The 70,987-nt window shown below is 39.9% G+C and overlaps 1 protein-coding gene across 2 annotated transcripts; it reads left to right on the forward strand.

Moving 5' to 3' along the window:
- Positions 1–10,434: 10,434 nt before the first annotated feature.
- WRNIP1 (Werner helicase interacting protein 1) lies at positions 10,435–48,355 on the forward strand. Of its 2 annotated transcripts, none has more exons than XM_006888705.1 (7): positions 10,435–11,250; positions 15,011–15,202; positions 16,749–16,990; positions 41,659–41,888; positions 46,471–46,626; positions 47,307–47,386; positions 48,077–48,355. In XM_006888705.1, the coding sequence occupies exons 1-7, from the start codon at positions 10,435–10,437 to the stop codon at positions 48,350–48,352; spliced, it is 1,992 nt and encodes a 663-aa protein (XP_006888767.1). In that variant the 3' UTR covers positions 48,353–48,355. The 2 variants fall into 2 exon arrangements, with proteins under 2 accessions (XP_006888767.1, XP_006888768.1); XM_006888706.1 differs by having other exon boundaries at positions 16,824–16,990; positions 48,077–48,352.
- The last annotated feature ends 22,632 nt before the right edge of the window (positions 48,356–70,987 follow it).

Consider the following 70,987-nt stretch of genomic DNA (forward strand, 5'->3'; position numbering starts at 1 on the left):
AATGTAATTCATCACATCAACAAGGCAAAGAACAAGAACCATATGGTCCTCTGCTGGTATTTGAAACATTGGTGGTATAACTTCCAGCATCATAGCAACATGTAAACCACCACAGTACTATAAAATGACAGAAGAGTAGTGAGGCATGAAATTACAGAAGTGCAAAGCCCAAGTCATGCTCTTCTCACTAAGTGTTGGCTTGCTTTCAGCGAGAGGGTAAGGTTTAGTGAGAAATTTCCACAGGGAAAAATACTGCAGTAGGGAGTGCACTGATGTCTGAAAAAGAGATGCATGAACTCTCAGGGATATGGGGTTTTTTTTTCCTATTAAAAGTTAATGAAGATATGCTTTTAGTAGAAAAGAAATAAAAGCTATTATGTAATGTTTCACACTTGGCTGTTAAGTTTTATTCTACATGTTCATAAATATTTCAGTATTTTTGCTATTGTTGTAAAATTTCACAGCAGCTGGGAAACTGATAAAACAAATAAAAAGTCCCCACTCTTCCATGGAAAACAATTTCACTGTAAATAAAGTCTGAGAGTAGAGTAATGAATACTCTGTCATACACTTCTGATCTAAGGAAATGTTTTAATCTTTATGGAAATCAATTTGATAATTCTATTTGACCCTACAATTTAATTTCAAAGAATTCTGAGTAAATGAAACAGTTTTAGACAAAAACTTATTTTTTACTTGAGCCATCATGTTATTATATTTAAACATGAAAATAAAAAGCAGAAACAAGTGGCTAAATAGATAAGTTACTTCTGTAAGAATAATGTGCTTCCATTAAGTCACCTGTAGAATATTTAATAAAGTGATGAAAAGTCAGTATTGTCGTTAGGGAGAAAAGAGCAGACTTAGTATGTGTGGTAGAATCCCAACTCTCAATAAAAAAAGATGCACTGTCTCTAGCTGGATAGATATAACTCAAAACTCAACTCATTGCCATCAAATCAGAACTCACTCATAACTGACCCCAGTGGGTGTCCAAGGCTTTAAATCACATTGTAAAAAAGGAATCATCTTTCTCCTGTGGAGCTACATGTGGATTCAAACTGCGAAAAAGATATTTTGGGTTACCAGCACAACTTTCTATGGACTAGGACTCTAGAGCTCCCTTAGATATAGAAAAAGGATAGATAACACAGGTAAACATTTTTTAAAGCAAACTCATTCCTTCCCAGTTGACTCTAGCTCTTGGTGATCTAATGTGATAGTAAATTGGTTCTACAGGGTTTTTTTTGGCTTGATCTTTACAGAAGCAGATCAGGAGGCCTTTCTGCAGTGGTGCAGTGTGAGGGCTCAAATTACCAATATTCATGTTGGCTGTTGTTATGTACCATTGAGTAAGAATTGACCCATATCTGACCCTCCAGTGGGTTTTCAGAGGCAGTAAGTTGTATGGGAGGAGACTTCCCATCTTCCTCCCATGGAATAATTGGGGTTTTAATCAGGTACCTTGGGGTTGGCAGTGCAGCTTCTTACTACCAGTACATCAGAGCTCCCTAAATAATGTTGGTGACAGAGGGTAAATCATTTGTGTCTCCCAGCGACATTTGCAGATACAAGTAAGCCTAGGAAAATAGGCAAGATTGAAGCAAAGATGATGAAGTCTAGTCTCACATAATTTTGGGCATTTCCCAGAAGAAGTTATTCTTTGGAGTAGGACATCATGCTTAGGAAGGTGGAGGGACAGTGAAAGAGAGGAAGACTGTGACTGCAGCAATGGGTTTGAGTGTGCCAGAGATAGTGAGGATGACAGGGAATAGGGGAGTGTTCAGATCTGCTCTTCATGGGGTCACTATGATTTGTGTGTACTAAATGGCATCTAACAACATCAATAAGGTAAGGATGGGAATTATGGTTTATCCTTTACTACTAGATTTATGAAGAAAAACAAAAAACAAAAACAAGCAAACAAAACCAATAACCCAGTTCAGTGTGCTGTCAATGTACTGTTCCAGCAGTTTTGTGATAATCTTCAATGATATTTTGCTTGCATGTGACATTGTTGTTGTTTGGTGCCGTCGAGTCATAGACAACTCATAGCGACCCTATGAACGAACGGCCTGAGCACTGTTCGTACATAGAGTTTCCGGAGGCAAGCCATTTCGGAAGTGGATGCCGCTCCTGCTTCCAGGCTTGTTTTAGTCGGGAAGCTCCAGCCAAGACTGTCCACCATGGGGTACCTATTACCACGATTGGCACATCACTGTTGCATGTGACATTAATGATTGCTAATTTTGTTGTTATCTACTGTCAAGTTGACTATGACTCACAGAAACCCTATGCATTATAGCCCTGAACCCAGCTCTATCCTGAGCCAATCTCACAGTATCTCTGACACACCTTCCCTCATTACTCCAGTAATTATTTCAATCCATTTAATCTGGGATCTTTCTCTCCTGAGCTGTCCCTCGACCCTTTCAAGTATAATATCCTTCTCCAAAGACTGGTCCCTCCTAGCTACATGCCCAAAGTATGCAAGCCAGAATCTCAAAATCCTTGCCTCCAAGGGACACCTTGGCTTCACCCTCTCTAGAATAGATTTGTTATATCTCTTGGCAGTCCATTGTATGTTGAATACTTTTGACCAGCACCACATCTCAGAAGCATCACTTCTTCTTCTTCTGTCATCCTTGGTCACTGTCCAGCTCTCTGATGCACAACAAGCAATTGTGAAGACCATGGCTTGGATTAGGCATACCTTAGTTTCCAGACTGACATCCTTGCTGTTCAGCACTCTGGAGGGGGCCTTCACAGTAGATTTTCCTAATGCAATTAGTCTTTTGATTTCCTGTCTGCTGGTGCCAGGACTGGTTGTGGAACTGAGCAAGTTGAAATTGTTAACAATACCAATCTCTTCTTCATCAATCACAATGCTGCCAATTGGCCCAGTGGTGAGAATCTTCATTTTCTTAATGTCGACCTTCAATCTATATGGCAAACAAGTTGTTGACCCTCTACAGCAGATGCTTCAGGCCTTCCTCAGTTTAAGCAAGTACGGTTATGTCAGCTGCATAATGCAGGTTGTTGATGAGTCTTCCTATAATCCTGATGCCAGATTTCTCCTCATGAAGTCCAGCCTCTTGAATAATCTGTTTACATAGATATTGAAAAGGTATTGAGACAGGACACATCTCTGACACACTCTTTTTCCGATTTTGAACCATGCAGTATTTCCTTGCTCTGTTCTGATGACTGCCTCCTGGTCCAAATACAGGTTTTGCATGAGTACAATGAGATGTTCTGGGATTCTCCTTCTTCTCAAAATTAGCCAAAATCTGTTGTACTCCACACAGTCATATGCCTTTGAATAGTCAATGAAACACTGATAGACATTCCTCTGGTACTCCACTTTTGGCCAAGATCCATCTGACTTAGGCAATGATGTCCCTAGTGTCACAGCCTCATCTAAACCCAGCTTGTATTTCAGTAGTTCTCTGTCAATGTGTTGTTCCAATCGTTTTAGATAATCTTTATGAGGAGTTTGCTTGTGATATTAGTGATATTGTTCAATAATTTCCATACTTTGTTGGATCACTTTTTTTTTAATGGGAATAAATATGGATTTCTTCTGTTTAGTTGACCAGGTGGTTGTCCTACAGATTTCTTGGCACAGCCTAGTGAACACTTCCAGGTTTGCTGCATCTGTCTGTTGAAATATTATCAATTGGTATTCCATCTATTCCTGGAGCATTGTGTTTTTGCCAATTCCTACAGAGCAGCTTGAACGTCCTCTTTCATCACCATTGCGTAAGTTGTTTCATGGTAATTTCCTTGAAATACCGTTGGGAATGGGATCACCTTTCTTCAGAATGGGAACAAATATGGATCTTTTCTAGTCAGTTGGTTCATGTGGACTTGTTTTCTGTTTCTTCATTCTCAATTTGAACTTGCACATAAGTAGTAATCTGTTCCACAGTGTGCACTTGGTTTTGTTTTGACTGCTATTAACAAGTTTCTCCAATGATTCCTTACACGGATGTAGTCACTCTGATTCCTATGCAGTCCATCAGGTGAAATCTATGTATTAGGTTGCCATTTGTGTTTTTTTAGAAAAGGTATTTGTGAAATATATATCATAGAACATAAAAAAATGAAACCAGGATACGTATTAAATTGGGAAAGTCTGCTTCTGTCAGAAATCTCTCCAAAAACTGAAAAGCAGTGATGTCAGTTTGAAGACAAAAGTATGTCTGATTCAGGCCATAGTCTTTTCAATCATTTGCTATGCTGCTAAGAGCTAGACAATGAATAAATATGACAGAAGAATAATTGATGCCTTTGAGTTGTGGTTTGAAGAGCCCTGAATATCCCATGGGCTACCAAAAGAACAAACAAGTATGTCCTGGAGAAATAGCAGCCAGAGTGCTTTTTGGTGGCAAAGATGACAAAGCTTCATTGCACATACTTGTTAGGAGAGGACAATCCCTAGAGAGTGACATCATGCTTGGAAAGGTAAAGCATCGGTGAAAGAGAGGAAGATCCTTACCCAGATGGACTGACACAGTGACTGCTAAAATGGACTTGAGTATGTCAGAAATGGGATGACAGAAGAATTGATGACTTAGAGTTGTGGCGTTGGAGAAGAGCACTGAACATCCCATAGAGTGCCAAAAGAAGAAAAAATATGTGTTGGAAATGGTACAGCTGGAGTGCTCTTTGGAGGCAAGAATGATAAGGCATACTTCAGGCAAGTGGCTAGGAGGGGCTATTCTTTGGAGAGGGACATGATGCTAGGAAGGATGAGTGATTTCAGAGGCAGCTTGAGAAGAAAAAGAAAAATATTTTAATGAAATGTGCAGAGACCTGGAGTCAGAGAATAAAAAGGAAAGAATTCACTCAGCATTTCTCAAGCTGAAAGAGGTGAAGAATAAAGCCTCAAGTTGGAATACTGAGAGATGCTATGGGCACAATATTGAATTATCCAAGACGTGCCAAAAGAAGATGGAGGGAATACACAAAATCACTGCACCAAAAAAGAACTGGTTGACACTGAAAAATTTCAGGAAGTACCATAAGAACAAGATCCGATGATAATGAACAAAGTTCAAACTGCTGTGAAGGTATTAGCAAAATATGTTTCCAGGAACTGACAGAATACCAACTGACATTTTAACTAACAGATGCAGCTCTTGATGTGCTCATCAGTTTATGCTAGGAAATTTGGAGACAGCTATCTGACCAACTAACTGGTAAAGATCCGTATTTAACCCCATTCCCAAGGATGATCCAACAGAAATTATAAAATATCATTAATACCAAATTGTTGTTGAAGAATATTCAAAGACGGCTAAAACAGTACACTGACAGGAAACTACCAGAAGTTCAAGCTGGCTTTAGAAGAGGCTGCAGTACCAGGGATATAATTGCTGATGTCAGATGGATCCTGGATTAAAGTAGTGGTATCAGAAGAATGTCTATTTGTGTTTTATTGACTATGCAATGGCATTTGCCTATGTGGGTCATGACAAATTATGGCTAAACTCGAAAAGAATGGGAATCCCAGAACACTTAATTGTGCTAATATGAAATCTGTATCTAGACCAAGAAGCTGTCATGTACCAGAGTCAGAACCCACCCATAGCTGATCCTCTGGCAGGTTTTCAGAGGCAGTTAATCACATGGGAGATTGCCCATCCTTTTCCCACGCAGCAGTTGGTACCTTGAACCGCATGCCTTTTGGATTATTGCCACTAGGTCACCAGAGTTCCCTAAAAGAACACTGTTGTTTGTTGTGGTATACTGTAGAGTCAGAACTGACCCACAGCTGACCCTCTGGTGGGTTTCCTGAGCTAGTTAATTGTATGGGAGGAGACTGCTCATCCTTCTTGAAACACATGCTTATGGAATTGCAATGCAGCTTCTTGCCACTAAGCCAAGAAAATACATGGTGTAAAATCAGGAAGGGTGTGCATTAGAATTGTATTATTTCTTTATACCTATTCAGTCTGTATGATGAGCAAATAATTCATGAATCCAGATTCTGTGAAGAAGAAAGTGGCATCAGAATTGGAGGAAGACTCATCAACAACCTGCATTATGCAGATGACACAACTTTGCTTACTGAAAGTGAAGAAGATATGAAATGCTTGCTGTAGAAGGTCAAGGACTTAAGAATGGATTACTTCTCAATATCAAGAAAACAAAGTTCCTCACCACAGGATCAACAACTAACATGATAGATGAAGAATTGATGCTCTCAATTATTTCAGTTCCTTGGATCAATAATCAACATCCTTGGTACCAGTATTCAGAAAATCAGGAGACATATTGCATTGGGCAAGTCTGCCTTCAGGGACCTCTCCAAAATGCTTTAGAGCAATGACATCAGTTTGTAGACTAAGGTGCACCTGATTCAGACCATAGTTTTCTCAATCACCTGATCTGCATCAGAGAGCTGGACAATGAATAAAGATGACAGAAGAGTAACTGATGCCTTTGAGTTGTGGTGCTGGAGAAGAGTATTTAATTTCCCATGGACTGCCAAAAGAAAAACTAGATACACGTCAGAGAAGGTGCAGACAGAGTGCTCCTTGGATACAAAGACAGTGAAGCTTCACCTTTCATACTTAGGACACGTAGGGAGGCAAGGATATTCCTTGGAAAAGGACTTCCTGCTTGAAAAGGTGGAAGGTCAGCAAAGGTGAGGAAGACCCTCCCCAATGAGATGGACTGACATGGTGACTTCAACAATGGGCTCAAGTTTTAGAGATGATGAGGCTAGTAAAGGGTTCAGGTTGGCTGTTCACAGGATTGCGAAGAGTTGTACTCAATCTGACCGCACCTATCAAGTTCACTGGTATCACAAGTAAAATTTTGCTGAAGATTACTACACAATACAAGAGGGGACTGCCTGAAACTCAAGCTGGATTTAAAAAATGGTTGCTGCATGAGGGATATCATTGCTGATAACAGATGGATCTTGGCTGAGAGCAGAGACTATCAGAGAGGGTTGTGTTTTATTGACTATGCAAAGGCATTTGACTGTGTGGATCATAACAAATTATGGATAATATTGAGAATAGGAACCTAGGACACTTAACTGTGCTCATGTCAAACCTATTCTGAACAGAACAAGAGAATATTGCATCGTTAAAAATCAGGAGAGGAGTGCCTCAAAGTTGTATCCTTTCCCCATACCTATTTAATCTGAACATTTAGCAAAGCATTCGAGTACTTATACATTCTATACAAAGAAGAATGTGGCAACAGGACTAGAGGATTCATCAACAGCCTAAGCTATGCAGATGACACAACCTTGCATCAAAAGTAAAGAACTGAAACACTGCAGAGGATTAATGACTAAAGCCTTCAAAATAGGTTACATCTTAGTAACAAGGAAACAACAAAATAAGTGAACTGAGGAAGAGAGGAGGAAAATGTGCATGAAAGAAATGAAAACCAATTTTTTGTAAACTTTCACTAAAATCAATCTCTCTCTCACACATACACACACACACACACACACACACACACATACACGAAGATAAAAATCCTCAACACTGGACCAAAAGACAACATCATATTAGGTGGACAAAGACTGAAGTTGTCAAATGATTATATCTTACTTGGTTCCATAAATACCCATTGTAGCAGTAGTCAAAAAATCAAATGACATGATGCACCAGGGAAAATCTTCTGCAAAGTACCTCTCTCAAGTGCTAAAAGACAAGCATGTGAGTAAAGGAGTACCTGATCCAAATAATATTTTCAAAATTGCTTCCTAAGCATCTCAACAATCAGTAAGAAAAACAGAAGATGAACTGGTATCTTTGAATTATGGTATTAACTATACCATGAAATGCCAAACGAACCATCCAAATTGTTTTCTAATCTTTCTGTCTAATGTGCCAACTAGAACACTAAGCATGATTAAGATAAACATATAAAAGTTATTAACAATGGTTTTTAATGAGATTGCCCATAATAAACATAAATTATTTCTAAAAATAAAAGTTTTAAGGCTTTCATGTCTTTTTTAAGGAGTTACATGGCTAATTTAAAGGCTATGCCTTCTCTGATGTATTAAACTTTGAGGGAGAAAGATAGGCAATCTTCTCCTGTGCTATTTACAGCATTCAAAATGCACTGTTTTGTCAGAAATTAGCTGGTTCTGACATAGCAGTAACGAGTCAGAGGTGTTTTTTTTAAACTTCACTTATGTCTAGTGTTGCCATTAATGTTAAAACTTTACATTGCAGAAGTGATTGTTGATGTTGACCCTTTGTGTAATAGCCCTCTCTGCTCTATCATGTGCCAACTTTATTGTCTCTAACACACCTACCCTTATTAGCCCAGTCACTGAATCAATCCGTCTCATCAACGGTCTTCCTCTCTTTATCTGTTCCTCCACCCTTCCAAGGTGATGTCTCTCTCCGAGGACTGGTCCCTCCTTATAACCTGCCCAAAGTATGTCAGATGAAGCCTCAGAATCCTTGCTTCCAAGGAGCAACCTGGTCTCACTCTAAGATGAACCTGTTTGTCCTCCTCGCAGTCCATGGTTTACTCAATACTATACTCCAGCACAACTCTATGGCATTACTTCTCCTTCTTCCACCCCTAGTCATTGTCCATCTTTCTGATGTATAGCATGTAATTGTGAAGACTATTGTCTGAATCAGGCACTCTTTAGTCTCCAGACTGAAACCGACGCTCTTCAATACTCTGGAAAGATTCCTTACAGCAAACTATTCCAACCCAATTTGTCTTTTTATTTCCTGGCTGCTGGTACTAAGAGTGTTGACTGCATGCCCACATATTTATAAAAATGTTCAAATTAATGCAGCAAATTACAGTTCCATATTTATCCTTTTTTCTTTAAGACTTGTTTTGAGGGAAGTCTTCCATCCTTCTCTCCAAACAAAACTTTCATAATCACCATCTCTTCACAATTGCAAATTAGTGGATGGTCAAAACAGAGATTCTTTTAATTCCTATCTCTCCTTAGCTTTTTTCAATTCAGCAAGTCAACTCAGAACTTAGCCTTCAGCAGATTTTCAGAGACTATAAATTGCAAAGATGGAGAATTCTTTTCTGTTAATCTTGAGTCTCAGATTTCTAGTTTCAAAAACTCCATTAAAACATGGGGTTCAATCCTCTTAAAATTCCAAGGCTGAAACAGTCTGCACTAACTGGGGAAAACTCCCAAAAAAACACAACCTGAAACCAAAAACACATTTCCACTACCTTCTCATTCTAGCTCTTTTCCCATTTCTTTTTTTTTTTTTTAAATAGTCTGATATGAAAAAACTAAAAAATCCTTTAGATATTTTATTTTGGATAACTTTCAACGTGGTTCTCTTATGCAGATTAAATTGTCATTTTTCATCAAATTTTAGACCTTTTATTCCTCCTCCATAAAACTGCATTTGTAACAATTTCCTAAAGGAGAATTTTACAGAAAACGACCGATAATCTCATTACTCAGAGATACGCGTGCAAGATGTATAATCGACACTCATGTTTTAATCTGATCTTTCTTTTCCCATTAAACTGGACACAGTCACTTGTAAAAAAATCCCAACCTTATTTTGTTGTCATTGGGAATGATATAGTTTCCTTTTACTAAATTTCAAAATAATGAGACTATTTTCAATATTTTGCTATTATAAAAAAGAGAAGTAAGTATCAAAATACGACCGTCAGGGGGACTGTAATAGTGCCACTGTGTAAAAAGAAAGAACATAAAGCAAACCCGTTTTTTTTTTCCAAGACAAGAAAAGCAAAAGAAAACGACTGTTTGCATTTGACAGCCACTGAAGATAAGGGTCTTTCTCCATGTTCCTAACTCGTACTTTTGGGTTTGCTCAAGTTCTTCGTGCAATTACCACGATAGCCTTTCTTCTGATTTCCCTTAAACTACTTGCACCCCGAGGTGAAATTTGCTTGCTCTTATCCTGCAACCCAGCCACTGGCGGGGCACCCCCACTTCGAAGCATTTTCTAGGAAGGCTTCAGGCCTTGGCGGACTTCGCATGTCCTGAATGATTTCGTTCTTTTCCACAGAAGATGGGTGCTCTGGGAGAGAATTCCCCAGGACGACCAGAGCCACAGACCTCATCCCAGCACAAAAGTTGCAGCAAATAATCCCGCCGAAGAGAAAGTTGTAGCGTTTAAGTCGGAAGTGTTACTGCCGCTGCCGGAAGTAGGCGTGCCAGAGCCGGAAGAGACCCAGAGCGGTCAGGAAGTGGCCTACCCCGAGGCCTAAAGAAGGCCTCGTTGGACTACACTTCCCGGAGTGCTGGTCGGGGTGCCTCCGGCAGGGGCCGAGGGCGGGCCGACGCGGCACCTTCAGACGTGTGGCATGAGACGCGCCCTTCCCCGGGCCGCGCGTGTCCTCTCTCTGCTCCGAGAATTGCGCCGCAAGGGGCCTAAGCGGCCGGGATCGTGAGAATCGCGCGAGATAGCGGCTACTGCGGCGGTCATGGAGGTGAGCGGGCCTGAGGACGATCCCTTCCTGTCTCAGTTTCATCAGGTGCAGTGCCCTGTGTGCCAGCAAATGATGCCTGCCACCCACATCAACTCGCATCTGGACCGCTGCCTCCTCTTGCACCCCGCAGGTCAGGCGGAGTCCGCAGCCGGGTCGCACAGCGCCGGAGAACCAGCCAAAGGGCCATCACCGCCGCTTGCCAAAAGGCGGCGGCACTCAGAGAGCTCTGCCCCAAAGCAGCCCGCCACCCCGACGGCGGCCGAGAGCAGCGAGGGCGAAGGCGAGGAGGGTGACGACGGCGAGACGGAGAGCCGGGAGAGCTACGACGCACCGCCCACGCCCAGCGGCGCCCGCCTCATTCCGGACTTCCCTGTGGCGCGGGTCAGCAGCCCGGGCAGAAAAGGGTCGGGCAAAAGGCCGGCCGCCTCGGCCGCTGCAGCGAGGAGCGCATCTCCACGGAGCTGGGACGAGGCAGAGGCGCAGGAGGAGGAAGAAGTGGTGGGAGACGGCGACGTGGACGGTGATGGCGAGGAAGACCAGGGGTCCTGGGATGCCGAGGCGGTGGACGCGGCCGCCACAGCAGCTTTTGGGGGCAGCGGCGGGGGGCGATCGCATTCGCTGGCGATGACCACTGAAGAGATCAGGCAGATGCTGGCGGGCAAGCCGCTGGCCGATAAGATGCGCCCTGGCACGCTGCAGGACTACATCGGGCAAAGCCGAGCTGTGGGGCAGGAGACGTTGCTCAGGTCCCTCCTGGAGACGAACGAAATCCCCTCATTAATTTTGTGGGGGCCGCCAGGCTGTGGCAAGGTGAGTGCAGCCTCAGCAGCAGTGTTCTAGGGCCACGCTCTGTGATGAGAATTGGCTTGGAAAGATCAGAGTGGGCCCAGCAGTGGAAGGTATCTCAATTCTTCGAGGAGCTGCTGTTTGCCAGCTCCTTGACTCACCTGGATGGATAGTAAGGTTCCTATGTTACCCAAGAGTGGAGTCTAAAGTTCTAGGAAAAGGCTTCTCCTGCTGCCTCTCTCTGAGATCCTAAGGACTTGTGCTGGTGTCTCAGAATTAAGATGAATATAAATTCATAGTGCGTGATTATCTGTACTCTTGTATATGATCTTTCCACCCTACCTCCTCACCTTTCCTGAAAGAAACAGTTGTTGGTAGGTGCCATCAAGTCATCTATCACTCACAGCAATCCTGTGAACAACAAATCTGAACTTTGCTATACACCATCCTCATGATCGCTAATATTCTTTAGCTCATTGTTAACAGTCAATTTTTCTTGCTGAGGGTCTCACTGTCACACAGTATGTATAACCTTTCCCAGTATGATGCCCCTTTCCAAGGACTGTCCCTTTCTGACTACATGCCCCAAAATACTTTTTCTTCAAGGAGCATTCAGGTTTGCACTACTCCAAATCATACTTGTTTGTTCTTTTGGAAGTCTGTGGGATGGATATTTAGTATTATTCTGCAGCACTCAACTCTGAAGCATCGATTTTTTTCCTTTCATCCTTATTTACTGTCTGACTTTCAGACTCTGAAGGTATTTGAAAAGATCATGGCTTGGATCAGGTACATCTAGTCTTTCAATTGACATCCCTGTTCTTTAGCACTTTGGGAAGGACCATGACAGATTTTTCCAATGTAACACATTTTTTTATTTCATGACTGATGTACTCTGGATGTTTAAATGTAGATCCAGATAAAATAAGATCAATCACAACTTCAGTCTTTTCAATTTTGATTATTAGTTATCCTTACAGATTTATTCGTTTAGCAGGACTACAGTGAAACATCCATCCCTCTGAAGTAATTTTCAGCTATCATTTCAAAACCTTTCCTCACAATACTTACAAAGACATACCAATACATTCTTTTGTCATGTTGTTTTAGAAATGTACTCAAGTTCTAAGAACCACAACATTTCCTGTTGGTTAAATGGTGAGGATTTTTGTTTTCTTGAGGTTGAGATGTATGAAATCTATATTGAAGGCTATAAACTTTGATCTCCTTCAACAAGTGTTGAAGTCCTCTTTTTGCAAGCAAGGTTGTGTTACCTGTCTACATATCTAAGGCTGTTGATAAGTCTTCTTGTCACATTCTTCATATAGTCCAACTTCTCAAATAATTTGCCCAGCATACTGAATGTTGTTGTTGATTGCCTTCAATTCGAGCATGACTCATAGTGACCCTGTGAACAAAAGGCCTGAAGCCCGTCTACAACTATTGACATTTATCAAAGTTCCCGAGGCATGTTTAGGAAGAAGATGCCACTCCTGCTTCGAAACCTGTCATAGTATGTTATTGTTTTTATGTGCCGTTCCTGTTCTGAGCCAGTCTGACTAAAGTCACTGTATCAATCCATCTCACCCAGGGTCTTCCTCTCCTGAACTATCCGCCTTTCTACAAGGACCGATCTCTCCTGGTCACATGCGCAAAGTGAGGCGGAGCTTCAAAATCTTAGCCTCCAAGGAAAGACTTGGTTTCACCCTCATTTTGTTTTCTTGGCAGTCCATGGTATGTTAATGACTCTTCTCTAGCACCACAACTCAAAGGCATCTATTCTTCTGTCATCCTTAGATATTGTCCAACTCTCAGAAGCATATGAAGAAAAAAAATACAACCCAGATGTACATCTATCCTTATTTTAAAGCATGAAGTGTTGGATTGTTCTTTTCGGACAACAGCTTCTTGGTCTAGTTGTTGGTTTCACAACAGCTTCTTGGTCTAGTTAATAGGTTTCACATGAGCATGATTAAGTATTCTGCAATTCTTGTTCTTAATGTTTTCTGTAATGTTTTTATGATCCACACAGTGTGATGTCTTTGCATAGTCAATAAAACATAAGCATTTTCTCTTTTTCTTTACTTTTAGCCAAGATTCATCTGTCATCACTAGTGATTTCCCTGATGTTAGAAACAACATGTTATTTTTATATTGTGTTTCTTACACTTCCCTCTCACCATTTTTTACTTTATAATTCTAATTTTTTAGTTATCCTTAAAGATTGGTTAACAGGGTTACAGTAAAACATTCATCCCTGTGAAGACATGTTCAGCTAGCATTTCAATAAGTTTTCTCACAGTGCCTTACACTTTAGACAAAGAAACATTAATGCATTAAAGTGTCACGCAGTGTTAGAAATTCTCACAAGTTCTGAGATGGTTAATCAGAAGTTTACACAAGTTCTAAGAAGCTTAATGTGAGTCTGGAAAGCATGCCATTGGAAGGATACTTGGAAGAAACTAGGGAGATAGAGCTTAAAGGTAAAGAAAACTAAGAGCTGTTCAAATGTATGATATTTGAAATCTGTATGAAGGAAAAACCTAGTAAGTGTAAGGAAAATACAGGCTCAAATTTCATAGGTTTCCCTTAGTTTTGAGGTTCAGATCACTTAGAATCCAGGACATTTAGAATTTTTCTTCCTACTTCTTACAACTTAACTATACCACTGTCTATTTCATCTGCCTGAATTGCTTCTTGATTTCGCATAGCTTTTCCCTTTGGTTAGAATAAGATCTATCCCAAATAGCATTTACACAATTAGTGGAGTTGTTGATATCTAGCCCTCTGAATTTAGGGTGTTACCTTACTTAAGAAATTGGACAATGGCATTCATCATACTTGTCCATGAATTCTTTTCATTATGAATATGGATAATCAGTTGTTGGGTGTCCCTGATGTCAAGGAAAAAATCTTCCTAGGAAATGAGGAAGGGTGAGTGGATAGAAAATTCAGTTAGAGTCAGTGGGCCTACCTGCTCCGTGTTAGCTGATGAGCAGGCTCAAACCTAGTCACTCACTATCTGACTCCTAGAAGAGTGGGCTGGGCTTTGATAAGTGGATGCACAGCTTTTAGAAAATTCTTTCTTCTCCTCTCCCCTCTCCTCATCCCTATGGACTTGTCTGTCTTTGAATGTCCTTCTGTGTTACTTTGTTAAACTGCTGCCAATAATACTAGTATTTATAACAGCATGAACTTGTGGAGCACCTGAGCAATGCTTTCCTTCAATCTCATGTTGTCTGTTAAATGTTAGCACGAACAGTGTGCTGTCACTTCATCCATTTCTAAAGAAAAAGTTCAAGATTGCCATGCAGTCTTCTTGAATATTAGCCATCTTTCAACTCAGAGTCTTATTCACTTTTCTTAGGGTGGAATAAGAGTGAAACTGCAGTGGAGAACTTCTAGTGACAATGTTAATTCTGTGCTGTCCAGTTCTTCACCTAGGTTCATTAAGTAGTAATATTTTCTTGGGTGCCGGAAAAATAATTTTCTCTTTAATGAGAGATGACAGCTGTGTGTCACACTGTTAAGTCAAGATAGCCGCTCTGCTCTTTTTTACTAGGAATTCAAAGATCTTAGAGTCTCAAGAAAGGGTTACAAAGGAAAAAAGACCAAGATTAACTTCTTTAATTTTTCTTTTTAAAAGTGCCTAATAGTTTATCGCTGGTCTTAAGTATTCACATAGTTTCAAGTGATTAGTTAAATGGTGATGCATCTCTCTGTTAGTACTTATGGGCAGTTAACACTGATCTGCTTCCTAAGCTCTGTTTGTCATCTCTTCTAGACCACTCTGGCTCACATAATTGCAAACAACAGCAAGAAGCACAGCATAAGGTTTGTGACACTGTCTGCAACAAATGCCAAGACAAATGATGTGCGAGATGTTATAAAGCAAGCTCAAAATGAAAAAAACTTTTTCAAAAGGAAAACTATCCTTTTTATTGATGAGATTCATCGGTTCAATAAGTCTCAGCAGGTATATTAACTTTTTTGTCCTTTTGACTCTGTGAACATCAAGTAGTTGTGAAATCACTTTACAAAGTATAAAGTTCTGTAAACATGCTTTGTGTTTATATTGTCACTATTAACTTGGTCTGCGAAGAAACAGACTCGCCACCTGTCTGCTTCAATCCTATTTTGTCCACATTTTTCTTTAAATATTTGTGTTGTGAATTTTTGTTTAATAAAAGTGATCTTGATGTGATAACAGTTGGCTTATAGATTAAATTTTTAATTTATTGTTCTATCAAGTTAATTTTTTACTCTTAATTATTCAGTGTTACAGTAAGTGTCCCCACAGGATTTTCTTGCCTGTAATTTACAGGAGCAAATCTCCAGTTTTTTACTAAGTGGATTTGTATCCATGACCTTTTGATTGTCGGCTAGGTACCACCACTAAGGCTTCTTGTTCTGGTTTTTAGAGTTTTAAAATATTTATAGTGAGCAGTTTACGTTAATTTTAAGATTATTAAAATATGTTTTACTTCTCTCCTATAGAGTTTACAATTGTATTTTCAAAAATCTGTATTTCATGTGACTCCAGGCGCTGATCAAGGTGATTGTTAAAGGATCTACTAGTTTCTACTTACTTACCTGACTTTCTGAGATAAAAATAAAAGAACATAGTTGGCTTTTATAAACAAAGCCACTACTAAAGACATTAAATTTTCTTTTTAGCTATACTTTTTCCTTAGATATTTATATTTGAAGTTTTATAATCCTTGTTGTTGTTGTTGTTATGTGCCGTCGAGTCGCCTGCGACTCATAGCGACCCTATGTACAACAGCCCTAAACTCCGCTCTGTCCTGTGCCAATCGCACTGTCTCTGACACTCCCATCCCAATTATCCCAGTCACTGAATCAATCCACCTCATAGAGGGCCTTCCTCTCCTGCGCCGTCCCTCCACCCTCCCAAGCATGATGTCCCTCTCCTAGATAAAAATATTTCCCAGAACCATAGCAAGGTTCCTTTTCCTGAGTTAAGTCTCTTCTGAATAAAAAGACTTTTTAACATTCTGACTTTAGGTTTAATATTGGGTCACTGACTCATGTAAACATTTCTTCTCTCCAAGACAGCATGTTTGTGAGTCTGTTAGGAAAAGTAACAGTGTTTAAATATTTGTGGTGGAAAATGATTTTGCAAATGGTGATTAAATATTTTTTTTTCATTTTCTTAGTCATATGCCCTTTTCAGATGCTTATCTGTGTTAAAAACAAAAACCCAAAAAACAACCCCAAACTATTTTTATTAAAACCAAAGTAGAATTCCCTCAACATTATTAGTTTGCTAATGAAAAACCACGCTGAAAGACTGGCATCCAAAGACATATTTGGACTTAAAGTTAAGACTGACATTCTCCAACTGTTAAGCTCCTATTCAGTCATCTAAGGTAGCTTGCCATCTATAAACTAAAAAGATAAAAGTTAGGAAAGGAAGGAAGGAAGTGATAAACAACTTACATAGTAGTCTGTGGGTGGTTATTTATGGGAATCCATTTCTTCTGTTTTCCTCCCATGATCAGGATACTTTTCTTCCTCACGTGGAACGTGGGACAATTACCCTGATTGGAGCCACCACAGAAAACCCTTCCTTCCAGGTCAATGCGGCTCTTCTGAGCCGCTGCCGTGTGATTGTTCTTGAGAAGCTTCCAGTAGAGGCAATGGTGACGATTTTAATGCGAGCAATCAACTCCCTGGGAATCCATATCCTGGACTCAAGCCGGCCCACTGACCCACTGAGCCACAGCAGCAACACCACTTCTGAGTAAGTCAGTTATGGAGAGTCTGGAGAGCACACACTGCCCAAAGAATCTCCTGGCAGGAGGCCAAGAATGGCTGGCGTCTGTAAAGGGGTGGAGAGAGGGAGCAGAATATGTTCCTCTTGTAGTAAAGAGAATAAAGGAGGAACCCAGTACTAAATTATTTCAACAAGTATGTATATGCAAACATTTCTTTCACTTTAAAATTATTTTTAGCTTGGAACTGTAACAATAGTATCTATAATTCTTCAATCTTTGCATTGTCTTGCCTGATATCTTAGTTCCTGAATATGAGCTTTTCTTCTTAGGGATTGGTTCTTAGAAACCTTTTCAGATTGCGTCCAGATTCCAAAATCTTTTTTTCTAACTATTTATTACTCTTTAAAAAAGTTAATGTAAACTTTAATGGAAAAAATTAAAACACATTTAGAATAATGTATTCTCTAAATACTGGGTTGCATGCAAGTAAAGAAATGCTAATAGTAATGGCCTTATTACAGACTGTTCTATCCCTTTTGATGATCTGTTTCTTCAGCCTGAGTGGCATGAGTGTATTAATATGAGCATTTGTGTCATGAATAACCACTTAGATTATTTGGATCAGAAGGTTCTTTATTTAATTAAGGTATAGTCTTCAAATGTTACTTACCCATGTTTTCTGAAATAACTCAGTGAAACTTAATCTCTTTGGAGAGAAACTAATGCCCCTCCTTGTATTGCATGCTCCACAGCTGCTGCTGCTGCTGCTGCTGCTGCTGCTGCCCTGAGGCTAAGTCCTGGAGACACTTTTCTTCAGGAATTAAAAGTACAAGGCATAGCTTTAGGCTCAAGTTTTAGATTTCAGCATTCTCTTTATACATCTGACCTCTCTCATTTACAGTAAGAACTTGCTGTCCCTAGTGACAGCCTTGAAACATTTGGCCAGGCAGAACGAACTAGCGTCATTCTAGAATAGATTAGGATGAGATAGCCTTCAGAATTGTGGTGAAGAATGTGTAATAGACTTTCTCTAAACACTAATTTTGTACAGATTTTTAACAGGCCCTTTGTGCTGGTTTCTCATCAGTTTGATGGTACCCAATGCTGACACCTAGTATCTAGAAGACCTTTTTTTTTAAACAAAATATTTGCCACAAAACCAAGTAATATATTCGAAGTACTGAACCAAGTATATAACCAAGTAATAAAAATAGAGAAGGTGGAGAAAATCTTTTTTAACATAGTCGCTACTGACATTTTGTTGCATTTCCTTTTTTTTTACCCTCTCTCTGCTTTTCTGTAAGCTGGCTATCATCATTTATCTCCAATCCTATTTCTGTGTATTTACCTTATTTAGGATAATTTCTTTTTCTCGTTCCATTGTTTCCTGAGATTTAGTTTTTCAGATACCTCTAGGCTTTCCTGTCCCTAGTCAGTACCAGGATATTAAATAATGTGTCTGGCTTTGGAGTGGACTAAGAAAGCAGTAGTAGCTTGGTGTTTTGTCTTTGTAAAGAGGAGTTCTACAGTCTAAGAGTCTCTAAGTGATATATACACACATTGAAGTTCCAAAAGGTCAAATGAAAGCATTCTTTTACTTAGTGAAACGAAATCAACCTAGTGATTTGTAGACCACTAAAATTACATTTCAGGTAGACATGACTTTCCATGTGTAGAAATTCCTTAATTTCACTAGCATTAATAGTGGTTTCTAATGGATCCTGACACTTCTTACTCTTTTCTCGCTATCATCCCTAAATTTAAGTCTTGTTTACTTATTTATATTTTTGGCTGTATACTTGGGAGCTTTCTAAAGACAGGAACTTGTCCTTGTTCATATACTTAACACTCAGCACAGTGCATGACATACATTCTGATAAATGGTTACTAAATTAGCTTTCAGTAGGGGAGACATAGTTTAATTTTAGGGGAGATGAGAAAAAGGGATTTTATACTAGCATAAAGGATAATTGTCTCATTGTCTAGATAGGGAAAACTTTTGCTTTAATGTCATTGTTCTTCTCATCAGGGAACACATGAAGTTTAAACACACTAAACTTTTATCCAGTGACTGGGTAATGGTTATTAAATACCATTAGATTGTCTCTGATTCACAGCAGCCTTATTTATATACAAAAGAGAGAAAGCCTCATCCAGTCCTGTGTCATCCTCACAATCTACTGCACTTGTAAGCTCTTTGATTTAGTCACTGTGCCAGTCCACCTCACTGTGGTTCCTCCTTTTTTTTTTTAATCCTATACTTTGCCAAGTAGTCCAGGAACTACTGTCCTGATAGCTTCTTCAAAGTTTGTGAGATGAAGGCCCACATACATTCTGGCTGCATTTCTTCCAAGAAAGTTTCTTCTTTAGTAGTTCATAATGTTGTTTCTCTTGTCAAGTCAGTACTGACTCATCACTGACCTTGCATCAGGTTTTAACACTTTGTAAATCGCATGGGAGAAGATTTCCTATCTGTATGTGTTAAATTTTATTATGTGCACTGAGGATGATTAAGTTCTCAACACTATTTTCTCATTGGAGAGCCAAGTAAGTAACTTAAACATTTTTTTTTTCTCAAAAACAAGACCTACCTCATCATTTACTTAAGTTCTTCTCTCTGGCTATAAACAAAGCAGAACTAAATTAGTGTGTTTTCTTGCCATTGAAAAAGTAGTTGACGTGGTATTGTGACATCAGGGCAAAAATAACACAAAGACTACTAATTTTTTATATGTTAGTATTTCATAAAGGCAGAAAATATTAGGCTGTTTATATTTCAAGTATATTTTTTTAAAAAAATGCTTATTAACCCAAAGAGAAATGTATTTTGTACTCCGTATAGAAAAAATCAGTAGTTGTATGTTTGCTGTTTTGTTGAAAGTTTGACAAAATAGTATTTAATGTGCTCTTTAGAGGTACTTGTGTGTACACATAATTCAGATTTTCTTAAAAGTCTTAGAAAATTGCAAGATCTTGGGAAAAGAAAAAATATTAGAACTTTGCTCAGTCAACAAAATAGTGGATGGTTGCCAATTTTATTAGTGGGTTACAGCATTTTAATTATTTAAAACCTACCTTTGTGTAGCTGAAAGTCAAAATGTACATTAAACTAAAACTGTTGTCACAGCTTGATGTCATACTAAATGTAATTGACCTCTTCAGAATTCTACTCAAACTGCATTTTGACTCACTTCTTATAGCCCATGTAGTAAATTAAGAAGGGAGTGCATCAGTGTTGTATTCTCTATCCATACCTATTCTGTATGCTAAACAAAATATTTGAGAAGCTGGACTCTGCAAAGAAGAATGTGGCATCAAGATCGGAGGAGGACTCATCAGTAACCTGCATTATGGAGATAATACAGCCTTGCTTGCTTAAAGTGACAAGGACTTAAAGCATTTTTTTTCAGAAGATCAAGGGGATACATCGATATGGATTGCATCTCAGTATCAAGAAAACAATGGTTCTTACCACTAGGCCAGTAGGCATCGTCATGATAGATGGAGAAAAGATTGAAGCTGTCAGCAACTGCATCTTAACTTGGATCCATAATCAACACCCTTGGTACAGCAGTCAGGAAATTAGGAGATGCATTGTACTGTGAATGTCTGCTATTAGAGACCTCTCCAAATTACTGAGGAATAATGATGTCTGTTTGAGGACTAAGGTGTGTCTGAGGCCATGGTCTTTCCAATCACTTGCATCAGAGAGCCGGACAGTGAATAAAGATGACAGAAGATTTGATGTCTTTGAGCTGTGGTGTTGGAGAAGAGGACTGAACATCTGACAGACTGCTGAAAAAACAAACAGGTATGTCTCAGAAAGTGCAGCCAGAGTTTTCTTTGTGGAGGCAAAGATGACAAAGTTCATTTTACATACTTCGGGCATGTTGCTAGGAGGGTCTGTTCCTTGGAGAGGGATATGATACACAAAAATGCAGAAGGTCACAGCGAAGGAGAGGAAGACCCTTAACCAGATGAATTGACACAGTGACTACCACGGTGAGCTGTAGAATGTCAGGACGTATGAGGATGGTACAGGATAGGATAGGGTTTAGATCTGTTGTTTATAGGGTCTTTATGGGCCATTCTCGACAGTACCTAACAATAATTAATAGCTCGAGTGACCTCAGTGGGAATTCAAGACTTAGTGCTGATCATCACTCAACATGTCAGTTTCTTATAACCTCTGTAAAATTTTAAGGGGTAGTGATAGCATTTGTGGAATAAATCTTACTTGATCACTAATAACCAGCCTAGTATCTATCTGTCCAGCAGAACCCGTAGTGAAATAGTTCAAGGTTCACAGCCCTTCAGTGATTACAGGCAAGTGTTCCAGAAGCCCAGTCATAAGGAAGAGGGAGTTACAGCATAGTACAAAGCACAGTATAAAATTGTTATTTAGTGTTCCACATAGAAATTACTGACGCCTTTGAATAAACAGTTGTTTAGGTATTAGCCACTTAAATATATCACTAAGATAAACTGTATAAACATGCTAAAACCCTGTATGTTTAAATAAAATTTCCATGGTACAAAAATCAAATCCTGGAGATATTTGTACAGATTGCTTTTTTTACATTATGTCTTACACTTGCCAAATATTTATAATATTAAGGAGGTAAATACATTTTTATGCAGAGAAAAAAAATAATCTGAAATGATAAAATGTGAGCCTTCAGTCTGTGTGAGGCACTCCTGAAGCAACCATGATTGGCCATCTCTCTTTTTTTTTAAAAAAAAAATAACTAGTTTATTTACAAAACTAGAATACATTGTTTCTCACACAAGTTCCTCCCCATTTCCCTAGTCCTTCCATCAAATGTGTGAAGTCATGATTAATTTTCTCCCAGCTCATTCTCACCCCTCTGCTTCTACCTTCCCTTGGAAGGAGCAACTGGTGGATTCAAACCACCTGCCTTTGAATAGACAGTGCCGCTTCCTACCCACTAGACCACCAGAGCTTCCTTAATATTTACTCCTTTGATATTCCTTATTCATTGTCCAGCTTTCACCTACATATGAGGCAGTTGACAATACCGTGTCTTAGACCAGGTTACTTTGGTCCTCAGGGTAACATCCTTGCTCTTTAATACTTTGTACATTTGACTAATGCATTATGTAATGTGATCTCTTGACTATTGCTTCCACGGATATTGATTGTGGATCCAAAGAAATTAAATCCTTGTCAACTTTGAACTAGCCAAGAACCATTGCCACAAGTAACCCTTGCCTGAAAACTTATAAATAACCTTGACAGTTTCTCTTATCAGAGTATTGCAGGGCAAGAGCTTTTGTAAATGTGTAAGGGTAGAGGAAGATAATGGGACATGAGTAACATTATGACCTTCTGTACAGTTTTTCATTAGTCTAGTGCCAAGGGAGAGGGAAAGACTTGTTTAGTTCCCTTTATACTCACCAACATTGTTGTATGAACTTTAATCCCCTTCTTTTGTGGTTGAACCAAAGAGTTTGGATTAGCCATGAAAACATTCTAAGGTACCCATGGGAACTGAGAAGGTAGAGGAAGTTGCCTGTTTGATAACAGTGTAAAAACAGCAAGGGACACAGGGGCAGTCATATCTGACCTTTATCAATTCTGTAAAGGACAGTTATCTCCATCAATGATGTCAACAGCACAAAACTAATTCCCATGTCTTCCATATTCCCCTACCTCTTCCTACTACTCATCTCAACACAAATCCTACTGCTTTACTGGGTTCAAAATCTAGCTCACAGATTGATCATACAGAATCATATTAGGGAAGTGAAAAGGCTGTGTAATTCAGGTTATTAGCAGAATATAATCCTTTAGGACAAAAGCTCTCAGTTCTGCCAGTTATGGCTCTCTCCTTTAATCCTCCAGCAAACTTATGCAAAGACTAGATCTGGTTCCCTGTGGTGTAGCACTTGCATAAGCCCTGGTTTGGTTGGCTGGCCCTGAAGTGTATACTGCATTCACTCTGATGGTGAGGTTCTCCAATTCTGCTGCTGTATCCACTCAGTTTAATGGCAAGACTAGCCATTCCCTTGCCAATAGGCTAACATGCCCTATTTGCATATACTTGGGGCGGCCAGTTTGAGCAATAAATGGTTAACACTACAGGCCACCTCCTGATTTTTCTAGTCAATTAGCTTTTCATATTATAAGAATTAACTTTTCCCTTAAAATATACAAAAACTATATTCATCAAAGTATGTAAGCTAGCAACCTCCTACCTTAATCTTCTCATTTTAGATAGCCAATTTCTAATTTGCCCATCCCTATGGACTGTCAAAAGAACAAACAGATCAGTCTTGGAGAATGTATAGCCAGAGTGCTCCTTTGAGGCAAAGGTAAAGTTTCATCTCATATACTTTGGACATGTAAGGAAAGGTTATTCCTTGGAGAATGGTGTCATGCTTGGAAAAGTGGAGGGATGGCAAAGGAGAGGAAAACCTTCAACCAGTTGGATTGACACAGGGGTGGCAGCAATGGACTTAAATGTGTCAAAGATTATGAGAATGGCCCAGGATAAGGCAGGGTTCAAATCTTTTGTTCATAGGCTCATTTTGAGTCACACTCAACTCAGTAACATCTGACAAGAACTTCAAATGGGTATCAGCTTTAAACTCAGGAGTCTACACTTCTTCCTGTGTTCACAATCTTTATGGACTTCCCTGATTCCATACACCTCAAGCTGCTGCCAGTTACTTGTGCTGTGGCCAGTGTCTCTTGAGTTTAAAAGTCTGTAAGTCCAAATACCAGGTCCTAATATTAGGGAAGGCTTTCTGTCTCAGACAGTTCTGAGGAAAAGTTCTATCCCTTGAATTTCTGCTCTGGGTTTGACTTCTTGTGGCCTAGGGCCTCTTCTTTTCCATTTGTTCCACACTGTAGTCACAATGAAATAGTTTCATCAAGGGGCCCGAACTCAGCTCAGCATTTCTTAAGCTCAAGAAACTGAAAACCAAATTCAAGTCTCAAGTTGTATGCCTTGGACAGAATAATAAATGATCCAGGAAGTATTAAAAGAAGATGATAAGAGTATACAGAGTCCCTATACCAAAAGGAATTGGTGGACACAGAAGAATCTCATGAGACAACGCATGAGCAAGATATGGTGGTGAAGGAAGAAGTTCAAGCTGTTTTGAAAGAATTAGCAAAAAACAAGGTCCCAGGAATTGACTGTATACCAATTGATATAGTTCAGCAAACAGATGTTACCCTAGATGAACTCACCAAGTTGTGCCAAAAATACTGGAGGACAGCCACCTGGCCAACTGACTGGAAAAGATCTGTATTTATTCTCATTCCAAAGAAAGGTGACCTGACAAAGTGCAGAAATTATCAAACAACATCAATATCACATGCAAGCAAGATTCTGCTGATGATTATCCAAAAACAACTGGAACAGCACATCAACAGAGAACTGCCAGAAGTACAGAGTAGGTTTAGAAGAGGCCGTGGTGTAAGGGATTTTATAGCTGATGTTAGATGGATCTTGGCTGAAAGCAGAGGACCAGAGGAGTGTCTTTCTATGTTTTATTGACTAGGCAAAGGAATTTGACTCTGTGGACCACAAACTTTGGCTAACTGAGAGGAATATGAATCCCAGAACACTTGCTTATGTTTATGCGAAACCTATACTTGGACCAGGAGGCAGTTGTCAGAACAGAGCAGGGAAACATGCATGGTTTAAAATTGAGAAGGAGGTATTCCACGGATGAGTCCTATCTTCATACTCTCCATACCTTTTCCATCTATATGCAGAAGAGATTATCTAGGAAGCTGGGCTCTATGAGGAGAAATGTGGAATCAGGATTGACTGGGGAAATCGGGATGGTTGTGTCAGAGGCAGTGCGATTGGCACAGGATAGAGCAGGGTTTAGGGCTGTTGTACACAGGGTCGCTATGAGTCGCAAGCAACTCGAAGGCACAGAACAACAATTCTTTTTAGTTCCAGATGAGGCAAGAAAACCTTGATGGTTTTGTAATACCTCAAAAGAATACCTTGAGCCTATAAAATGTTTACTGGTCTATCTGTACTGCCACTTATTTCCATTAAGTAGGAAACACCTCAGCCGACCCTCCAGCCAACAGGTTTTTGAGACTGAACTCTTTGGAGCACATTGCTCATCTTTCTCCCTCTGCTCAGAGATGCATGGCTTTTGTGTTAGAAGTGGGACTCCCTATGAAGTAGGACTTCAGAGTTCCTCTCCTGGCCTAGCACATGCAGTCAGTGCACCTTGTTAAGTTGAAGTTGGATTAAGGAGAGCACTGCTCTAGAGACTGAAAAAGCATGTTACAAAAGAAGAAAAAAGTAAAACTGTGGAAGCAGAAGTGGCATCCACTTCCATAAATAGTTTGCCTCTTGAAACCCTATGAACCTGGAGAAAGGATGAAAGTCACGCATGCAAGTGTCAAGGACTTTCGTTCATAGGGTCGCTATGAGTTGCCTACGACTCGACGACACTTAACAGTACAGAGACAGACCAGTTGGCCTCGTGGACCAAAAGCGATGCTACTAAGCCAAAGGTGGGTGACTCTAATCTGCAGCCCTATGTCCTGTTTTAAATTGTTGTTGGTCAAACATTCTTCTAGGTTGTATAGCCCTAGTGTGTCCACTTGCCATACAGAGGTAACTTGTGGTCACTGTGAAGCTGAACACTGTGACACTGATGTGTCAAATGCGATAATTGTTACACATGGTGGATAGTGTTTGGTGGCATCCACTTCCATAAATGGCTTGTCCCCGGAAACCCAATGAACCTGGAGAAAGGATGAAAGTCACACATGCAAGTGTGAACGACTTTCGTTCATAGGGTCGTCTTGACGGCACTTAACAACAACAACCTATAAAATAAAAAGTTAAATTTTCCTTCTTTCTTAAAGCTTGAAGATGAAGCTCTACTTTTCTGACTGCTTTCAGCTAGAAAAACAAAAGTTAAAAAGAAGCAATAATTTTTGTGCCCTTGAAGAAGATAGATCCTGCGTCTAAAGATTCAGGTGCTGGCTTAGAAACTCAGCTTTTTGCCTCCACTTTCACATCTACAAACCGGAAATTCAAGTTCTGAGACTTCCGTGTCAAAAAAACTGCAGACTTGAAAAACCCAGCTGGATATGCAAGAGTGAATTGAAAGTAAAGCTAAAAATACAAAGAAATTATTAATAAATCCTAAAGCAAAGGAAGTGGAATTCCAACAGAAAGAAAATGGTACCCCAGTTACACAACTCCGTGGAGGTCCCTAAGAGGTCACAAGAGGCACAGTGCCTTGAAATCCCACTCATGCTACCAGAATGTCAAAAAGCAGATTAATTTGGACTTTGACCTTAGCCACAATTCTAACAAGAAGTTGAGATGCCATAGCAGAAGTCTTACATTTTATGTGATTTCATTTTAGAAATGCCTGCCACTCTACCTGCCACAGATAAATTAAGTAAAAAAAAAAACCAACCAAAACAATCTTTGTTCCCCCTCCAAAGGTTTTTGGAAGCTGTAAATTACATAAGTGATTGCTCATCTATCTCCCTCAGAGCAGCTGATGGATTCAAACCACCAGAGAGATGTGGTGTTTAGCTGCACAGTCCTCTACAAACTATACCACCAGAGTTTCCTAAATTAGACTAGATTGTATTATATTTCAGTCAGGTAAAATTTATTGTAGACCACCAAAGTTCCCTAAATTAAATTTTAATCTCTCAGTTGTTTTAGGTAAAATACCACTTTGGAATTTCTCTTTACTAGTATCAAGTATATGTGTTGTCTTGAAAATTATTTTTATACTTATGACACTTAAAGGGCTTTAAACCCCAGATAACTGTTTATTTGCTTTCTGAGAAAGTTCAAATCTGTTTTTTATCCTTATTTCTTAATTGTGGTACCCTTGATAAATGGTAAAAGTTTTATAAAGAAATTCTAGAGTACTCATGTCTGCTTGAGAAGAGATGAGTAAGAGAACTAAACTTGGTAACCAAGACACAACATTCCTGATTATATCTGAGGATTTATAAATTCATACACACTTTATATCTAGTTTAGGGAGGTATGGTGGCCTGGTGGCAAGAAGCTGTGCTGCAGACCTGAAGGCACGTGGTTTTCGAGGCCATCAGCTGTTCTGCGGGAGGGTGGGCAATGTCCTGTGCAATTAATTGCCTCTGGAAACCCCTTGGAGGGTCAGTTGTGAGTGAGTTCTGACTCTCCAGTACACAACAACAACATTTCTAATGTGAAATTAAATTGTTCAGGATTGTTTATTCTCCTATATTTATTATTAATAGAAATTGAATGATAGATCTTTGCTGAGGCTTCAAAAAGGGCTTATCTCTGAGCCTTTACAGACAGAATCTTACAGTATGAGAATGGTAACGAGATAGGTTTTTCTAGAGTTACACGCTGGGACCAGTAGGGTATGTTGTTATGTGTCTTTGAGTTGCTTCTGACTCATAGTGACCCACATACAACAGCTCTAGCTCTGAACCCTGCTCTATCTTGAGCCAACCTGACACACCTACCCCAATATCCCCAATCACTGAGTCAGTCCATCTCATCTGTTGTCTTCCTCTCCTACAGTGTCCCTCCACCTTTCCAAGAATGATGTCATTCTTCTAGGACTAGTCCCTCTTTGCCACATGCCCAAAGTATGTCAGACAAACCTTTAAAATCCTTGCCTCCTAGAAGCAGCCTGGTTTTATCCTCTCTGGAACCAACCTATTTGTTTGCTTAGCTGTTATTGGTAGGTGCCATTGAATCAAGTACAACTCATAGCAACCCCATGAACAAAAGATCTGAACTCTCTTCTATCTTGTACCATCCTAATAATTCCTAACACACTAAAGCCCATTGCAGCAGTCACCACGTCAGTCCACCTGGTTAGTCTTCCTCTCCTTCACTGACTCTCCACCCTTATGAGTATCATGTCCTCCAAGGAATAGCCCCTTCTAGCAACATGACAAAAGTATGTGAGGCAAAGCCTCTTCATTCTTGCCTCAGGACCTGGTGGATAGGCCTTTGTATTTAAGTCAATGGAGTCCTTGGGATAGGCCCTTAGGCCAGTGTTAACTGTTTTGGAGGAGGACATTGTTCTAAGTAGTACAGCACTTGTCTGTTGATTTTTTATTTTTACTAAGTTGGAGTTGCTCTGATACTGAAAGTTATGCCACTGGTGTGTCAAATGCCATAAGGTTTACCTATGGTGGACAGGTTTCTGTGGAGCTCCCTGATTAAGACAAGACTAGGAAGCAGGATTGGCCATCTTAATTCTTTAATAACAGGTCTTTGAAAACCCTATGAACACTAAAGTTCTCTTAGCAGTCTGTGGTATATTCAGTGCTCTTCTCCAGCACCACAATTCAAAGGCATCAATTCTTTATCTATCATCCTTAGTTATTGTCCAGCTCTCCGATGCATAGCAAGTGATTGTGAAGACCATGACCTAGACCAGGCAGACATTTGTCTCTAGACTGACATTATTGTTCTTTAGTATTCTGGAGAGGTCCCTGACAACAGATTTTCCAATGCAGTTTATCTTCTGATTTCCTGGCTCCTGGTCCCAAGAGTGTTGGTTATGGAGCCAAGCAAGCTGAAACTGTTAAAAATCACAATCTCTTCATCGTCTATCATGGTACTGCCATTTGGCCCAGTGGTAAGATTCTATAGAGACAGATAAGAAGTTGGATATTTCACATCCTTACTTAGCATATCAAAAAAGCACTTACCTCAGGGATCCAACTGCACCAAGCTAAAGGCTCACTCTCATACAGAACCATGTTGTTGTTAAGTACTGTCAAGTAACCTGCGACTCATAGCAACCCTGGGTGCCACAGCCCTAAACTCTACTCTTCTGTGCCAATCTACTTGTCTCTGACACACCTACACCAATTACTGAATCAGTCCACATCATAGAGGGTCTTCCTCTCCTGTGCTGTCCCTCCACCCTCCCAAGCATGACATCCTTCTCTAAGGACTGGTCCCAAAGTATGTCACACAAAGCTTCAGAATCCTTGTCTCCAAGGAGCAACCTGGATTAACCCTCTCCAGGATGAACCTGTTTGTTTTCTTAGCAGTCCATGATGTATTCAGTACTCTTCTCCAACACCATAGCTAGAAGGCATCAATTCTCCTTCTGGCCTCCCTCGGCATTGTCCAGCTCTCTGACACGTAGCAAGTGATTGCAAAGACCATGGCCTGTATCAGGCACACCTTAGTCTCCAGAGAGACACCATACTGAATTTTAAATACAAAAGGCCGCCCACCACATCCTGTTTACCTACACAAAAGGCTTCTCACGCACAGCTGATTGTAAATAAAATCAGAGACAGTCAGCTTAGACCTAATTACTAACACAATCAGTAATACCTAACAGCTTACCTGCCAGCTTTCAGGTAAATAAAAAACACCCTCCAGGATCCAACCTGCACCGAGCTAAAGGCTCAACATCAGGCAGAACCTAGCCAACTTTTAAATTCAAAGGTCCACCCACTAGATCCTGTTTGCCTATGCAAGAGGCTTCCCACCCACAGCTGATTGTAAACTAAACCAAAGACAGTCAATCAGCTCCCACCCACAGCTGATTGTAAAGGAGATCAGATGCAGTGTTCTTTATATACTGAAATCTGTACTACTAGTGTGTCAAATGCCAATAGGGTTTCCCATTATGGACAAGTTTTGGTGGAGTTCCCTGATTAAGACAGACTTTGTAATCACTTGCTATGTGTCAGAGAGTTGGACAGTGACTAGAGAGGATAGAAAGACCATGCCTGTGAGCTGTGCTGTTGGAGAAGAGTATTGAAGGTTCATCCTGGTGAGGGTTAAACCAGACTTCTCCTTGAAGGCAAAGATTCTGAAGCTTTGTGTGACATACTTTGCACATGTTGCAAGGAGGGACCAGTCTTTGGAGAAGGACGCCATGCTTGGGAGGGTGGAGGGACAGCACAGGAAAGGAAGATCCTCTATGAGGTGAATTGATTCAGTGACTAGGGTAGTGGGGGTAGGTGTATCGGAGACAGTGAGATTGGAAAAGGATACAGCAGGGTTTAGGGCTGTTGTACTTAGGGTCACTACGAGTCACAGGCAACTCTATGGCACATAACAACAACAGGAAGCAGGATAGGCCATCTCCTTCCTTTCCCTTTTGAAAACTGTATGAACACAAAGAGGACAGTTAATAGTAGTGTACTGGTAAAGCCCAGATTGGAAGTCAGTTGAAATGAGTTAAATCAATAGCAAACATTGTTTAACAATTTTAACATGGAATGTGTGTAGTTTAAATGTTGGAAAACTGGAAATTATTAAAAATGAAAAAGAATGCATTAATATCAACATACTAGGCGTTCGTGAAATGTAGTGGACCAGCTTTGGCCACTTTGAACCAGATAATCATATGGTATACTAAATAGGGAATGAAAAAGAGACAAAGAATGCTGTTGCATTCATAGTCAAAAAGTGAATTTCAAGTTCTGTCCTCAAATACAGTGTTGTGAGTGATAGGATAATATCTTCAGGCATACAAGGAAGACCCATTAACAAAACTATTCAAATAATATGCTTCTGCATCTAGAGTCAAAGAGGAAGAAATTGAGAATTTTTACCAAATTTTGCAGTCTGAAATTGACCATGCAATCAGGATGCCTTGATAATTGGTGACTAGAATGCAAAAGTAGGAAGGAACAGTAGTTGGAAAATATGGGCTTAGTGATAAAAATGAAGCTGGAAATAGAATGATTAAATTTAGTATTTACAATGATTTATTCATTGTAAATATTTTGTTTAAAAGACAACTTCACACATCCATTTCACCTAATGGGCTGCATAACAATCGAATGGACTACATTTGTGAAAGAAATAATTGGAAAAGGCCAATAACTGCAGTCAGAACTAGGCCAGGGACAGATTGTGGGTCAGATCAATTATTCATGTTCAAGTTTAATTGAGACAGAAGAAAATTAAAATAAGTCTATAACCAAGTCTACCTAAATAAGTCTAGTCTATCTAACCAAGATAGTATCTTGAATAAATTCAGTCTGAATTTCACGATCATCTTAAGAAGAGCTTTGAGGCATTGAATATCAGTGATTGAAGACCAGATGAGTTGTGGGATGATATCAAGGATCTCATCCATGAAGAAAGCAAAAGGTCATTGCAAAAACAGAGGAGAACGAAAAAATTGAAATGGTTGTCAGAAGAGACACTAAAGATTGTACTGGAGCATCGAGAAGCCAGATTTAAAGGAAAAATTTCTAAGTGAAAGCTAAACAGACAGTTTCAAAGGGCAGGTCAGAAGAATAAAGCAAAGTGTTAGAAAATGGATTGTTCAGAGAGCTGGAATTGGAAAATAAAAAGGGAAGAACTCACTCTGCATTTTTCAAGCTGAAAGAACTGGAAAACAAATTTAAGCCATTGAATTACCCAGAGAGCATCAAAAGAAGATGGAGGGAATGAATACATAGAGTCACTGTAACAGGAAATTGACTGACAGTGAAAAATTTCAGGAAGTACCATATGAACAGGAGCCAATGGTAGTGAAGGAGGAAGTAGAAGCTACATTGAAAGCATTGACAAAAAATAAAAAAAAAATAATAAGGCCCCAGGAATGTATGGGATAACAATTAAGTTGAGTCAATTAACAGATGCAACTTTGGATGCACTCACCAGTCTATGCCAGGAAATTTGGAGGACAGCTGTCTGGCCAGTAGATTGGAAGAGGTCTATATTTGTTCCCATTCCCAAGAAAGGTGATCCAACTGTGGAAATTATCAAACAGTATCATTGATAGCACATGCAAGCATAATACTACTGAAGATCATTCAAAAACGTCTGGAACAGTACATAGATAAGGAACTACCAGAAGTTCAAGCAGGATTTAGAAGAAGCCGTGGCACCAAGGATATTATTGCTGACGTCAGATGGATCTTGGCTGAAAGTAAGGAATACCAGAAAAAGGTCTATTTGTGCTTTATTGACTGTGCATTTGATTGTGTGGATCATGACAAATTGTGGCTGACATTGAGAAGAATGGGAATCCCAGAGCACTTGATCGTGCTCATGCAGAACCTATACCTGAATCATGAGGCTGCTGTGTAAACAGAGCAAGGGAGAAGAGTATGTTTCGGAATCAGGAAAGAAGTGTGTCAGAGTTACAGTCTCTCTCCATACCTATTTAATCTGTATGCTGAGCAAAATTATCTGAAATTCTGGACTCCATGAGGAGGAGTGTGACATCAAGATTGGAAGGTGAACCCTCAATAACCTGTGTTATGCAGATGGCACAGCCTTGCTTGCTGAAAGTGAGGGGGGCTTGAAGCACTTGTTGCAGAAGATCAGGGAATGCAGCCTTTGGTATGGATTGCATCTCAGTGTCAGGAAAATGAAGATTCTTACCACTAGACTGATACTCAGTGTCATGATGGATGGAGAGGAGATAAAATTGTCAGCAGCTTCACCTTGCTTGGATGCACAATTAACACCCTTGGTACAAGCAGTTAAGAAATAAGGAGATGCAGTGCACTGGGAAAATCTGCAGTTAGGGACCTTTCCAAATTACTGAGGAATAGTGATACCAGTTTGACAACTAACGTGCATCTGATTCAGCGTATAGACTTTCCAATTACTACCTATGCATCTGAGAGCTGGATAGTGAATTACAGAAAAAGAATTGACGCTTTTGAGCTGTGGTTTTGGAGAAGAGCAGTGAACATCCCATGTACAGCCAAGAGAAAAAGTTGTGGCTGATGTGTCTTTGAGATGATGCAGTTGGAGTGCTCTTTGAGACAAGAATGATGAGGTTTTGCCTCACATACTTTGGACATGTTGCTAGGAGGTGCTATTATTTGGGGAAGGAGATGATGTTGGGAATGGTGGAGGGTCGACAAAGGAGAGGAAGACCCTCAACCAGGTGGATTGACATTGTGACTGTTGTGTGTCCGGCAGTATGAAGATGGCACAGGAAAGAGCAGGGTTCAGATCTTTTTGTTCATAGGGTCACTATGAGTCATGCTCAGCTTGATGGCACGTAACTAAACAGCATACCTCTCTTCCCATTTGTCATTAAGTCCTTTCAAACTCATGACTCTCAAATTTGAGAATGGAACTGTGCTCTCTGCTGTCTTTAATGCCTGATTTTTCAGATGTAAATCTCTAGGTCTTTTTTCTGGGCAGCCTCTTTGTAAAAGAAATTCACCATCTTGACAAGATGGGGCTAATAGACACATAAGCCAGGTTATCTGGATGAAATAGAAAACTAATAAAATAATGGATATATATTACCAGTAAAACAAAGAGATTTAAAAGAACACAATCTACAGCTTATGGCTAGATGAGCAAGTAGGTATGAGAGTAATGGTTGATGAGGTCAGAATATAAAAGCTTTTGCTATTGATAAGACACATTTTGGCATGTTAGATATGATATTTTTAATTTCCCCAGTTTAGATAGTCAGTTTCTAATTTGCCCATCCCTATGGTAAGATTCTGAGCAGGACAGTGATGCAACCTGATCTACATTTTAGGAAACTCATTGGCAGCTTTGGAGAGAGAGGGTTGGTTAGAGGGAGCGACCTCAGGAGGCAGGAGAACATGATTTGAATGAAGTCAGGAGAAGCAGAAAGAGGAGACTGCCATGAAAAATGGAGACCAGGTAAAATCTGTGAAGCTTTGGTAGTGATAGTGAGAGATCACAAAAACTCAAACCTAGGTGACTGGGCTGATGGTTGTACTTTTGAACAAGAATAGAAACAGGGTTATGGGTAGAAGATAATGGGGACTTCAGTGGGTCATAGTTGAACCTATGAGATTTCAAGGCAATTCAAAGAGCAGTTCAGTAGGCAGTTAGATACACATCTCTGAAGAACAGTGAAAAGGTTTAAGACAGATTTGAGAGGCTTCAATATTTAAAGGGTAATATGGCCCATGTCTTTTGGATGATGCTCAGGAAAAGTTAGTGGTAGCCAGGAGCTAAAGGTGATAAATTGAAGGCTGTCAGAATATATTAAGTGGGGGAAAAAATAACCCTAAGGAAGGTAGAGGAACCAGGAAGGGAGGAGGCAAACCAGAGGGCGGCCTTGAGAGGAGAGTTTCATCAGAGTGCTCTGTTCTGTTGTATCATTTGGACTTAGGCTTGGTCGCTTATTAAAAAAAAAATTAGATTAACTGGCTGTTTATGTCTATATTGTTTATGGATCACACTTTATGCAGTGTCTTCAGAGACCTAAGCCCTTATCTTTCTGTTCCACTACCCTCTAGACTGTATGCCCCAAGGAGGCTGCTGGGGTTCTGGTCATTGTACTTGTATTCCAGATAACAGGAAGGAAGAATAGCAAACCTCTCCTCTTTAAGGAAGCTCTGGCAGTCTACTGGTAAACTGCACTGCATTCCAAAGGCACATGGTTCTCATCCACCAGCTGCTCCAGAGTAGAAAGAAGGACAATCTCCTGCTGTGCAATTTACTCCCTCTGAAAGCCCCCAGAGGGTCAAATATGAGTTGGTTCAGACTTGAAGGCATAAAACAACTCCTCTTTCAGGAGGTAATCTTTAAAGTGACACTCTACACACAGTGAGATGTTCCTGAAAAGAAAATAGGTAGTGGCTTAGGGTCTAACTGAAAGGTTTTACTAGAGCAGCCAAATGCTTCAAAAAGGATTTTACTTTCTTGTGATATTAATTATATTGTTCAATAATTTCCACACTCTGTTGAATCACCTGTCTTGTGGGATGGAAATGAGAAGGTATCTCTTCCAGTCAGTTGACTAGGTATTTAGATGTCTTCCAAATTTCTTTGCATAGGCTTGTAAGCATGTACCTGTGCATCAGCTGGTACTCCATCAATTCTTGGGCTTTATTTCTTTTTTCCCCCCAATGCTTTTAATGCAGTTTGAACATCTTCCTTCATTGCCGCTGGTTCTTGATGATATGGTTCATTATACTTCTTGAAATGTTTCAGTGTTGATCAATTCCTTTTGGTACAGTGACTGTATTTTTTCCATTTTCTTTTGAGGTACTTTCCTGAGGTGCTAGAACTTTCCTGACCTTGGAGGAAGAGCCCCAAACAATGTGGTACTGAGATTGGAGTTTAACATGTCTTTTTAGGGGCCACTGTTCTGTCCACAATGGACCATGACAGTAAATAAAGTACAGTGTGATAAGGAGAAAGTAAATTTGTTTTGCTTTCACTGGAAGCAGCAATATTTAGACCTCTGCCTTGAATATTTGCTGTGCTGGAGAATATGCTAATAAAATAATTTCACTAATTAGAAAAAGTATGTGACAGTTACAGTAATCACTTATAATTAATTTAAAACCAAATGTGTTAAATAATTGAAAGAAAAACTATGATTTGTAAACTTTCACATATTAAGAGCATTATGCATGTGTCGTGCTCTATGTAAAGCATTTTAGGTGTATTCTCATTTAATCCTCCATATAGCTCTTCAAGGTAGATACTGATTCCTTCTATAGATTTGAAAACTGAGATATAGAAAATCTTTCCTGAGCCCACCAAGCTTGATAGTGATGAAACCCAACAACTGTTGTTGGATGCCTCTGAGTTACTTCTATTCGGACTGCAGAGCCCTTTACTTCCTTTTCCAGAATGGCTACTGAGAGAATCCAATCACAGGAAACAGCAGCTGTGCTTTTTCTCTATGTGAAACTACACTACCCCTTTTTTCCCAGGAATAGTTATCTGAGACCCTAGCCTACATCCCTGTCTTGAAGGAAGCATCTGTAAACATCCCTTTCCCCAAGTCCCTTGTAAGAAAATATAAAATCCCTATCTAATTCTTAGTGGGGGCTGGGCTTCTGCTTGAGAGACAGCCCAGCAGTTTCTCCTCAGTAAACTGTCTTGGCCTGTACTGGGTTCTGGCAGTCCTGTGTATGGTAGAAGAAAGTCCTGCCTGGTCCAAAACCATTCTCTCAGTCAGGCCCTGCTGTGTTTTAGCCCACTATTACAGCCACTGTGTCTGTCCACCTTGCTGAGAGTTTCCCTCTATTTCACTGACTCTACCAAGCATGAGGGACTGGCCCCTCATAGCATATCCTAAGTATGTGAAAAGACATCTTGCTATCTTTACTTATATCCAGCATTTTGGCTGCACTTCTTGGAAGACAGGTTATGTTACAGCAGTGTACCCATTCCTTGAGAATTCCAATCTGATTAAAAAGGGTAACAAGTGAAAAATATATCGTTTGGTTAAAAAAACAAACCCACTGCTATTCAGCGAGTTCTGACTGACGCTAACTATCCATTGGGTTTCTATAGCTGCAGATCTTTTGGACAGGAGACTGCCTGTCTTTCTCCCTTAGAGCAGCTGGTGGATCCAAACTGCTGACTTTTCTGTTAGGAACCCATACATTTAATCCTGCATCACCAGGGCTCCTTTCCCTATGATATTGTTAGGTACCCTCAACATAACTAAGATTGATAGCAACCCTGTGCACCTCAGATCAGAGTCTTTCCCTATCTTTTGCCATCATCACAATTTTCTCCATGCTTATTTTAGTCACTATGTCAGTGTGTCTTTTTGGAGATCTTCCTGCCTTTGGCTGACCTTCTACTCTTCCCAGCATAATGTCTTTTTCCAAAGACTGGCCCCTCCTGACAACTTGCCCAAAGTAAGTGATACGAAGTTTCACCATACATACCTATAATAAGCACACTGATTACACTTCCTCTGTGACAGGCTTGCTTGTTCTTTTGGCCATCCATGGATATTCAATACTTTTCTCCAGCACCACAGTTCAAAGTCATCAGTTATTCTTGGGTTTTCCTTATTCATTGTCCACCTTTGAGATATATGAAACATTTGGAAAACCATGACTTGAGTCAGGCACTCTTTAGTCTTGGCATACCTGGGTCCTGCTCTTTAACACTTCAGAAAAGTCCTTGGCAGCATGTTTTTCTAATGTAATATTGACTGCTGAAGATTATCCAGAAGCGACTGAAATAGTACATTGACAGAGAACTACCTGAAATAAATACAAGCTGGATTTAGAATAGACCGTGGCACTAAGAACATCATTGCCAGTGTCATACGAATCTTGGCTGAAAGCATAGAGTATCAGAGAAATGTCTATATTTCATTGACTATGCTGGGTAGAGTAGAGGGACAGCGCAGGAGGGGAAGACCCTCTATGAGGTGGATTGATTCAGTGACTGGGGTAATCACGATGGGTGTGTCAGAGGCAATGCAATTGGCACAGGATAGAGAAGGGTTTAGGGCTGTTGTACATAGGGTCTCTATGAGTCGCAAACGACTCAACGGCACATAACAACAACATGCAAAGGCATTTGACAGGATGGATTACAACAAATTGTGTGTGGCTAACATTGGGAATAATGGTAATCCTGGAACACCTGATTGTGCTCTTGAGAAACCTCTTCTTGGAGGCGGAGGCAGTCATTAGAACAGAGCAAGGAAATACTACATGATTCAAAATCAGGAAAGGAGTGTGTCAGGGAAGTGTCCTGTCTCCATACCTTTTCAATCTCTGTGCAGACCAGATCATTCAAAAGGCTGGACTTCATGAGGAGGAATGTAGCAACAGGGTTACAGTTTGCATTATGCAGATGACAGTCTTACTTACTGAAACTGAGGAAGGCCTGACACATTTGTTGCAGAGGGTAAAGGCTGTAGTCTGCAATATGACTGGAAGCTCAACTTCAAGAAGGCAAAGATTCTCACTGTCGGGCCAGTTGACGGGATCGTGATAGATGGAGAAGAGTTTGAGATTGTTAACAGTTTCTGTTTTCTTTGGCATCAGTAGTCAGTTGTAATCCGTGGTGCAGACTTTGTTCTTCTTCAGTAAGTGCTTCAAGTCTTCACTTTCTGCAAGCATCATGCAGGTTTTTGATGAATCCTACTCCCATACTAATACCACATTCTTCTTCTTATATTCAGCTTCTTAGATTATCTTTTCTCCATTCCTCTTTAATCTATATGCTGAGTAAATAATCCAAGAGGTCCTTTGGTTCAGAGTTTAAAAACTGGAGGAGGACTCTTTCCAACTACGTAAAATACATCCTACCTTAGTCAGGAAATCAAAAGATGAATTGCATTGGGAAAATCCTCTGTCGACTTCTCCAGAGTACTGGAAAGTAATGATATTAGTCTAGAGACCAAGATGCATCTTATCCATGCTGTGTTCTTCGCCAAATATGCTTCTGATCCATGATACGGTCTTCGCAATTACTTGCTGTGCATCAGAGAGCTGGACAGTGACTAAGGATGACAGAAGAAGAATCAGTACCAACCATGGACTGCTTGGCTCCACAATCAACACCAATAACAGCTTCTTCACCTTAAATGATGATGATTGGAAATGAAGGCAATACAGTATTAGAGTATATAATACCTCCTATCCTGTAATTATCCTGAAATGATTGGAACAGCACGTCAACAGAAAGCTGCCAGATGTGCAGGCTGGGTTAGAAGAGGCCGTGGTACTAGGGATATTAGATCTTGGCTGAAATCAGGAAGTATCAGAGGAATGTCTTGTCTGTGTTTTATTGACTATGCAAAGGCATTTGACTGTTTGGACCAAAACAAATTATGGCTAACTCTGAGAAGAATGAGAATCCCAGAATGCTTGATCATGCTTATAAAAAGCCTATATGTGGACCAGGAGGCAGTCCTCAGAACAGAGCAAGCAGAGCAGGGAAGCACTGCATTTTTAAAAATTGTTCAGAATGTACATCAGGGATGCATCCTGTCTCCATACCTTTTTAGCTTATGTGCAGAACAGATTATCTTGGAGGCTGGGCTATATGAGGAGAAATGTAGAATCAAGGTTGGAGGAAGACTCATCAGCCATCTCCGTTATGCAGATGACACAACCCTGCTTGCTGAAACTGAGGAAGACCTGAAGCGCTTGCTGCAGAAGGTCAAGGACTGCAGCCTTTAATATGGATTGAAGCTCAACATCAAGAAAACAAAGATTCTCACCACTGGGCCTGTTGGCAGCATCATGATTAGTGGTGAAGAGATTGAGATTGTTAACAACTTCAGTTTGCTTGGTTCCACAATCAACACTCTTGGTACCAGCAGCCAGGAAATTAAAAGATGAATTGCCTTGGGAAACTCTGCTGTCAGAGACCTCTCCAAAGTACTGAAGAGCAACTATGTCAGTTTGGAAACTAAGGTACGCCTGATCCAGGCTATAATCTGCAATTGCTTGCTATGTGTCAAAAAGCTGGACAAAGACAAAGAAGGAGAATTTATGATTTTGTGCTGTGATGCTGGAAAAGAGTTTTGAATATACCATGGACTGCTAAAAGAAAAACAGATTTTGTCTAGAGAGGGTGAAACCAGACTTCTTCTTGGAGGCCAGGATTCTGAATCTGTCTGACATAATTTGAACATATTACAAGGAAAGACCAGTCCTTGGAGAGGGCAGTGCAAGAGAGAAAGACCCTCAATGAGATGGATTGATTCAGTGACTGGGATAATGGGGGTAGTTGTGTCAGAAACAGTAAGATTGGCACGGGATAGAGTGGGGTTTAAGGCTGTTTGTTGTACATAGGGTTGCTGTGAGTAGCAGGCGTCCTGACAGCACATAACAACATCCTCTAGTTGTAAGAACACTTTCTACTTCTAAATATACATAAAGAACAAATCCATATACAGAGGTGTGCTTCTGGTTTGATAGTGTTAAGATAGTGCAAGTGACTTCTCCTGAATTCTTCATTTGTTTGTTTGTGTTTGTTTGTTTGTTTGTTTGTTTTTGTTTTTAATTTTAATTTTGTCTAATGTATTAGAGTGTTCTTAAAGTTGTATTTAGAGGTCTGAGAGCCCATTTGTTTTTCAGAACACTACTAAGTAAAACATCAGGATTGAAATTATACTTAGTACTCTTCAAAATTTATATAAAAAAATAAGATGGAAAATTGATGGTTGCATGGATGAGTAGGTACATAAAAGAAAGTCAGCTCTTACTACCTCTGAGCAGTAGAAATATTTTGTTTTCTTCTTTATACTTTCCATATTATTTTCAAAGATAAAGACTTCTCTTTGAGGTTATGAGACTATGTGTGTATTACTTGTCTGTTACTACCCAGCAATGGTAGAAGAATGATCTCCTGCCCTTGGAGACTCAGTGCGTTGGGCCCAGTCAGTTATGAAAACAGTGTTTGACAGGATTCCTTCCATTAGCGTTCCAATATTACCATTTTCTTCCTACAAAATGTCCTGCAGGCCTTTTTTTTTTTTTGCTAGGAATCTTTTCAAGGGATAAAATAACTTGCTTTAATGAGTTGCAAGACAAACTGAGACTTTAAAGGCAGTGTTGCTTCTTTTTGTCCTCTCCTACCCAAAAATAGTATGCAGTTAACAGCCCCAAGTGTGATTCTTCTGCAGATGTTGGTACAAGCATGCGCTTCCTCCTGACTTCAGTCCTTGTATTACACATTTTATTTTTGTGTAGTCTATAATCTTCCAGAAAGTTTGCTAAGCACTGTGTTTGAGGAACGGTCAACTTGTTTTTAGGTGTGGCCTTCATGTCTCGTTTGATTATCTGATTGGGTGTCTGCTGAGATGGTGCCCTCAGGGACAGTGAAGATGCCAATGACCTGGGGTCCTTGAAGTGGTCATAAGTCTGATGAGAGAGCCATTGATGATGAAGTGAAGACCAGGTTAGATGATGGATGGCCCCACAGTAAACAAGTGGAAGTCTTAGTTTTAGATAAGTAAGGGAAGGAGGTGAGCCATTTATAAAGTGTTAGAACTAAATCTTCTAGTGAGTGAAATACTAATCTAGTATTATTCCGGTTACTCACCAAGGAAATAGAGAGTAAGTGTAAAGTAAGACATTGTGTGTTGACTTTTAAAAATAGAATATGCATTGAATCAGAACCCTCCTTCTTCAGCACAGCTAATGCCTGTAAACTGTTTTTGTGATCTGCTTGGGAAGGTCCTGACTGATTTATTAATTACTATCAGCATTTTTAATTCTTTTTACTTCATAAATTTATAAGTATAATTTGAGCCAAGAAATAATAAAACCCTCAAGTTACTAAATATTTTAGATCTTTTTTTAACTAAAAGCGGAAACTTTTTCTGATTTCAGACTCAGAATGCTAATTCACATTTAGAAATGTGGTTGTCACATCAGCTTAGTCCTCACATTGGGAAAGTAAGGATGTCTCTCACAGCTTGGTTCTAGTGTTGATTCTGAGTTCTGATTGGTTTCAAGGGGGTGACCTTTCAGTTTAATATACAGTGTTGTCCTGTTTACCTGCTGTTCCAGAGCCCTGCACAGTCCTCCTGCTGCATCATAATTAAACGAAGGCCTTTATTTGAAACAGGAGTTAAGTCACAGAATCTCTGAAGCTAAACAGAATTGGTATTATGATGAGATGTTGTCCTTTCTGTGTCTTCACACATTTCTATAAGCATATGTATCATTGCAGAGTCAGGGAGAGTCTGGAAGCCTGTGTTTTCTCTCTGCTTTCCTAATAAACAATTTAAGTAGAAGATGCAGTTGTCTAACTTTTATAGGATTAGAAGCAGGTAGTATGTTAACATAGACCTTCCAAAACATGCATTGTCTCTTCACACATGCTTGTAAATGTGTCATTGTATCTACAACATGAGTTAAGAATGAGGGGCAAAGGCCTCGAACCTAATATAGCTTGCCAGAGACTTTACAAGAAATGTGATTAGGTGAGCTGTACCACACGATGAAGGGTGTTTGTGCCCATGTCATTAATCATCCTTGGTTGTGTTACAGGCCCCCTGTGCTCATAGAGGATAAAGCCGTGGATACATTGGCTTATCTCAGTGATGGAGATGCCCGAACTGGACTGAACGGGTTGCAGCTGGCAGTTCTGGCCAGGTTAAACTCAAAGAAGATGTTTGGTAAAAAAGGTGGGCAAAGCTATTCTCCCAGTCGAGTTCTGATCACAGAGAATGACGTGAAGGAGGGACTACAGCGATCCCACATCCTGTATGACCGAGCAGGTAAGTCAGAGCATGGAGAAAGTGAATCCTTGATAAAATCAGGCATGTTCAGCTTCCAAGATATCCACACAGAACTGCCTTCATCTCAGAAAACCTGGTCCTGATCATCCTTAAGAACCACCTAAAGCAGGAGCAGTCCTGGCAGAAATTAAAGTACATTTTACAATCTGAAATCAGAGGGAGCTTTTCACTTCCTCCCTGATGGCATCTTTTAAAACACAAGTACCTTTGAAAACCTGTGTATTTAGTTAACAGTGAATAACTTTTGTGGTCATTTACAGTGGCTGTAAATGATGAAAGAATTGTTATAAAAAGCAGTTTTATTTTAATTCATTTTAATTGAGAAACCTCTGTAAACTAAAAGTTTCGCTTACATGGAGTTTTCATTTTGTAATGTTGTTAAGTGCTTTTGAGTTGAGCACGACTCATAGCAACTCTATGAAGAAAAGACCTGAACCCTGTGCTATAACTATCATTGTTTCTCTGTTCATAGTTTCCAAAGGGAGGTTATTTAGGAAGTGAATACCACTCCTGCTTTCAAGCCTGTCTTAATCTGGAAGCTCCAACATGGGTAACCATTATGGCATTTAACACACCTGTGGCAGAGTGTTCAGCTTCACAGCACATTGACAGACCAGTGTGCTATACCATTCAGAAGAATATTTGTCCCATACACAACTAACACCACTCAGTCAGTCCCCAAATGACTTTTAAATACAAAAGTCTGCCCACCAGATCCTGACTGACTCTAAGCAAGAGGCATCCAGCAGCCCACAGCTCATTGTTAGCTAAATCCAGCAAATCAAATCAGCTCACACACATTTGTGAACAAAATAAAAAAAAAACAACCAAACAGTCCACACTCGACCCTCAACTAAAACAAGAAAACCCACCTTCCAGAATCCAACTGCTTCACACATGAGTCTCTAAACTTGAGCTTCATTTTGTAATAACGCTGTAAAAATTTAATTGCATCCTATGCAATTATCTACTGACCGAGAGCCACATTTACAAGGATAAGGCAGAATTAAAGGTTATAAATGCCCCACACTTGCACCTTTTATGGAAGAGGCATATGACGCAACAGGTAGATTAGGCTGGGCGCCTGGTACTTGAGCATTTGTGGTGTTCTGAATGTACATATATTACAGTCACTGGGATAGAATTTCCACATCTTGAAAAGCTGTGTCTGTCTGGGAAGGTGATAAATAACCATTCTAACACATCACGTAGGCTGAACCGTTTCTGTGGTATTCCCATAGGCTTTCTGATGGCACAGTCCTTGCTATTCTCAGAGACGGCAGAGGGGGCTTAGGAATGGCCTCTGGGTGCAACTGCCTCTTCACAAGTGACCGCTGCATGGCTTTCGCATGGTGGCTGATGTTTTTGTGAAGCAGGCGGGTGTTACTTTGTTCAGAGGACACACATTTGATGAAAAATTCTAGGAGGAGATGACTTACTTGTCATCATCCTGGTGGGAGTGTGTCCTTGATGAGGCTTCATGATGAGATAGTCTGGAGCCTTCTCTTAATGGGCCACAGAGTCCAAGCTGGTGCTCTTCCTGTCCTTTGAATGTCAGAGGAATTCTTGACAAAACTGGAGATTTAAGACATTCTGGATATAAAACCCATTATTTATGTTTGACTCATTAGGACTTGGAGATCAGAATAAAATAGTGTTTTTAAGAGGCAGGGAACTCCCACCTATAGATTGTCTACAGTGCTCCCTGTAGACTCCCCTCCCTCCCTGTTTTGTCATATTGTCAGTTAGCAACCAGACAACTACCCTGTAATAGGACATCATCTATCACTGAGTTGAGTATTTTATAGACATCTTTTTTCATTTTCAAAACCTTGTCACCATAATTAACCTTGTGCCCATTAAGTTGTTAGGCGTCAGAGAGTTGGACAATGACAAGGAGGATAGAAGGAGAATTCATGCCTTTGAGCTTTGGTATTGGAGAAGAGTATTGAGGGTACCATGGACTGCTAAGAAAACAAACAGATTCATCCCAGAGAGGGTTAAACCGGGCTGCTCCTTGGAGGCAATGATTCTGAGGCTTCGTCTGACATACTTTGGTCATGTTGTAAGGAGAGGACCGGTCCTTGGAGAAGGACATCATGCTTGGGAGGGTGGGGGCCAGGCGCAGGAGGGGAAGGCCTTCTGGGAGGTGGATTGATTCGGTGACTGGGGTTAATTGGGATGATTGTGTCGGAGACAATGAGATTGGCACAGGACAGAAAAGAGTTTAGTGCCGTTGTACATAGGGTCACTTTAGTGCCGTTGTACATAGGGTCACTATGAGTCACAAGCAACTCGAGTGCACATAACAACAACAGCAGCAACCATTAATTAAGTTGATTCCAACTCATAGCAAATCCCCCAGACAGAGTAGAATGGTCCCTTAGACAAGCTGTCAGTCTTTGTGGACATAAACAACTTCTTTGTTCTCGCATGGAATAGCTTGTGGGTTCAAATTGTCAGTTAACCTCTCAGTTAGCAGCTGAATGCTTAAACCACTGTGTCACTTAGACTCAATAAAAGAACCTTATTACATAGTTACTGTTAGCTCCATATATACGAGTGAGAAAACTTGACATTCGCAGAGTGGCTCAGACTCTTTCATCTCAGTCTGATTTCAGGAACTGTGCAGTGTTGCTTTCTTGTCAGGCCATTCAGGTCAGTCATAGCCCTTGTAGAGTCCTCTTCCCCACACGGGACACCAGAGATGTCTAGTCCTTGCTTTTCTACCTCTAGGGCAGCCATATGTGACTCCCCAACTCCTTGTTGCACTAGGAGGAGCTGACCATGGAGGTTACTACTGCATGAGGTATCGCTCCGTGGGTTGCAGCCCCACAGTTGCCACTCCATGAGACGCTGCCCCACAGGGTGTTCATGAGATGGGGATGCCCAGACCATCATGAGTCCAGGTATAGAGCATGATCTCAGTGCCCTCAACACTAGTAAGGTGTTTATAATTCTTGGGCCTTTTCATCACTCCGGTGAAACAAAAGACCCTTGCTCCTGAATTCTTAGTCTTTCCTTTAATGCTGCTTAGTTTGTAGTTAGTCATTTTTGAGATCCAGTAACTAGCTCAGCTATTTCTACATCTCAGCTGTTTTTCACAATGAAAAATTTCCAAATAAAAGCAGATTTTCTGCAATGCATTGAAGTTCAGTTTTGACAATATAAAATGTGAGCTCAGAAGCAGTATAGTAAAAGTAGTATCACAGAATAAAAATAGTATCTAACTCTTAAGTAGTATTTAATCTGTGCTAGGTATGTATAAGAGTTGTGTTTTTACTACCCCCTTTTTCCAGAGGAAAAGCCTGAGGCATTGAGAAGGAACTTGTACATGGTCACATAGCTAAATAGGTGGGAGTTCAAACCCAGGCTGCCTGGCTCCAGAACCTACACTCTTAACCACTATTCCAGATTGCATGTGCTGAAAGTCAGAGACAGCAATAGCCCATTCTGTCTACTGGTTTCATTTTGACACAGTAAACAGTATTTTTCTCTGTTTCCTGTATACCTGTAGCTGCCAACCTTATGCTCATCTTCAGAGAGGAAAGTAACCTAGAATGGGCGTTTCCAGGTGGGTGGGCCCACAACCTGTAGTGCTCACCCAAACACTCCGGCGCTTCTCAGTGGTGTTAGACTGTAACTGAGAAAGCCCAAGCCAGAGGACAATGCCCCCATCCATGTGAGAGGATATACTTCGGTTCTCTGAATTCTGAGCTGCTCAGGCCTCTGGAGTCAGCTCAGGGCCCCAACTTCTGGCAAGGCCAGTGCTGATGGAGAGTTGTCTTTTACTCCAAGACAAAAGTCAGCTGACCAGCAAGCAAGCCTGAAAGCTAGGACTCACAACCATGGTCCGCGTATTGAGGCAGGTCCATCTTAGCTTGTATGTTGGCGTGGTCGTGGTGCTGAACACCAATCCACGGACTAATGAGAATAAAGAGGATGTCAGTCCTTTGCCCATTCTGGACAGGGTACACTCTTTAACATAAGGAAGAAAAGACTGACTGCTTTTTAAGAATTGTATCACTATGATTGTCTGCTCATAAAGAACCTTTTCCTCTAAAACATGTTTTACTCATCTTCTTGTATTTTAGTCCAACAAGAAGTTGAGCCCTGGTGAGGACAGAGGTGCTACAGGAGAGCTCATTTTCACTCCTGACCCTGCCACACAATTCCCATAGGAGATGGGGGACTTGTTTTAAATGACCCCGTCTGGGAGTGACAAATGGGCTACAGCACTGAGATTGTCTCTTAGCACCCTCTGCCTGGCAGCACCACTATGGACTGAGAAGACTGCTTTTACAAGGGAAAGGCTGCCTTTTCCCTGGCCATGCAGGTCCTGGCAGTGCCATGTGCCAGCACTGTGTAGAGTGACATTGATTTGTACCTTCCTGCTGAGCTGTATGAGAGCTGCTCTCAAGCCTTACTGCCCTTCAGGGTTTCAGAGTGCATTTATTGTGTGACAGGATGCTTTTAAAATCAGCCAGTTGAAGTAAACACAGAGCTCTTTGGACCCTCTCTCCCTGCCAACTGACACTTGAAGATGTTCTTTGGTATCTAGGGGAAGAGCATTATAACTGCATATCTGCGCTTCACAAGTCCATGCGTGGCTCAGACCAAAATGCCTCTCTCTACTGGCTGGCTCGCATGCTTGAAGGAGGAGAAGACCCTCTCTACGTGGCGAGGAGACTTGTGAGATTTGCCAGTGAGGATATAGGTGAGTGTGGCAAGAGATTTCAGGGCCTGGGGGGAGGCATCTTTGCTTTTCTGTGATCTGTCTTAGATATCATATGAGACAGACCGTTAAGGAGATTCTTAAATAATGCACTGAGAAATTTCATTTTTTATTATGTATATGCTTCTAAGTGTTTTTGCTCTAAAATCACATATTTCAGTCATGGTTTTACTCTCCTGAGTGGCTGCCTGTTAAGTGTATTGGACTACAAGACAATTTTTAATTTCCCCAGAGTAGGGTGTTCGTATTTTTATTGAACAGCTACTGAGATAGGAATGGGAGATTCTGGATACTATTTAAAGTGAAAGATTAGAAAACCTTACCTATTTCTTGGTCCTTGTAAGTCTTGGTTTTTGTATATTTAGCTAGGGGAATGCTTCAATGATTATTGCTCCTTAGGCTTGCCTATCTAGTCTCTTGTTTCTCCTGTTTGATACAATTTTTCTTCATACCCTACCTGCAGCATAGTAACCCACCACACAGTACATAGTTCTTGACTAAATTAATGAGATCAAGAGAGGCCAGTCCCTCATGCTAATTGAGGTTGCTGGAGGTCAGTGCAGAGTCCATGCAGTGATTGCCCGCGTACTGAGTGTGCAGGCTCCGTCAGAGTGATAGTGAGTGCTGTGACTGACATTTTCCTTTGTCTCTGTGTGTGGCAGGTCTGGCAGACCCGTCTGCATTAACACAAGCAGTTGCTGCCTACCAAGGCTGTCATTTTATAGGCATGCCTGAATGTGAGGTAAAGTAATCAGCTCAATTCATTACCATCAGCCCCTCCTCCTGTGCCCTCTGTGGATTGGTGTATGTCAGCCTTGACCACGGAGGGATCAGCCACTGAGTCAGCTGCTCAGATTTTAGGTTGCTATAGTTATCGGTGAGGTAATATGATTTCTACTTGCTTGAGGAGTCCTGAAGTCTAAAGGAAGAACTTCAGGGCTTCTGGGAGCAAAAATGTTGAGAAAGCTGAGCAGAAAGTCCTTCAGAGTTTACCTCTGAAGAGAGAAGCTGCATGCTTATCTGTTTTATCTATCATTGGGGTTTTAAGAAAATTTGTCTTTAGTGAGAGTTCTGCAATTTGGGGAAAAAAATGGCAACAACTCATTTGTTTCCAATTACCAATTTGTATGGAAATTTCTTTCCTCTGTGATAGTTATCTAAACTGTAGGCAAAAAGGTCATGGGAAGGGTTGTGGTTGTTGTTGCTGTCATGTATCATAGATTCCCAACCAACTCAGGCTGACCCTCTAGCTGGTGAATCACATGGGAAGACATTGCCCATCTTTCTCCTGCAGAGCAGCTATTGGATATGGACTGCTCATCTTTGGGTTGGCACTACAACCCTATACCCACTAAGCCACCAGTCATAAAGAATAAAGCAAAACTAACTTTATGACACCTTCCTAATGAAATACGCCCTTTCTGTATTATAGGTGCTTCTGGCCCAGTGTGTTGTCTATTTTGCCAGAGCCCCCAAATCTATTGAGGTTTACAGCGCCTACAACAATGTCAAAGCGTGCTTGAGGAACCACCAGGGGCCCTTGCCTCCTGTCCCACTGCACCTTAGAAATGCACCCACCAGGCTGATGAAGGATCTGGGCTATGGCAAAGGCTACAAGTACAACCCCATGTACAGTGAGCCTGTGGACCAGGAGTACCTGCCCGAAGAACTGCGAGGAGCTGACTTCTTCAAGCAGCGGCGATGCTGACTCAGGATTCTCATTGTGGGAGGGCCAGGAAGGAAGAGTCAGAAGGTGCCAGCCTCAGGAATCAGTTTGTGCCAGAATTTGAGAGTCCTGTAGGTGGCAGCACAGTTACTCAGCTAACCTTGTGGTGCTGGGATTGTGCTCATTTGCACTCTGGGCACAGGTTTTGCTTGTGAAAATATCTGGCAACTTTGTGCAATTCATGTTATAAGGAATTATCTATTTTGTCATAGTATTTAAGTCATAATGCCATTTCAGAATATCAGTTCTGTAGGGTTTTGTTCATTTATTTCAAAAATGTATATTCTAGGTAGTTTGAATTGTTAAAAAAAGTAATTGTGATTTAATACTGCATAGTGTTTTGGGTATTTTTTTTATATGCAAAGGTCTTATGAGCCAATAAAACTATTTCAAAGTACTCTTCAGTTCTTCAGATTTTTTTCTCCCTGCCTGGCATTGTAGGTACTGCCATCGGTTGTCACATTTTAGAAGCTAAATGCTATGAAAGAAGAACCATAATAGGTGAGAAGATTGGAGGGCTTAATGAGAAGTCAGAAAACTTTTTCATCTCAGCTTTACTTTTACTTCAAATAATGCACTCAAATAGATTTAAAGAGCTTATAAAAGAATCCAGTCTTCTGCTCATCCCTCCCTTCAAGATACTTCTTTCTGTAGCTCTTTATTTCTGAATAGTGTATTTTTGTTTTCCTTTTGAATGTTAGATTTGCAAGGACCAACCCATCCAGTAATCTGTCAATTCATGTTGTATTGGCCTTCAATACCCTTCCACCTCGGGATAGCTAGTCTTCATTTTGAATGCTACACACTTGGCTTCATAGACTATGCCTTTCTCCTGAAAGAAGATCTAGATATCTTTAGCTTTCATTCTCTGCTTCTTTCTGAGTCTTCTAGGGTCAAGGCCAGACCTCTTAAAATGGTTCTTGTATATACTTATATCTTTGACATCTTAGTTCTATCCTTTTTCTTTTTGTTCTCCTTTCTAGGAAATCCTTCAACTTTAGTTGCCATCCCTTTATTTTTGCTCACATGCTTTAAATTCAAAGAACTCCGTTTTATTCTCTCTTTACGTTGCTTTTTTTGTTTTGAAAGCCTTTATGTATTATGTATATGATGTCTCCATATTTTCATTTTTCTATTCTCACTACATGTTTCCAATATCTTCACCACTAGACCCATAGGCAACATGATTGATGAAGGAAAGATTGAAGTAGTCAACATTTTATCTTACTTGGCTTCACAGTTAGCATTCATGGTAATGTTGTTGTTGTTGTTAAGTGCTGTCAAGTCGCAGGCAACTCATAGTGACCCTGTGAAGATGTTCATGGTAATAGCAGTCAAGAAATCAAAAGGCAGGTTTCATTCAGAAAACCTGTGGAGAACTTCTCCAAAGTGCTAAAACATACGGATATAAGTTTAAAGTATACCTAAGGAAGGCTTGGTTTAGAAGAGGCCGTGGCACTAGAGACATTATTGCCAATGTCAGATGGCTCTTGACAGAAGGCAAAGAGTACCAGAGAGATATCTGTGTTTCATTGACTACGCAAAGACAACAAATTGTGTTTGACCTTCAGAATGGGAATCCCAGAACATTTGATTGTTCTTATGCAAAACCTATACTTGGACCAGGACGTTGTCCTCAGAACAGAGCAGGGAAAACATTGCGTGGTTCAAAATCAAGAAGGGAGTGTGTCAAGGATACGTCCTGACTCCACATGTTTTCAATCTATATCCAGAACAGATCATTCGGGAGGTTGGGTTTTGTGAAGAGCCATGTGGCCTCAAGATTGAAGGAAGACTCATCTGCAACCTACGTCATCAGATGACACAACCTTGCTTCCTGAAACTGAGGAGGACCTGAAGCACTTACTGCAGGTCAAGGACTTTAGTCTATAATATGGACTGAAGCTCAACATCAAGAAAACAAAGATTGTGAACATAGGACCAATTGGCAGCACCATGATGGATGGAGAAAAGATTGAAGTTGTTAAAAGTTACAGCTTGCTCAGCTCCACAATCAAAATTCTTGGCACCAGCAGTCAGGAAATCAAAAGACAAATTGCGTTAGGTAAATCTACTGTCAGAGACCTTTCCAGAGTACTGAGAAACAACAATGTCAATCTAGAGACTAAGGTGTGTCTGATCCGGCCCCTGGTTTTCGCAATTACTTGCTGTGCATCAGAGAGCTGGACAGTGACTAAGGATTACAGAAGCCTTTAAGTTGTGGTGTTGGAGAACAGTCTTGAACATACCATGGACCATCAAGAAAACAAATCATTCTTGTCTTGGAGAGGTTCTTGGAGGCTAAGATTTTGACACTCCTTCTCACATACTTTGGGCATGTGACCAGGAATAGTGATCCTTGGAAAGTACATCATGCTCAGAGGGGTGGAGGAACAGCACAGGAGAGGAAGACCCCTGATGAGATGGATTAATAAAGTAACTAGGGCAAAGGGGTTAAGTGTGTCAGGGTTCAGAGCTTTTGTACATAGGGTCACTGTAAGTTGTAGACAATTTGATGGCACATAACAACAAAAATATCAAGGCTAGCAATGGTATTTTCAATTACTTCCTATGCATATGAAAGTTAGACAATGAATAAGGATGAAAGAAGAAACAGTGACATTTAGTGTTGGAGAAGAGTACTGAATATCCCATGGGTTGCAAAAAAGAACAAGTCTGTTTTGGAGAAAGGAGATCCATGGTGTTCCTTAGAGGCAAGGATGATGCAACTTCATCTCACATACCTTGAGCATGTTATCAGGAGAGACCAGTCCTTAGGAAGAGACATGCTTGGAAAGGTGGAGGGTCAGAGAAAATACCCTCAACAAGATGAACTGACATGGTGACTGTAACAGTGGGCTCAAGCATACTAGAGATGGTGATGTTGGCACAGTATAGGGCAGGGTTCAGATCTGTTGTTCATAAGTTAACTGAGTAACACCACCACATGCTATGTGCCATGAGTCAGTTCCAACTCACTTGCCAGGTAAGACAGATTAGATAGAATTTCCATGTAAGGTTTTCAGAGCTGTAATCTTTGTGGGAACAGATTACCACTTCTTTCTCCTATATGCTCGCATCCAGTCTTCTGTTTTGGTCTCTGTCCCTCATTTGTTTCTCAGATGTCTAGTAGACCTTGGCATAATCAGGTTTAAGTATGAGAAACTAGAAAGCAGATTGGACACTGAGCATGTGGGTAAGTTTGTTGAGTTCCCAGGAAGTCATTGTCTTTTGGATTTCCCTCTTGGGCTGGACAGATTGCCAGAAAAATTTTCCTGCCTAGTAAGTAAGGGTTTGGCTCCCTGCACCCTGAGCCAACCATAGTAAAGAGAGCACTAAGCATCAGTGTGTGAGTACTTGGATATGATCATGGATGATACTCAAGCCTCCCGTCATGTCCACCTGCCTCTGGAACCCCTCCAAGTGAGATGTTCTGGACATTTTGGCATATACCTTCTCCAAAGAATGAGCTCTGGTGACCTAGTCATTAGAAGCTGTGTTACTGTTCCAAAGGGACTTGGTTTGAATCCACTAGCTGCTCCATGAGCGAAAGATGGACAATCTCTTATGCCATTTACTGCCTCTGAAAACCAGCTGCAATGGAAGGTCAACACTGAGTCAGTTCCACCTGGATGGCATGTGCTGGGGTGGGCAGGAGTAGTTCCATAGAGGCATGAATGGAGTGAGGTATCTGGAATTCACTATCTTTAATAACAAATTCCCTACCTTACTGCTTTCTGAGCTTTGGAGAAGTAGAGAGCAAAGGTTAGATTGACTTGCTTCACCCCCAGGGATCAGCTGAGTCAGTTTTCAGTTGTCTGTCCCCTTTTCAGCTTCCAAAATTTTGACATTCTCACTACTCTTCCAGTCTTGGGTTCTTAGCTTCTAACAATTCCTTTACTGTAATTCTTGGTGGAGAGTTGGGAGGAAGTGAAATGGATCCAGCTTGCAAATATCATCTTTATTAGTATTTCGTTGAGAAGTTTACACCTCAGTTTTTCCTTGATCCTGATTATTTAACAATACACTAGCTTTCAAATAATTATGCTCCTGATGTAAACAGGCAAAGAAATGAAAATGATAGTCTCAAATTGTTTGCTGTTAGCTATTTCTAGAGAGGCGGTGGGACTTAGGTGGTGGTCAACGCATAGATAATCAATATATGCCTATAACTTAAACACTGAAGCAAACCAGCAAATTGCTAGAACTACTTATGGTTGTGTTTTACTAGACATTTGGCCTTGATATCACAGTTTGGAAAGCAGGTATTGTGCCTGTTCTCTTAGGGTTTATGGTGTTGGATAGAAAACTGACTCATAGTTGACTCTTTCATGAGTTTCCAAGGCTATAAATGGCACTGGAGAAGACTGCATATCTTTCTCCTGAGGAACTGTTGGTGGATTCAAACTGCCAGAGAAGTGTGTTTTGGGGTTAGTAGTGCAACTTCCCGTGAACTGTGCCACCAGAGCTCCTTGCCAAAGAGTATAGCATGTAGTTAACTAAACCTGAGAAACACAGTCACCACAACATAACCCTAATCCTTAAGGGCTAGGTTATTTTTTGTTTGTTTGTTTCCTTCATACTCATATGGTTACACTTAACTCAATTGTATGGTGATAATTGATAGAAAATTTCTATTTGATACATTAAAGATAGGTATTAGTCGCCTTTTCCAGATACAAATCATGAAACCTGGCCAGTATCAATTCTGAATGAGGATTTACAGAGAGCGTTAGTGGCCTAGTGAGTAAGGAGTTGCACTGACAACCCCAAAACTGGTGGTTGGAATCTCCCATGCATTTATGGCATCTGAAAACCCACTGTAGTAGGATCAGTTACAAGTCAATTCCAGCTAAATAGTATGCAAAGCAACAAATGAGAATTAGGATTTTACTTTAACATTAGTGATAATAGGTATCTTAACTTTGTGATTAGTTAGCATCTGATAGTGACAGTCTGAAGGCACCATCACAAACTTTGCTTCAGGTCTTCACTTCCTCTAAGCAAGGTTGTATCAACTTTATAACAGGTGGTTGATTCTGATTTTAACTAGCATCACATTAACACTATTATATATATTAATTTATATTGTTTTTGTTGTTATGTGCCATCTAGTCTCTTGCGACTCATAGTGACCCTATGAGAGTCACTACACCCTGCTTTATCCTGTGCCAGCCTCACTGTCTCCGACACACCTACTCCTATTACCCCAATCTGAATAGATCTAATTAAGGGTCTTCCTCTCTTCCGCTGTCTCTCCACCCTCCCAAACATGTCCTTCTCTAAGGACTGGTCCCTCGCAAGATATCCAAAATAACTTCAGAATCCTTGCCTTTAAGAAGCAGCCCAGTTTCACCCTCTCCGGGAGGAACCTATTTAGTCTCCTAGCAGTCCATGGTATGTTCAACATTATTCTCCAGCACCACAGCTCCAAGACATCTATTTTCTTTCTATCATCCCTAGTCATTGTCCAGCTTTCTAATGCATAGCACACAATTATGAAGATTATGGCCTGGATTAGGTGCACCTTAGTCTCCAGTCTGATGTCATTGCTCTTCAGTACTCTGGAGAGGTCCCTGACAGCTGACTTTCCCAATGCAATTTGTCTCTTGATTTCCTGTCTGCCAGTACCAAGAGTGTTGATTGTGGAACCAAGCAAACTAAAACTGTTAACAATCTCAGTCTCTTCACCATCCATAATGATGCTGCCAATTGGCCCAGTGGTGAGAATCTTTGTTTTCTTGATGTTGAGCTTCAATCTGTATTGAAGGCTGCATGCAGTCCTTGACCTTCTGCAGCAAGTGCTTCAGGTCCTCCTCAGTTTCAGCAAGCAGGGTTGTGTCATCTGCATAACGCAGGTTGTTGATGAATCTTCCTCCAATCCTGATGCCACATTCCATCCAACTCATATAGCCCAGCGTCTCGGATGATCTGTTCTGCATACAGATTGAAAAGGTATGGAGACGAAATACATCTCTGGTAGACCCCGTTCTAGATTTTGAACCATGTAGTGTCTCCTTGCTCTGTTCTGACGACTGTCTCTTGGTTCAAGTATAACTTTTGCGTAAGCACAATCAAATGTTCTGGGATTCCCGTTCTTCTCAGAACCAACCACAGTTTGTTGTGATCCACACAATCAAAAGCTTTTACATAGTCAATGAAACACAGATTGACATTCCTCTAGTACACTCTACTTACTACCAAGATTCGTTTAATATTAGCCATAATATCCCTAGTACCATGGCCTCTTCTAACCCCACCTGTACATCTGGCAGTTCTCTGCTGACATGTTGCTCCAATTGTTTTTGGGTAATTTTCAGAATCTTGCTTACATGTGATATTAATGATATTGTTCGATAATTTCCACATTCCATCGGGGCACCCTTCTTTGGAATGGGAACAAATGGAATATATATATATATAAATGTATGTATATTCACAATAATACTGCCAGTTCTGGGTTCAAAGTGTCTTAGATTTTTTTCCCCCCACTTTGTATTGGTTTGTTTACTAAGTTCATATACATTGTATTTAATACAATCATTCCCATTTATTATGTTTTATTAAATTAATCACCATTGGGCCTTGCTCATAATTACCCTGTCTTTTCAGGTCCCTACCAGGTTCTTCCCATTTGCTTTACTCCCTCTCTCCACCCACCAAACTCTGCAAACCTGCAGTTTTGCCCCTACCCATCTTCACCCCTCTGCTCTCACCCCGTCCCCCCTTGAACCCTCATACATGTTTTTACTAGTTATCCTTCTATTTCTATATTACTCTGTTTTCTGAGTGACTGAGCTAATACCATGATCAACTCTGAGATTATACACACACACACGTTACAAGGTTTTAGGCAAGTTCAGTAATTTCCCTAGAATCACAGAGTTAGTCGACACATACAGCGAAGAGTCAGATAGTCTCAACTGCTGGGCCAAAAGGTCTCTATGATTTATAGGCACATCAGAGTTTTCTGGAGAACTTACCAAGCCAAAATTATTGAACCTGTTCCCAGAGTTTCTGATAAAATCTAAATATTTGTGCTTCTCATAAGTTTCCAAATGATGCTGGTGCTGTATTGTTGATGCAGAACTGTAGAGCACACACCTTGAGAGCTCGACCAGGCTACAGGCCACTGTGCCACCTTCGATTAAGAGCTTCAGTGACAGAAGGGCTCTTAAACATAGGGGAGTATTATATACTTGTCTTTTCCTTTCCCTGCTTGCATCCATTATCTTTATTTTCTTCTTTGCTGCAAAGATACTAACTACTCTTGAGAAGCCAAAGGCCTGGGCATAATCCCTGTAACTGGGCTAGCCCTCCCTCCCCCTACCATTAAGTTCTTCAGACCACTGGGGAGGGGAGTATTTCAAAACCAACTACTGTATAAGACTTGGTGTGCTCTATCTGCCTCCCTGTTTCTTCACCTTACAGTTAATGAAAGCAACTACAATGAAAACAATGTCCTTAGACCTGGTGCAGGATACATTGCATCATGAGTGTTTGAAGTGTGGTCTTCAGATGCAGACACAGGAAGTCAACAATAGTGATAGTGACATTACCCTACAATGTTAGTTAGACTCATGGTATGTTTTCAGCAAGCATTTAATCAGTTGACTTCCTAGAGAAGCCGCATGTGAGTCCACTTGCACCTGGCTCACAGGGGTTCTAGGCTAACTGTGAACATGACTAACTGCTGCATGGAAAGCTGGTGTTTCCTGGAGAAGGCTTCATAGCCAGGGGCAGCACGTTTTCTTTCCTGAAGCAGCAAAATGTTAAAGTTGGAATCACATTTCTACTGCTCACCATATTTTTAAACACAACCCCCCAAGATTAATTTTTAAAATGTGAAGTCTTCACTCACTCACTATAAAATTGGAATAAACAGGCCCTTGGAAAAAGGCATAATGCTGGAGAAGATGGAGGGTTAGAAAGAGAAGACCCTCAACAAGATGGATTGATAAAGGAACTGTAAAAATGGACTCAATATATCGGGCGTAGTGTGGGTGGCACTGGATAGGACAAAGTTTAGATCTATTGCTCTTAGGTTACTATGAGTAGAAATCAACTTGATAGCATCTAAGAACAAAACAATCACCTCTGCCTGCATTGCACCTGGCAGGTTTACCGTAAACCATTTGTCTTCTGGGCACTTGTTGTTGTTGTTACTAGGTGCCATCGATTTGAGTACAACTCATAGTGACCCTATGAACAAAAGATCTGAAACCAGTCCCATCCTGCACCATCCTCACACTTCCTGTCACACAAGAGCCCATTGCAGCAGTCACCCTGGCAATCTACCTGATTGAAGATCTTCCATTCCTTCGCTGACCCTCCACCCTTTCCAACATCATCATATCCTCTCCAAGGAATAGCAACTCCTAGCAATATATCCAAAGTATATTAGGCAAAGTCTCATCTTTTTTGCCTCCAAAGAGCACTCTGGGTGTACCCTCTCCAAGGACATACCTATTTGTTTTCTTGGCTTTCCATGGGATTTTCAATGCATTTCTCCAACACTGCAGCTCAAAAGGCATCAATTCTTGTCCTGTCATCCTTATTCGTTGTCCATGTCTTGGATGCATATCTAGTAATCGGAAAAACCATGGCCTGAACCAGACACACCTTAGTCCTCAAACTGAGATCACTACTCCTCAATAATTTGGAAAAGTCCCTAACTGCAGATTTCCCCATTGCAGTGTGTCTCCTTATTTCCTGATTGCTCATACCAAAGGTATTAATTGTGGATCCAAGCGAGATGAAGCTGTTGACAGTTTCAATCTCCTCTCTATCCATAATTACACTGCCTATTGAATCAGTGGTAAGAATCTTTGTTTTCTTGATACTGAGACACAATCTACACTGAAAGCTGCGTTCCTTGATCTTCTGCAACAAGTGCTTCAAATCCTCATTTCAACAATCAAGGTTGTGTCATCTGCATAGTCCAGGTTATTGATGAGTCTCCCTCCAATCCTGATGCCACACTTCTCTTCATAGAGTCCAGCATCGTGGATAATTTGCTCAGCATAGAGATTGAACAGGTATCACGATAGAATACACCCTGATGCACACTCCCTTTCCAATTCCAAACCATGCAGTGCTCCCTGCTCTGTTCACACAACAGGCTCCTGGTCCAGGTATAGATTTCTCATGAACACAATCAAGTGCTCTGGGATTACCATACATTTCAATGTCAGCCACAACTTGTCATGATCCACACAGTCAAATGCCTTTGCATAGTCAATAAAACACAAACGTTCTTCTGGTATTCTTTACAAGATTCATCTGACATCAGCAATGATATCGCTGATGCTATGGCCTCTTCTAAATATCACTTGAACTTCTGGCAATACACTATCTATGTACTGTTCTAGTCGTTTCTGAATGAGCTTCCACAGTATTTTGGACTAGATGAAAGAATAACAAGAATGTTATTGCCCTACAATGTGAGGCTTATGGTAGATATTCAATAAGTCCTTATTTCATTGACTTGCTAAAGAAGATCATGATGTTTCAAAGCAGACATACCCATGTCTCAATGCTGCTTTTTTGTTGTTTTTCAGGTCAATAGATTTGTCACATTTAAGGTTATTTCTCATCATTTGTCAGCAGAGTTCAGGGATGATAATGAGGAATGATTAATGCAGTTTAGATTTTGGCAAGAATGTTTTACTTCTGCACTGAGAACAGTACTTGTATTCCTTTTACATTATCTTTCTTTATTCATGCAAAGCAAATGCTTCTTTACTCCCCATAGTGTTTCAATAAGTAGAATAAAGAATATAGTTAATCATCATAAGATGGTAAATCCTAAAATAGGCTTGACCAGCTTCTAAAATTGCAGAGTAAGTAGTCAATAGCCTAAGCTTTAGTCTTCTTGCATCTTGGAGTGGATTGCAGTAATCTCTAAAAGCTCGGGCCGTTTTAAGTTTTGTAGTTGCTATTCACATCATTAAAACCTCGAAAGTTAATTCATTTTGCTGTTGACTCATTAAATTAAAATGTACATCCTATATCTTTCAGGTTGTTGGCACAACTCAGCTTTGAGGCAAAGCCAATACCTAAGCTCTTACTAATTTCTAGCAAGTCAGTTCATTCACCTCAATTTTTCTCAGCATTAAGGTGAAGATCATAATGGCTATAGCGCCCTCTTCATTATTGCTGTTCAGACCTACTTTTGATTTTTTATTAGAATCTTCCTTTGATATTCCAGATAATGTAAGTGAAAATGAAGTAAAACTTCAAGTATTCTGTAAAAGCCAGAGAATTTTCCTTTTAGGCTGCTTATATATGAAACTGTTAGGAAATTCAGTAATATTCAGAGGTCTAATGCTATTGAGGTTCAATCCATTTTAAAGGCTGAAGATCTTTATCTTCTGGAGAAAACGCTTCACATTCTTCTCAGTTTCCATGAACAATATTGTATCATCTGGATAATGCAGGTTGTTGATGAGACTCTCTCCAATCCTGATGCTATGCCACAGGAAAACAGAAATCTTCACCACTAGCCTCATAGGCAGCATCATGATAGACGGAGAAAAGACTGAAGTAATTAATGATTCCACCTTGCTGGGATCTACAATTCCTTAACACTAGCAGTTAGGAAATGAAAAGATAAGTTGTATTGGGAAAATCTGCTGTCACAAACCTCTCTAGAGTGCTAAAGAGCAATAATGTCAGTCTAAAGACTAAGGTGCAGGTATTTTATCAGCTTGCTTAATATTCAAGCAGAAATGATTGAACCCTAATGAAAAATTGATAAATATATTCTATATCCCTCTTTGCTATCTCTTTCCAACCTTTTTTTTAGGCTGGTGACAGTAGAAAATGCAAATCAAAACCATTTTAAGGTATCATTTCACTCCTATTAAGATTTTTTTTTAGATTTTATCACACAAAGTTAATTTTTTGTCTTACCTATGTTTACTTTTTTACTGGTTTGCATACAAATAATTTCTATATTTTGTGCACATATTTTTTTCATGTGCATTGTGTTTTATGTAATCATTCATGTATATTTTTAAAATATAATTAAATACTATTGACCATTGCATTTTATCACTCTGTCTCATCAAATCCCAGTTACATCTTGTCTGTTCCTTCACCCTCATCATCCTTCTATTTGTCTCTACTGCCCTAGTGGATCTACTATCAGGGACCTCTCCAGAGTATTAAACAGCAATGATGTCAAGTTTAACCACTAAAATGTGCCTGGTTCATGGTCCTCTTAATTGCTTGCCATGCATCTGAAAGTTAGATAATGACTAAAAATGACAGAAGAATCATCAATACATTTGACCTGTGATGTTGCAGAATATTGAATATCCCATGGACTCCCAAGGAAACAAACAGGTCAGTCCTGAAGAAAGTGAAAGTAGGGTGCTCCTTGGGGGGAAATGAATGAAACTCCTTGAGGAAGATGGTGAAACTCCATTTCACATACTTTCAGCATGTTGTTAGGGGAGTTCAATACTAGGAGAAGGACACTATGCTTGGAAAGGTGGAGGATCAGCATACGAGAAGGAGCCCCTAAATAAGATGGATTGACACAGTGACTGTAACAATGGGGTCAAGTGTGTTGGAGTTGGTGAGGATGTCACAGGAAAGGGCAGGGTGCCAAACCATTGTTCACAGGGTTACAATGAGACATAGTCAACTCAACCTCACCTAATGACAACAACAGTAGCAATAGCTGAAGATATTGAGGAGTTTTTAATGTATTTCTTGGTCATTTGCATTTTTTCTTTGGTAAAATATCTTTCAAAGCCTTGTGTCCTTTTCTTTATAATCAAATTGTTTTAAGTTGTAAGAGTTTTTAATTTATTCTATATATGAAACCCTTATGATATTGATGAAGCACTCTGGTGGCTGGTTGAGCTGCTAACCAAACCCTTATATTAACAATTAAACAATTGAAACCCAAAATTTATATCCTATCTGTAGATTTTCTCTTCATTAATTAAGTTCTTCAATATGCAAAATTTTTGTGAATATATTTTTCTTCCTTTTTTTGCTGGTAAATTTTATTAACTATTATTTTAATGAACATTTACAGAAATGTTGGGTTTCCTAGCTCCTCCCTTCTTGCTCCCCCTGTCCACTTTGCTCACTTCATATGCCAGGTTGTTGTCATACATATAATGCATAATCATACATTCCTTTCATACAGTTCTTCCTTTCATCTATTCCAATACAGTGTTCATTATCTATCCACTCTTTTCCTATTCTTCCCCCAACCACTCGTGTTAGTTCTATTTTATAACAGTGGGTCTAATGTAGCATTTGTAATTTTGTGACTGAGATATTTATCACAGCATAATGACTTCCAGGATCACCGATGTTGTTTAGTGTTTTACAAGATCATTGTTTTTCTTTTTTTTCTTTTTTTTTTTCTTTTAAGACTATTGTTTTCAATGCTGCATAATATTCTATTGTGTGAAAGTACCACAGTTTTTCTATCCATTAATTTGTTGCTAAGCAGTTGAGGGGCTTCTATCTCTTTGCTATTATGAATGACACAGCGATAAAATTGACTGTGCATGCATTTATTTGAGAATCTCTGGCTTCTTTAGGATGTATTTCCACTAGAGGAATCGCAGCGTCAAATGGCAGTATTTCCAACATTTTGAGAAAATGTCACACTGCCTTCCATAGTGATTGTACCATTTTACTTTCCCACCAGCAGTAAAAAAGAGTTCCAATCTCTCCGCAACCTCACAGGCATTTGTTGTTTGCTGTTGTGAAAAATATTTTAATGTGATAAAATCAGCTTTCCTGTTTTATGTTTTGCTTTCAGTGTGTTTATGTCAAAATCAGTTGTCACAAATATTGCCCCTGTGATTTCTTCTCAGAGTTTTATGGTTTTCAGTTTTACATTTATGTCTTTGATTCATTTTTAATTGAGACAGATATGACATTCATGCTTTTCTCTTTATATATTGTCTTGTTGTAATGCCCACGTTAATTATCTAATCCATCGCTAAGTTGGCTTATTTTGATGCTCCTTTAGTAAAAAGTACTTGATCCAAGTTGTTCCCAGGGTTATTTGATCCCATATTTAAAACACTTACTTGCTTCTTCTTTGGTCATAAAGTGTAGAGACATGCGGATACACTTCTGCTTTGTGAAGAAAGCCACCATAAAGAAATAAAGCCAGCACAGGAAGAGAAGCCAATCAGAAGGAAAGAGACTGGAGTTAGGTTTAAAGTCAGCAGCACCTCTGCTGTTTTCTTGGTTCTTGAAACTTCCAATAATGCCCTATTTCTTTCCATTTAATCCAGTTTAAACTGGGTTTCAATAGCATGGAATGAAGATACAAAGGATTAAGTGGGTGGGAGCTGAGATAGGTAAAACTTACTAAAGAGTGTCACCATTCATTACTTAATTCATACCTGGCACAGTCAGAGCCATGTACACTGAGAGAGTGCTGAGACAGCTGAGGATAAAGCCAGATATCCCACCCTCATCTATTCATTGTTGTTGCTGTTGTTGTCTGCTGTCAAATCGACTACAACTCATAGCAACCCTATGAACAAAAGATCTGAGCTTTGCCCTATCCTGTGCCATCCTGACCATCTCTGATATACTCGAACCTATTATTACAGGCACTGTGTCAATCCATCTTGTTGAGTCTTCTCTTTCCCAGACCCCCCACTCCACCCCATCTTTCCCAGAATGATGTCTTTTTCCCTCCTGGAAACCTTTATTTATTGGTACTTCAAAAATTTAGATTTTCTATTAGAAAATCATTTTGAATTGGGTCTGGGTAGAGAGTCTTTGTTTTCAACAGCTGTGGGTAGAGAGTCTTTGATTTCAACAACTGCTTAAGTCTGAAGGAAGCATCTTTCTGGTTTGTTTGTTTTTATTTTCTTGAGACGCAATGAAAAGCAGCCCCTGGATTGACTACTTGCCCCTTTAGCATCTGTTCCTCTTCCCACTCTTCAAGGTCACTGTCCCCAAGCCTGCATACCACAGTCATGTACCAAGGGAGGGGGAGGGCAGCAGTTAAGTCCTGGGCTTTAGATTCAAGTCTGGGTGTTGTTTTGTTTTGTTTTGTTTTTACACTGGGGCTACACTCTTAGAAACAGTCTATTCATTTGTAAAATTGAGAAAATAATGGCAACTATAGGTTTATAATATCTTCTGGCATTTGAAGCTATAGTCTGTTACAGATCTTGAAATCTCTCATTCTACTATAAGAAAAGATTTTTTCCCTCTGGCCTTGAGTATTTTCAGAGATGGCTGAGGCTGCTTTACTGTGTTAGGATATGTCCAGACATGCTTTTTCTGTCAGCCTTTTAAGCCAGGTGTGCCAAACAGAGGTTCTTTGATTTACTTCTCTTTTTCAGTTGAAATATAAGTAACTAAGTGAAGCTAAGTGCCAGTCTATGTTTTAGTCCTAAGATTAGATAATTTACAGATAATCAGTGCTGTTCCATATCACATCATGGGTGTGGGAAGGAATTTATGAGTCATCTAATCTAATTGCTGTCACAGGCATGTATCCTCCCTGTCCCTGTAGCAGAAACTTGACCACAATGGAAAAAAAGAAAAAAAGATCAATATCACAGTGATTATGATACACAATTTATTCTATCATTTTTCCATTAACATTTAAAGTAAATACCATTCTCCAAATTATCATCTTTATAAGGTTTCTGCCTGTAAAAAAAAAATAGTTTAATTTTTAAAAGAAAACCTTAGATTCTCTTTCTCTCCTCCACTACACCTTCCTTTCTCCTCTCTCTCCTTCCTTCTTTCTCTCTCTCTCCCCCCCATTCTTCTTCCCTCTTTCTTTCTCTCTTGCTTCATCCTTCACTCTCTCTCTCATTGTCATAGAGTCAAATCTGATCTCCATTGGATTTTGAAGACTGTAAATTGTTCAGGAGGAGATGGTCCATCTTTCTCCCTTGAACTGACAGAAAGCTGAAACAGGATCCCCATCTGACACCATATACAAAAATCAACTCAAGGTGAATCAGAGACCTGAGAGTAAAGCCCAAAGCTCTAAAGTACATATAAGACAAACTGGGATCAAGCTTAGGCAGCCTAGTCTGTGGTATAAGTAGACTGCCAAATACAGCCAGAAATGCATAATCTGGAGAGGATAAAATTGGTAAATGGGACCTTCTAAAGATTAAATCCCTATGTGCATCAAAAACTTTTCCCAAGGGAATGAAAAGAAAACATACTGACTGGGACAACAACATTTGGTAATACCATTTCAGGAAATGGTCTCCTATCAAAAGTTTACAGAATCTGAAAGGGTCTCTGCCAGAAAAAATACTGATAACACAATTCTAAAGTGGGCAAAAGGTGTAGAAAGACTTTTCATAGAGGAAGATACTCAGCTGGCCAACAGACAGATGAGGAAATGCTCAAAATCGCTGGCAAGAAGACAGATGCAAATCAAAATCACAATGAGATACCACCTCATTCCAGTAGTGGTGGCAAAGTTTAATAGGACAGCAAGTAATAAATGTTGGAGAGGATGTGGCAAAATAAGAACTCTTATACACTGTTGGTGGGATTCTGAAATGATACAACCACTCTGGAAGGCAATTTGGTGTTTCCTCAGAAAGCTGAACATAGAAATTCCATATGACCCAGCTATTCCACAGCTTGTAATGTACCCTGAGGAAATTAGAACTGAGGAGCTAGTGGAGATTTGCACACCAATGTTCATAGCAGTTTTATTCATAATCATAAGAACATGGAAACAGACCAAATATCCAACCATGATCGAATGGATTGAGAAATTATAGTACATTCATATGACGGAATATTACACACACCACAGGAGCAATGATTTTGAAAAGCACTACCTAATTTGGGAGGGACTGGAGAGCATTATACTAAGTGAACTAACTCAATCACATAAGGACAAGTACTGTATAAAATCATTACTGCAGAAATCGACAGATAACTAGTAAAACATGTATGAGGATAGGAGAAAGAGAGTTGAGGATGGGCAGGGGGATTAATCGTAAGGTTGCACAATTTGATTCATAAAGAGAAAGGTGGGTAAAGGAAATGGGGAAGATCCAGTGTGAAAAACATTGTGTACAAACTTTGTAAGTAAACCAATATAAAATAAAACTTTATTCAAAAAAATAAAGTCAGTTACACTTCTATGCACCAGCAGTCAGGACTCCAATAGGGAAATTAAGTAAATATTTCCTTTTATAATATCATCAAATTTTTACCCAAGAATAAAAGTATCATAGGGAGCTCTGGTGATCTAATGGCAATAAGCTGTGGTGCAATCTCAAAGGCCCAGGGTTTGACTCTGTCAGCTCCGTGGGAGAAGGATGGGCAATCTCCTCCCATGCAGTTTAACTGCCTCTAAAAACCCACTGGAGTGCCTGGGTTGGTTCCAACTCTATTGTACACGATAGATAGATAGATAGATAGATAGATAGATAGATAGATAGATAGATAGACAGACTAGATGAGATAGAGATAGAGATATATAATAACCAACAACTATATATATACAACCATATATATAAAATTATATCTAAAATACCATATATAAAAAACACCACATATATAAAACACTATATGTACAAAACATCACACATATAAAACACCATATATATAACTACATCTAACAACTATATATGTAACTGTATAAATAACTATATATAGCTATATATACAGACTATATAACCAACTATATAGCTAACTAACTATATAACAACTATATAACTATGTAACAACTATATAACTATATATATATAACTACATAGCTAACTGTATAATTATAACTATATAACTATATATCATAACTCTATATACAACTGTGTGTGTGTGTGTGTATTTGTTTTGTACCATAGAATCAGAATTGACCCATAGCTGACCCTCTGGTGGATTTTCAGAAGCAGTTAATTGCATGAGAGGAAATTGCCCATCCTTCTCCCATGGAACAGCTGACGGATTCAAACTTGGCCAACTGACTGAAAGAGATCCATATTTATTCCCATTCCCCAAAAAAGGTGATCTGACAGAGTGTGGAAATTATCAAACAATATCACTAATATTACACACTAGCAAAATCCTGCTGAAGATTATCTGGAAAAGACTTGAACAGTACATTGACAGAGAACTACCAGAAATGCAGGGTGGGTTTAGAAGAGGTCGTGGCCCTAGGGACAATATTGCCAATGTGAGATGGATTTTGGCAGAAAGCAGAAAGTTCCAGAAGAGTGTCTATCTGTGTTTCAGGGATTCTGCAAAGGCATTTGACTGTGTGGATCACACTAAATTGTGGCTAACCTTGAGGCAAATGGGTATCTCAGAATACTTGACTGTGCTTATACGAAACCTATATTTGGACCAAGAAGCAGTCCTCAGAACAGAGCAAGGAAACACTTCATGGTTCAAAATCAGGAAAGGAGTGCATCAGGAATGCATCCTGTCCCCATACCTTTTCAATCTGTATGCAGAACAGATCATTCAGGAAGCAGGGCTTTATGAGGAGGAGTGTGACATCAGGATTGGAGAAAGATTTATTAACAACCTACGATATGCAGATGACACAACCTTGCTAGCTGAAACTCAGGAGGACCTGAAGCTCTTGCTGCAAAAGCAGGTCAATATCTGTAGTCATCAATATGGGTTGAAACTCAACATCCAAAAGACAAAGATTCTCACCACTGGGGCAATTGGCAGCACCGTATTATATGGAGAAGAGATTGAGGTTGTTAACAATTACAGCTTGCTCAGATCTACAATCAACACTCTTAACACCAGCAGTCAAGAAATCAAAAGACGAATTGCATAGGGAACATTGCTGTCATGGACCCTCCAGAGTACTGAAGAGTAACGAAGTCAGTCTGCAGACAAAGGTGCGCCTAATCCAGGCCACGGTCTTTTCAATTACTTGTTATGCTTCAGAGAGTTGGTTGGGCAATGACTAAGGATGAAAGAAGAAGAATAGATGCCTTCGACTTGTGGTGCTAGAAAAGAGTCTTGAACATACCATGGACTGCCAAGAAAACAAATAGGTCTGTTTTGGAGAGGGTGAAGACAAGTCTCTCCTTGGAAGCTAGGATTTTGAAGCTCTGCCTTACTTACTTTGGGCATGTGGCCAGGAGAGATCAGTCCTTGGAGAAGGACATCACGCTCGGAAGGGTGGATGGACAGTGCAGGAGAGGGAGACCCAGAATGAGATGGAGTGATACAGTAACTGGGGCAATGGGGCTTGGTGTGTCGAAGTTAATGAGGCTGGCTAAGGACAGGGAAGGGTTCAGAGCTGCTATCCATAGGGTCAGTATACTCAAGTAACTCAGTGGCATATAAAAACAGTAACATACTATGACAGGTTTGGAAGCAGTCGTGGCATCCACTTCCTAAATAACATGCCTCCTGAAACTCTAAGAACTTTGATAAATGTCAATAGTTGTAGAGGGACTTCAAGCCTTTTGTTCATAGGGTCGCTATGAGTTGTGCTCAACTTGAAGGCAATCAACAACAACAACTATATACATACATACACATATATATTCTATCTATCTATCATCTATCTATCTATCTATCTATCTATCTATCTATCTATCTATCATCTATCTATCTTTCAGTGCCACAAATACTATAATATTCTCATAACTACTAGGATAAAATAATAAAATTATTTTAAAAAGGAACAAATGTTCCAGGGAATATGAAAGATGAATACAATAAATATTATAAAACACTGCTGAGAAAGAAAGACAAAGGAGGACATAAAGAAGTGGAAAATGTTCATAAGCAGCAAGACAATGTTGTTAACATGTCAATACTACCCAAAGGGAATTATACTTGTCTTAAAAAAATTAGTCTTCATTGAAAAGGATCAATAATATGTGGAGGGTACTTTGGTGGTGAAATTGTACTACTAACCCAAAAGCAGTGTCTTGGTTGTTTGACTCCACTTACCAGAAGGCAGAGGGTTTTTTGAGTTTTACAGAAATGGGAAAGCCGATCCTCAACTGTCTATGGAATGGCAAGAGGTTGAAAATAACAAAAGCACTGATTTAAAAAAAGAACAAAGCAGAAATCATACTTTTGAATTTTAAAACATATTTTATATCTGGATAACCAACATAGTCCAGTACTGGTTTAACATACACATAGAACAATGCAACTGAGAATCCAGGTAAACCCACATCTTTGGTCAATTGAATTTTGGAAAGTGTTAAGTCTCTTCTATTGGCGAGGTGAAGGGGGAAGGAATTTTTTCCATAAGTAGTACTGGGAAAATGAAATCTCCCTATTTATAAAAATGAACAAGATCTATTCTTTATACCTTACACAAAAACAAAAATATTGAAGACCTCAATGTGAAAATGAAAACCACAATATTCTTAGACTATAATGCAAGGGTAAAGCTGTCAGCCCAAACTTTAATAACAGAATTGCAAACAGTATAGGATATTCTAATTAATTAGCTAGATAACATTTTAATGTTTCTGCTCTATCTCTTAGTTTATTGTGTAATCCTTGTGAGTTTGCAGGAACTCATTCAAGGTATAATTATTCTTTCTTCTCCTGGAGCTCCAGGGGAAAAGGAAAATAAAGAATACAAGGAATAAATTGAATGTGTGGCTAGTTGACGTCAATGAATTTCCTTCTTTGACATGAGACTAAAAGAACTGCATGCTGCTTTGCTACCCCTACCTACATTTTTCTTTTTCTCTCTACCTAAAATCTATTTACTATATTGCTCTTGCATGGAAGATGTAACAGATATTAAGTTATAATTGAATCAGATTATTTTTGTTTTATATTGGTGTGCACACAAAATTCATATACATGTGTTTCATTCATATATTGTGTTTCACACATTCTTTCATTCATACTGTGTTTTATACGATCATTACCATACATTGTGTTTTGTAAAATTAATCACCATTGATCTACACCCAAAATCTTCCTGTTTTTTCAGGTCCCCACTGGATCTTTCCTAATTCCTTCACCCCCTCCCTCTGCCCAACAAACTCTGCCACCTAGTGATTTACCTCCTTCACCCATCCTCTGTCCCCCACTTTTTCCGCCCCTCCCTTCTGTGGACTTTTGTACACATCTTACTCACTGTCCTTCTATTGTTACAGTAGTAGTCTTTGACCTTATGAGATGAGACTGAGTTCATTCAGCATAATGCTTTCTTGACTCTCACAGATTATATAGTATTTTTAAAAAAAAATCTCTGCTCTTGACTGCTGAACAGTATTCTATCATGTGAATGTACCACAATTTCTCAATCCATTTGTTTGATTATGGACATTTGGACAGTTTCCATATTATTGCTATTGTGAATAATGCTGCTATGACCCTAAATGGAAACTGTTGAACATTTTGATTAATAAGTATATGGAAGGATTTGAAAGGGAGAAATTCAAAACAAAATTTCAAATTCTCATGGAGCTGAGACTTTCTGGATCCATGAAGGCTAGATGAAAACCTGAACCTTAACCAGAACTGTCTCCTGAAACTTTCCTAAAAACACAACAATAGTAGTTCAGCATGCTTCTAGAGAGTCCTAGTCCTTGGAAATAGATATCATGCTTGGAAGGGTAGAGGGTCAGAGAAAGAGAGTAAGACTCTCAACAAGAAGGATTGACACACTCACTATATGAATGTGGTGGAGCTTATAGGAGAACATGAGGATAGTGCAGGATCTGTTGCAAGGTTCAGAATTGTTGTTTATAGTGTTGTTTTAATCAACTTGACTATACATGACATGTTTAAAGTTTCTGAGATGAAATATTACTACTTGCTTCTAAAGAGCCATTTGCTTAAACTTCTTTCAAGACAGATTGGTTTACTCTTTTGGCAGTCCATGAATAAAATATTATAAAAATGAAAAACTATAAAACACAATGTACGTGCATGAAGTACAATGTATATGTTGTTGTTGTTATGTGCCATCGAGTTGCTTGCGACTCATCGTGACCCTATGTACAAGAGCCCTAAATGCTGCTCTATCCTGTGCCAACCTCGCTGTCTCTGACACTCATTTCCACCACTCCAATCACAGAATCGATCCATCTCATCGAGGGTCTTCCTCTCCTGCACTGTCCCTTCACTCTCACAAACATGATGTCCCTCTCCAAGGACCAATGCCTCCTTGCAACATGCCCAAAGTATGTCAGACAAAACTTCAGAATCTTTCACTCCCAGGAGTATTCCGACTTCACCCTCTCCAGGACAAACCTGTTTGTTCTCCTTGCAGTCCATGGTATATTCAACTCTTCTCCAGCACCACAGCTCAAAGGCATCAATTCTCTTTCTATCATCCCTAGTCACTGCCCAACTCTCTGATGCATAGCATGTAATTGCGAAGACTATAGCCTGGATCAGGCACACCTTAGTCTCCAGCCTGACGTCATTGTTCTTCAGTACTCTTGAGAGGTCCCTCACAGCTGACTTTCCCAATGTGATTCATCTCTTGATTTCCTGGCTGCTATTGCTAAGAGTGTTGACTGTGGAGCCAAGTAAACTAAAACTGTTAACGATCTCAATCTCTTGACCATCCATACTGATGCTGCCAATTGGCCCAGTGGTAAGAATCTTTGTTTTCTTGATGTTGAGCTTCAATCCATATTGAAGACTGTGATCCTTGACCTTCTACAGCAAGCACTTCAGGTCCTCCTCAGTTTCAGCAAGCAGGGTTCTGTCATCTGCATAACGCAACTTGTTGATGACTCTTTCACCAATCCTGATGTCACATTCCTTCTCATAAAGCCCAGCATCTCAGATGATCTGTTCTACACACAGATTGAAAAGGTATGAAAAAAAAAAAAAAAAAAAAAGGAATGGAGAAATAATACATCCCTTCCAAACACCCTTCTTGATTTTGAACCATCCAGTATCTCCCTGCTCTGTTCTGGCGACTGCCTCTTGGTCCAAGTATAGATTTCACATAAGCACAATTAAGTGTTCTTCTTAAGAGTCAGCCACAGTTTGTTATGATCCACACAGTCAAAAGCCTTTGCATAGTCAATGAAGCACAGATAGACATTCTTCTGGTATTCTCTGCTTTCTGCCAAGATCCATCTAACATTAGCTATAATATCCCTAATATCACGACCTTTTCTAAATTCAGCCTGCACATCGAGTGATAAAAATATTAGTAAATGTTTATTTGGTTACACATGCACACAAAAATTGCTTAGAAATCTCTGCAGTCAGAAGAGTTCATTGCTTATAAATTCAACTTTCTACCAGACATTTGAGCATATTTCAGGCAAGTACTTTGCCACTAAATCAACTCTTCCTCCATTGTCCAATCACATGCTCATTATTTTCTTTTAAATCCTCGCCAGAAAACACAATTCTAACAATATTCTGTTGATGGTACCATACACACACACACACACACAAACACACATATATACTCTCTGCAATGACAAAGACTTTCTGCACGTCTCATTCCTCATAGGCCCTCACCAGAATTATCGTTGACATCTACAATTCTATCAGCAGTCTATTCAAGGTCATCAAGACTTTTGCCATTGCCTAATAAAATCTTCCTGCCTTCATCTATTGTTAAATTCCAAAGCTACCTCTTGTTGTTGTTGTTCTGTACCATTGAGTCAGAACTGACCTATAGGTGACCCTGCAGAAGGTTTTCAGTGG

This window comes from Elephantulus edwardii, unplaced genomic scaffold (assembly GCF_000299155.1).
Source record: "Elephantulus edwardii isolate Elephantulus edwardi_28Jun2011 unplaced genomic scaffold, EleEdw1.0 scaffold00071, whole genome shotgun sequence".
In the NCBI taxonomy this organism is placed as follows: Eukaryota; Metazoa; Chordata; class Mammalia; order Macroscelidea; family Macroscelididae; genus Elephantulus; species Elephantulus edwardii.

What these genes read in the sequence shown, in the direction of transcription:
- WRNIP1 (XM_006888705.1), top strand. Translation starts at nt 10,435, where the DNA reads ATGGAGGTGAGCGGGCCTGAGGACGATCCCTTCCTGTCTCAGTTTCAT. An exon ending in GGCCGCCAGGCTGTGGCAAG is followed by an intron (nt 11,251 to 15,010) that starts GTGAGTGCAGCC and finishes CATCTCTTCTAG; the next exon opens with ACCACTCTGGCTCACATAAT. An exon ending in ATTTGCCAGTGAGGATATAG is followed by an intron (nt 46,627 to 47,306) that starts GTGAGTGTGGCA and finishes TGTGTGTGGCAG; the next exon opens with GTCTGGCAGACCCGTCTGCA.